Source organism: Nilaparvata lugens, chromosome 3 (genome assembly GCF_014356525.2).
Source record: "Nilaparvata lugens isolate BPH chromosome 3, ASM1435652v1, whole genome shotgun sequence".
In the NCBI taxonomy this organism is placed as follows: domain Eukaryota; kingdom Metazoa; phylum Arthropoda; class Insecta; order Hemiptera; family Delphacidae; genus Nilaparvata; species Nilaparvata lugens.
Window position 1 is genome coordinate 10,098,707 of NC_052506.1, and position 72,089 is coordinate 10,170,795.

Genomic DNA, 72,089 nt, shown 5'->3' on the forward strand with positions numbered 1-72,089 from the left:
TAATGAGCCATTGAATAATCATGAAATATAATTATGATTAATATTGAAACTATTAACATTATAGTTTTATTTGAAATGCATTATTTAGAGAGTTTAGTAGAATAGTTTTGAATGAATGAATTTCAAATAAATAGGTATTGAAATAATCAAAATACAGCACAATTTATTTATAATTATTTCTAATCAGTTTGATTCAATATATTACTCTTCAATATCTGTTTCCATTACGAACTGCTTGTTAATAATCACTTTTGAACAACTTAAAAGTGATCAATATATGACTATTATTTGCTATACTGTTTACTCTGACACCAGACCTGAGCCAGCCAGGTCACACGATATTATTATTATTATTATTTGCTATATGGTCTTGCAAATAAAGAGTTTATATAGACTATAGAGTATTACAAATTTCAGTTTGGCTCATGATATAATTTATGACAATTTGTTTACCAATTTCAGAAAAATCAAGTATTACTCTGAATTAAGTTTTTCATAAAAAATTTCACCAAATTCAAAAATATCAAGTATAGGCCTAATCCTGAAATTATTTTTTCCAGAATAAATTACACCAAACGTTTGTTTGGAACTAGCATTTCAGACTAAATGGATGGATACTTAGCATTTTCAGTTGTTTCTGAGAATAACAATTTTGTAGATTGAATCAATTTCATGGACTATAGGTGTCGCACAACGATATATGACCCTGGCTGCTATTTGAAAAAAAGTAAACCAGGGTAATATATATTATTGTAGAATTTCGACTATTCACTTTAGTAAATAAATAGTCTAAAATTCTAATCCGTACAAATAAGTTTCAATGATGAAGATCCAAGAAATCAGACTAAAATTCATTGGATTAGGTACCGTCGACCAGGTTACTTTGTCTACAACGGGGTGACTTTGTCCCACCTCGCGGAAAAATATACAAATCAGTTTATCTCCAAACTCTATTATCCGAAATCGATGCTTAAAATTGATACCCGTAGCCCTGATCATTATCGAGGTTCTACAATCGATATCTTGTCGAATCTTGATATATTAGTTGAATTATCGACATAAAACTAAACTTCAAATTCAAATGATCTTTATTCACAAAAAAAGTAATACAGCAGCAGAAACATTATGTAAATAGTGAATATTCCCCACAAAGACAACAAGTCTGGGTGTGGGGAATGAGCACCGTGAACTGCATTATAACAACCTGACAGTTGAAGATTTAAAATAAAAAAAAACAACAAAAACAATAGAATAAGTAAAGTAGAGTAAATAAAAAAGCATCTTTAGAGGATGTGGAGAGAACTTAATGTTGTTGAACCCAAATTTCTGTAGTTAAAAAAAATATATATATGGTACTGAAAAAAAGAAAAAAATGTAGTATGAACTGAATAATTTTAAGAGACATACAGGGTCCTGCATATCCAGACGAACATTCACAACCAGGGGTGATGTTCAATGGATATAGGCAGATTGGATGAGCCGCGATGCGGCGTCCCTACCAATTTCAAACAGCCACCTTTTAAGGTAGCATTTAAAGGTGCTAATGCTGACAACATTTTCCATTTGCTTCAGATGGTTTGGGATATTCCTGTACAGAATGTGACATAGATAGTGGCTGTTAGTCCTGGTACAATTATTTAGCAGGCGTGGCTGCACAATGCCAATGTTATTTTGGTGTCTAGTATTGTAAATGTGGTTTGATAAAATGAAAATTGTATTTTTATTATGCCAGATGAAAATTACTACAACTTTAATATAAATCTGTCTGATATCTAATACATGGAATTCCTGATAAACTAACTCCGTTGGGTAGCGACTATTCCTGTTCAGGCAGTTTTTAATAATTGCACGCTGTGCTACTGCTTCATCTTGTGATTTCGTTGTCGGAAAACTTCGTATTAGAAAACTTATTTCTAAAATACTTATGATATCGCTTAGTGCATATTATTTTAGCCTTTTTATCATCTTTCAATTGGTATATCTATAATATCCATAGTTCAAATGGTAAGGGTTCTGTTACTAGTTAAATACAACGAGGTCACTTTAAGGTTAAAATTGGGGTGCCTTTGTCACAGTATAAAAACTGTGATATTATGCAGGATATAAAGCAAATACAATTCAAAATATGATAAATATAATGTATTCTACCTAATAAAAAAATATTCACCTTCCTTGAGATTAATTTACGATCTTAATATTCATTTTTAGCTGATTCTGCAGCTGGAGCCAACATGCCTCGACGCTAAAAGAGATCTTTAGGCAGCAGAAACCAAACTACTTTTTTAAAGACAAATTTGTGATTTTTTTAAAGTGTATTTCATTTGATTTCAATGTAATTATTAATTTGAAAGGTTAACAGTTGGTTCCACTTTGTCTAACTCTTAAAAATTAACTTTTTGCAATTTATTTTTCAAAGTCACCCCAACCCCTGATGGTTGACATTGTCTCTTAATTTCAAAAAATATATCTTTGTTAGAGCGGAAATAAATACTAACCTTTTATAATGAAAAATACTCTACAAACATTGCAGAACACAATAAAAAATATTGCAAGAGATTTATGTTGCAACTTAAGTATTGATTGCAAGCGGTTTAAAATCTCAACTCCCCAACATTGGGACAGTCACCCCGGTTTACCGGTATATTAAATTCCAATATAATATTAGCTCAATAACGGAATATATTTGGGCGATATATAAAGATAATCTATGATGGAAGTTTCAACAAAACAAAGATAAACATTGTGCAGTTGATTGAATTGTTTCAAAATTTATACTTATTGCTTTGATTCGTATTTCAGCAATGTATTATTTTTCAAATATTTAAACATATAATTAACTCTATTAAATTCAAATTTGGAAGCGAAAATAATTATAATCTATAATCACTTATATATTATACAAAATACAAACACTCTGTAAGCCTATATCTTTGTGATAAAAATACATGTTATGTCAATTACAAAATCAGGTTTTGGTAAGAGCTTCCAAGTTTATGACACACAGAGTTCAAATTCAATATGATAAGTATCATAACACATTAAATTTAGATTTAAAACAGGAATTCATATTCAATAGGATAATAATTTATTGGTTTGAGTTTTTCAGACTACATTTTTTGATTTTTTGGCCAACATTAGATTCACTGTGTTGATCTAATAGTTATCCTATCTTATCTTATAATGAGATATAAAATACCTCCAATTAATGTAAACCTATGGCCAGCATTAGATTCACTGTCTTGATCTAATAGTTATCCTATCTTATTTTATAATGAGATATAAAATACCTCCAATTAATGTAAAGTTAACATTTCAAATGCTTGTAACATGTTTCTTTTTGAGAATAAAACTTTTTTACTCATTCTTTCATTCGTACATTCATAATGAGATATTATATAGCTTACACCGCAATAGACGTTTGCGAACGTAACATCTATGAATGAATGTAGGCCTACTGCGGCCACATGAATTAACAGACAGCGAATCAGTCAATTTGAAGTGTATCGCAATGACGTGTAGCTAAAGGTGTCATGAAATTAACCAACGGCTCTTATTATCGCTTAATATCTCCTCATTCCATTATACAATTACACGATATTGAATTTATATGACTTGAAATTGCTACACCATTATCAATATCTAGTAACTAACAATATCTAGTGGACTGATTTCTCAAAAATGTTTAAATAGATTTTAACAATATTTCAAGTCGTTTTATACACCACATCACCTTCACTACAATACAAAATATGACCAAATATTATAAATTGAAAATAATCATAATGAATATAAATGTTAGCCTACTAAAATTAAAAATTTGAGTCAACTGAATTCTATTCAGTTTATGGAGTCTTAAATTATACAGTATTAATAAATATACAGTATTTAATGGTGTTCGAACAATTTTTTTTATTTTTGGATCACATAGCTTCCTATAATGTCTATTCATACTAGAATATGATCTTATTTTTTAGAATTTATAAATTTGTCTAGGCCTATATTATTAGATATTTAATTATTAAAGAGATAACAAAATTAGGTAGACTTATCGCTTAATATCAATGATACTACAATTCATATTATCAGTTATAGAATTTCACTTGCAATGATAGACATTAACTAAATTCTAAACTTATATTCTAAAATTACAAACGAAAACACCAGTTTTTTTTCTTTCTCATTTAAAATGAAAACACCAGTGTTTAGCTTGGCGGATCCATAAGGAACAACTAAGAAACAAAAAATTACGAAATAGATTAGTCACTTAATAAGGAAACTCAAGCCTTAATAATAATGATTTCTACAAAATAAAAACTTCTACATTCGGTAAGAAAGTAGATCGTGGAAGATGCCAAGAAGAGCCTTCAATCGTCAGTTACCTGCGGAGGAATAATTCACATTCCTGAAATAAAAATCGATCTATTAGTTGAAATATTATTATTTATTTTTTTAATATATATAAATGATATTTAATAATTATTTATAATAATAATAAAAAAGTTGAAATAATTACAAATTGATATGATATCAACCTCTCTAAAGATTGAATATTGACAACAGGGAGACGAGTAAGAAGGCAATTGTAAGATATTGCTAAATACAAATTCTCATAGAACATGATCTTATGAACTTGTATCATTGTGCGAAATCTCAATGTGAGGACAATGAAGTTAGTGATGGTTGAGGCTAAAAATTAGGTGTTTCTCAAAATACATAGAGCATTGTTATCAGATGTACCTGGAATTCTATATGAGATAGAGCACTGTACCTGGTCTCAGGTTGTAGAGCACAAAATTACGCCCAGTGGGATTTTGAACTATGCATTTGAAGGGTCGCCGTCTAGGTGTCACCCCGACTACTTGACACCTGGTCATTTTGGCCATAGGCGACTACTTGTTCCCTCGTAAAAATATACCATTGCCGTCAAGTTGTTTCCCCGACTACTTGACACCTACTGGACCAAAAGTGCCAACCAGTCATGACCGTGAACGAACACTTGACACCTCGCACCCTCGCGACAAGGTTGTCACCTAGTTGTCACCTCCTTAGAAAGGAGACCAGTAGACGGGGATGGCTCACGTCAACTTGTTCCCTAAAAACCGGTTTTAAAAGGGGACAAGTAGTCGGGGTGACACCTAGTCGCGTTCCCCACTTGAATAATGACAATCGGAGGATATAGTTGATTAAAAACTGGCAATAGGTAATCTAAATTGATTTTTTCTTAAAATTTTACTCATTTTTGAAAGATTGAAACTCTGTTATTATTAAAGATAGTGAGTTCTGAATGATTTCATTTTATTCAGAATTTCATAATCTAGAAAAAAGGCGGAAGTGAAATTTTCTGCCTGATGACTGGATTTGGCAGAAATAGCTGAAAACTGGAAAATGAACCGAAAACAGAATTATAGTGATTTTTGTACACCATTCACTGGGAGTTTGTTATTCATTTTTCAAATTTTCCATTTTCATTTCGTTTTTGGGCCACTCTGGATCCAGCACAAGGAAATTTTGCTTGGAAAAATTGGTTATGGACTTTTCTTACGTATCCAAACAATATTAAAAAAATCAGAGCTAAGATTCAAATTGCAAACCCACTCCCTTTTCCATGTCTATACCAAGGATAGTATATAGTACCTACCCGTATCAAGTTCAATAGAGCAGTATCCTTCTCTCGACTGGCTTGCGACAGATGGGGCACTCGGACATGCGGTCGCCACACATCTGACACGTGCCATGGCCACACAGGAATATCATATTCTTCAGTCGATCAAGGCACACTGGACACATTGTCTGCAAATACAATTGGTTATTGATCACAATGTAGTTAGCATTAGAGAATAACACTCGTATTATGTAGTATAACACTAGTAGTCAACAAATAGGAAATATTCATATACAGAGTGTTTCCAAACACCCTACCAAAATTCTATAGTGAGGTCCACGTTATAATGGTAGTGTGTGATTTGCAATATTGCAATGGTGTTGCTATCCTTGTCTATCGTTCAACAAAGCAGATGGCGCTATCTCTTTCACGCATTGCGATGATGCCACGTCGTTTAACAGCATTGTAGAAATTCAACTAATTGACAAAATATTTAATCTCAATCATGAAAATTTATTATTACATCTTTGAAAATATATTTTCTTGACAAATAAAATATGATTAACTATTTTCAACAATAATGAACAGTAAAATTGATCAGATGTACCAGTATGAGCTGTTTGGGTGGCAAGGCTGGGATCTGGCAACCCTTTTCTCCTATCTTCCTACAATGCCATTATAACGTGGACCTCACTATAGGACATGAAAATTTGCACAATCATTCATGACAAGACAGAGCTGAAAAAAAATTATGACAATTTTTCAAATTCATAAAACAAAATGGCGGCCGTTTAAAATGTCATTTCTTGAATAACAAATATTGATTGAAATAGCTTGTTGTCATAAATGATTGTGCAAAGTTTCATTTCCATATGTTCATGTCCATAGTTAAGAAAAAAAATAGTGCAGATGGAAATTACTGAGATATTGCAATTATTCAAATGCTAATGAATTTATTATTATTATTAAACGAAACACCAAATTAAATGCTTAATTTACCCCGAAGACTTCTGATTTGTCAGCCCAGGCTAACAAATAATTTTTGAATAGTAACGCTCATCGAATTTCCATCCAGCTGTTTACCCTGTTGTCAATATTTGCAGTAGCAGAAGACTTCGGATGAATTACAGCATTTAATTTGGTTTTTCGTTTAATAATAATAAATAAAAAAATTTTATAAGAAATAAAATAATATTTTATATAATAAATAGAAATTTTAAAAGAATGTGCTGAACAAGTAGGCTTACAAATATCATTTGAAAAACTGTTTTCACAACATCCAATATAGAAGTTACTAATTACAAACAAAATATGGAACAATTAAGAAGGTACCATACTTTAAATATCTTGGGGAAATTATATCAGAAAACATGCACAAAATGAAAGGATACAGAAAGCTCGTAAAGGCCTAGGGCTAGTGCAATATATTTATAATAAGAGATGTATGTCTATCAATACCAAAATCAAACATTATAACGCAGTAATCAAGCCAACAATGTTGTATGCCAGCGAGACCCTAACACTTAGCAGAAAAACAGATACTGAAAATTTGAAAAAAGAAGAAAGGAAGATAATTAGAAAAATACTTGGACCAAGAAAGACCGAAGATGGTTATAGACTACAGAAAACAGCCAAAGTTGAAGAATACTCTAACATAGAAGCAGACATCAGGAAAAGGCGCCTTAAATTTTATGGTCACATAATGAGGCTTCCAGATCACAGACTTACAAAAAGAATAGTAACATATGTAGCAACCCTTAGTAATGGAGGTGCATGGATGAAAAACGTCAAGAAGGACTTAATACTTGCTAACATTAACAATGATGAAATATACAACAGGAACAGTTTCAGAGAAAAGGTTGAAAAATGGGAAGTTAAACCAGAGATGACTGTGCCAAGAGTGGGAACAAAATGGAGTGAAGCAAGGAAAGCGGAGTTCTCACTGAAAATGAAAACTGTGGATTGATAAAAAGAACAAGAAAAACAAAAAATGAACCAAATTTGCTCAGCGTCTTCCATCTGGGAGCTTGACGGCTAATAATAATAATAATAATAATAATAATAATAAATAAAAAAATAGTAAGTGAAAAAAAAACAAAATTGCGGTAGTGTGTATAACCATAGAGAAACAATAGCATAAGTAGATATCCCACGGTATAGGGAATTTATGTCGCAACTTTTACTGTTATCTCAAGCCTATTACTGTCGATTATTGTCAATTTTTACTGTTTTGTTGGGGTGAGAGTGTATAAACGGCACAATTTGAGAGACTATCAGCGTCACACAGCTGCATAGGAAAGAACTACGTGAACTATCGGCTTGGGATAACAGTAAAAGTTGCGACATAAACGCCATATACCATGGGATATCTACTTATGCTATCGTTTCTCTATGGTATAACTAAAGACTTTCGGATAGCTTGCAAATTATATTCGGATATGTTTCGTACCCAGGAACAATGCCCTAGAATATTGGTAGGGAGTTTGGAAACACTCTGTATAATAAGATATACAGTATGACACTAGTAGTAAAAGAAAGAAATACTCATAGTATGATTTACTATGAGTATTTCCTTCTAGTTAGCAAATTATAGTTAAATTATTATAGTAGGTATAACATTACTGTTATAATACTGATTAATGAGTGCTATGCTGTTACTGTAAAACAAAACATTTTGAATAATTTATGATAGAATAAAACCACAATACCATATTAATTTGTTCACAAGTAAAATTATAAGGAGACCCAGTATTATAGAATCAGTTAGATCATAAGGAGAATGATAGAGTCAGTTGATAACAGTTCATAGATAAAACTGAGGCTCCTAAGAAAATATGGCCCGAAAATGTACACATACTCTAATGTAGTACAATACTTTGATAAGGGGATGAACTCCATGGTTTAATATTGCTTCAATAATAGCAGTTGAAAATTTAACAGCACTCAATTTCTTAATGATTTGATCATTTTAATAAAAACAATATAACAACTTGTAGAACCATTTATTAAAAACTTTAAAATATTTTAACGACTAGTTTCGATTATTGGTCATTTTCAAGAACTTATGAAAATAACCTATTTCAAGTTTATCTCTTTTCAGTATAGGGCTACTTGTAATATAAATATAAAGAAAATAAAAATCTCAGTACCCTTTTTTTGAAATATTTTATCACAACATGTTTCGGACATTTATGCCATTTTCATGTTGTGATAAAATATTTCAAAAAAAGGGTACCTACTGATATTTTTATTTTCTTTATATCTATTTCAAGTTCTTTTCAAGAACTTGAAAATGACCTATGGTCAAACTAGTCATTAAAATATTATAAAGTTTTTAATGAAGGGTACTACAAGTTGTTATATTGCTTTTATTAATTTGAATAAAGTAGCTCATATAAAAGAAGTGATTTTTGATCATTTTGTATGTTTCTAATCTACGCCCCTATTGGGTTCAACTATTTTTTTTTTATTCATTCATACAATAAGTACATCATCAAAATGATAGGGAGAGAAAAAATAAGGTAGCCTTGTGCTATTCCTCTCCCAAATTTAGATAGGGTTACATTTTTAGTCCGTAGTCTTAGTCCGTAGGTTAAGTCTTGTAGTTTACTTTACAAAATTTTCAATCCTTATAAATATGTTCACAAAGTAAATTTTCAAATTCGGATGCTTCAAAACCAAAAATAGAACAGATATTTCACATTATTCATGATTCATGACTGAATTAGTGACTGAGTGGAATGCATGAAATAAAAGAAATATGAAAAAATACAATACATTGAATTATTAGAGAGACCTGAATCTACTGAACACTACAATCTTCTTCATAGCTCAGTTCCTTTAATGATACCGATTGAACACAGATATTGCAACACATAAAATGTTTTTGTTTGTTTGATTATACTTCTTCTTCTTCCATTTCTTCTTCTTCTCCTCATTCTTCTTCTTTTTTTCTTCTTCTCTTCTTCTTCTTCTCCTCATTCTTCTTCTTTTTTTTCTTTCTTCTTCTTCTTCTTCTTCTTCTTCTTTTCCATACCCTTTTGCCGTTAAGCGTCGGGTTCCTTCAACCATTCTCTAAACTTTATACGATCCTGTGCCATTCTCTTCATTTCATTCATTGTCTTTCCTCTTGCAGCAGCTATACTCTCTACATACTGATTGCATTGCAGTGGTGGTCGTCCCCTGCCTCGTTTTCCTTCCGGTCTTGCCTCCATAACCAGCCTTGCCTTTCGTTCATCACTCATCCGAGCTACATGGCCATACCATCCAAGGGTTTTTCGCTGAACAGTGGTAATCAGTTCCTCCTGTTCTAATGTTTCTCTGATCATATTATTTCTCACTCTGTCTCTTTTGGTTTTACCAACCACCCTCCTTAGGTATCTCATTTCTGAGGAGGTAATTCTACTCTTGTGCTTTACTATCATTGTAAGGCATTCTGTTCCCTAGAGTAGGACTGGCTTGAATATTGACTAATATATTTTTATTTTAGTTCCCTAGCTTATTTCTCGTTTACCCAGGATGGTTCTGCTAAGCTGTTTGGCTTTCCTTGCTCTATTGTTTATCTCAAATTTCCCATCTGCAGAAATTAATGTCCCAAAGATATTCATAGTTGTTCACCCTTTCCAATATTTTACCATCCCATGTTATATCCAACTCCATATTCTCCTGATTCTTTGATACTATCATCACTTTACACTCCTCAATGTTGACAACCATTCCCTTATCTCTTATCGCACTACACCATTCTGTAACAGCATTTTGTAGATCTCGTTGAGTGTTAGCTATTTAGCAAGATATCGTCTGCATAGATCAGTGCTTGAACGTATACTGGGCGGAGGTTACGATTTCCAATCTAGCTTCGTGTTGTTCTTCTCTTGCACATTTTTATTATTTGATCCATCAGTACTATGAATAGAAGTGGGCTTAGACTGTCTCCTTGTTTGACACCCTTATCTATTTTAATTACTCTAGATGCAGGATCTTCTTTTCTCACAACCCCTCTAACATTACTGTACAGGCTTTTAATTCTTTTGTTAAGTTAAGGTGACATACCTGCTTCACTGAGGGCATCCCAAAGGCACTGTCTAGATACATATACAAATTGATTACACATATGATCATTGATTATACATATCAAACATAATGTCGAAGGAGAAAATATGTAATAACTCATCCGAAATTTACCTGTTCCTTAATATCTTGAAGCTGTTGCTGCAGTTTCTGTATGTCAGAGCTGGATGTGCTATCTCGACTACCATTATTCATCAGCGGGCCCACCGGTTCTGCTGCAACTGAAAACATTCACAATTATTTATTTATTTATTCGTTGATATAATTACAAATCATATGAATATGATCGGGAAAGAACAACAGGCATAGCCCAAGACTATTCTGTTCCCAAATTTTGATAAATAATGAAATGTCCGAAAAAATAGGTTATGTTCTTACTGAGGAAATTAAAAGTTCAAAGTTCCGTCCAAGAATATATATTAGCTAGAAATTTTGAATTTAGATTAAAATACCAAATTATAATCAAATTTTACACTTAATATCACCGCACTTTGAATAAATTAAGTTATTTCAGAAAATTTTGATGCCAAAAATATACACACAGCTGTTACAAACCTAAATTTATTAAATTTATTGTCTCATAAATTCAAATTCTTTATTCAATGTATAAGCATACAGTCTAATATAAACGAATTATTATCATTTATTTATTATTTTTACAAGACAGGACTGACCGGGAGAGAAAAACTAAGGAAAGTACTATTTCTCTCCCAAATTTAGATTACATTTTGAAAGTTTGAAATAAGGTCATGATTTCACTCTTCTGAAATGGAAATGAATTAATAGCTTATATTAATATAAGTAAGATTCTTAATTGTAAAAATAAGAGTTGGTATGATATGTCAGATGCGAGGTGACAGAAACATGATACAGAACAGAAAGTTTTCAAAACTTCTTTATCCGTTATTGGTTATCCATATTGTTTTTACTAATATTATTACTATTGTATTTTCATATAACTTTTAAGTGAAAAAAAACTCTCACATTCTTTGGTGTGGCGACGACCGTTTCGAGCTGGTGTTGCACATTCTCAACCCAACAGAAACTCAGTTCCAATTCAGAGTTTCTGTTTGGCTTGAGAATGTGCAACACCAGCACGAAACGGTCGTCGCCACACCAAAGAATGTGAGTGTTTTTTCACTTATCTATTGCTGAGTCCATGAAAAATGTGACCATTCATGAGCGCTGTAAAGATTGAAGTTGAGACCAATAAGAGAACATAATGAAAATTTAACACAAATCATTAGTCGAAAGAAAAATAGCCGGAAACAAGAAAAATACCTCAACACTGTAAAATCAAATCTTACTTGTATATGTATAAAACAAATTATTTGAAAACTCTAGGTTGTTGTCAAAATATCACTTATTTATTAAAAAATAATCACAAACATGTTACATCACCAATGGTGTCATCTTCAGTATGAGAAATTGAAAACTTTCAATTTGTTGTTGAAAGCTTGGTGTTGAAATATGTTTGTGATTTTTTAAAATAAATAAGTGGTATTTTGACAACAACCTAGAGTTTTCATTATGGATAGGTATCACAAAGTATTTACACAAAATAGTCACACAGTTTATTATGAGTATGATAATAATAAGAGTGAAATCATAACCCTACTTCGAACTTTCAAAATGTAATCTATATTTGGGAGAGAAATAACACAAGGAGTATCCTGAGTTTTTCCTCTCCCGGTCAGTCATCTCTTGTGAAAATAATAATAATGAATAAATAAATAATAAATACATAATATAACAATATTTTTACCTAATATAGTATTCACACTCATATTATAACAAAGTATTTTCACAAATGACTGTAAAATCTGACAAATGGAATAGGTATTTCGAGAAATATTTTACAGTATCATAAATTCATCTAGGTATCATATAAAATTTTGGATAACGTTTATTAATTCAATGGCTCCCCGGAAAAACGTTACAAGCGCCAAAATTTGAGTACTCGATTTTTTTATCGAAAAAACGTTCCTTGTGTTCTTGCCCATCATGTAGTGACATCTATTGATCAATTTTATAATATTGAATAACAATACTAAGAAATTGTCAAAAACCACAGATTTATTGATACTTAGAAAGGACTGGTTTCGGTTGTTACACCATTGTCAATCTCTGATAAACTAAAACTAAATACAAGAACTAAATACTAAAACTAAAAAAACTAATAACTAATACTAAAACTAAATACAAGTAGTAATATTCATATTAAATAACAATACTAGAAATGTCAAAACCACAGATTTATTGATACTTAGAAAGGACCGGTTTTGGTTGTTACACCATTGCCAATCTCTGATAAACTAAATTAAATACAAGAGCAGTATGCTCTTGTATTTAGCTTTAGTTTAGTGTTATGCAGCTTCTCTTGTATTTAGTTTTAGTTTATCAGAGATTGACAATGGTTTTACAACCGAAACAGGTCTTTCTAAGTATCAATAAATCTGTGGTTTTTGACAATTTCTTAGTATTGTTATTTAATATGAATAATTACTACAACATAACTTCTCAACTACACAAAAAAATTATAATAGGTCACAGGACCTATAATATACATTCTGTGAAAAAATTAACTTTGTAACGTTTTTTTAGTTCTTTTAAAAATTGTGAAATGGCGCTTGTAACGTTTTTCCTGGGAGCCATTCATTATTTTATAAATGATCGTTTCATAATATTTAATTAGGTGAGAATACTTTTCTCTAGTTTTATGCATTATTTCCCAGTAGAGATGAAATTGTCAAAAATTGAATTTGAAATGAGCTTAGGAGATTTCGAAATAACGGTAGCTAATGTTTTATTGTTTATTATGTTCAATATTTAATTGAAGTTTTGATAACTATTTTTGCAACTGACCGATTTGAGCAGGCGCAGGCGCAGGCGCAGGGGGAGCTGGCACCTCTTCGACTACCTGCAGATTCACGTTATCATGCTGCACCTCAGAAATATTTCCTGCAATGATATGTCAAGTAAGAACGTTAATAATTGAATAAAATAAATGCAGAGTAGATAGAAATCACTACAGAAATGACAATGCAATACTTTTTATGAAATACTAGCTGGCCCGGCGAACTTCGTTCCGCCAAATAGTTAATGCATTTCATGACAAGCATTAGCTGGATGCACACCTGAGGAGGCGCGATGAGGCATTTTGCAACTTTCAAGAAGCACTGTCCAAGAATATTTTCCATACCAATATCTAGACCTACTAAACTTCAAACCTGCTATCAAAAAGAACCAAACGCTTTCATTTACTCTAATCAATTATTATTGAATTATTATGCATATGATGAAAACACCATTGTTTAGCTTAGTGAACAGCTGGTAACTTTAGATGCTATTATCAGGTCTTCCTAAATAGTATATAGGAGGTCCTGCTATTATTCATATTATTCTAATTATTAATTTTAATGGATTTTATTTATAAAGATAATTTTCCAACTGCAAAAAATGTACTAAAAATCAATTGATTCCAAACACCGAAGACAGCACTATTATTTGAAACAAAGCAATGTCTTTAACCTGAGGCCGCACTGCTGGATGGTTAGACATAGAACAGTAATTTTGTTTTTAGACGGGGCGTTTAGAATAAAATACCTGGGCGGCTAAGGAGCAGCACACACTCTTGTCTACTATCTACCGACGGCTTTTGCATGACGCAATGATTATAACAGCTAATTTTTATTTCTGTGTGGCCAGCTCTCAAATCTTCCCCAATAAGGATTACATGTAAACTTTAAAGGACCGTAGGAAAGTGTCCTGAAGTCGGATTATAAATTTGATAGGCCATAAACCTGGTCCTGAACATAACGAACACAACTAAGAAAAGATCATCAAATTCGGTGCACACATAAAACGATATTGAATGTCAAAAATTTGAGGCTCGATTTTTATTTATATAGATAGATTTGTCTCAAACTCAATTACATAAAGTATCAACAGTATAGAATATTGAAAGACTTGAAGCATTTATAGGCCTACACAAATAATGAATCAAACATTGCTGAAAGTACAAAATTATGAGGATGAGAATTAAAATGATAATATATTATATAATATATATACCAATGTATATTAGTTGATAAGTGTTATTTTGTAAATTCTAGTGAATGGTAAATAAATAAATAAGAAATAAGAAATATTATGTTATTTTAATAAAATATAACACATATTGCGTGAAGTATCTTGTAGGGCTACTCAATAACTTGTAAAATGGGACATTTAGTACCTTTTTCCCCCTATTGACACATGTTTCGACGTATAAAAGCCGGGACACATATAACCGCACCGAGCCCGTGCCGAGGTACGGCCGAGCTACGTCCGTGACACGGTGATGGTGGTAGGAGAACACACGTATCCGTGCGACAGCCGTGTCTCAGTTCTGTAGTGCTACTGTGATGATTTCTGAATGTGCTAAACTATTGTTAATAATATAACACTATCAGAATCTTCTTACATCCGATTTAAATTTATATTTTTCATTTTTAAACTGATTACCTGTAGACACAGAAGATGAGAATCATAGTTCTGGTATATATTTCGGTGCATAACAATACCACAATCAGTTATGTATCGGAAATATATATCAGTAATAAAATAGTTGTTATCTTCTGCCTTATGTATCTAACGTAATTAGTTTTAAATTTGAGACAATGACAGGTTCCTTTTTAACCTTTTGTCGTTTATTTTATTATTTATTATATGTCTATAATACCTTTGGCTTGACTTATTATTTGGTTATAATTTTACTTTTGGTTTAACTTATTTTTCCGTTCAACCATATTTCTCATCACTTTGATCATACTAAATCGGAAATTCCGTATCTCTTCAATAAGTTTTTCACTCTCTATGTTAAACGAGCCCGCACCGTCACCGTCAAAAAGTAAACTGAACTAGTCGGTGACGGCGCGGGCACGGCTCGGGCAACAAACACGGAGACGGTGCGGACACGGTGCGGTAGTATGTGTCCCTATACGTTTGAAAGCATTTGTTTTCTCACTCGCCGTAGTATGTCCGACACTCGGTCGTGCCGCGGCGCGGGCTCGATTCGGTTATGTATGTCCCGGCCATGTCATTCTTAAGTATCAAATCATCTTGTGTTTCAATTAGACTAAACTAGACTAATTGTGAAAATTGATTAAACTGGAGAAGAATAATCAATTTTCAGTATTAACTTTTTTTCAGATATTTGGGAAGTCACTTATGAAATTTTCATGTATTTCATTCATTTTAGTGTAGTGAGAGACAGGAGGAAAATTAAAACATATAAGACAACATAACTCATGTTATGATCTTAAGTCGCAACCCCGCCTAATAAAGAGAATTGTCATAATGTTCATGTCATTTACCGTCAGAAATTGAAGGAGGACATTGTTTGTCTTTCTTTCAATATTTTAATCATTATTTACTCTAATGGCTTTTATCGGCAGAGAGATCCTTTCGGATATTCTGCCTTGCCATATTACCGAATGTCATTTCCTATCAACACTCAAGTTTATAGGTTATGTCTTGGGTTCTTCATTTTTCTCTTTGTGTTTTTTTAACACAATATTTTAATCATAAAAACAGATTAACAAAAACCAGCTTACCTGGTCCACCACAACAGAAAGAGTATGGCACCATTTTGTCAATTTGAGCTCTACATTGAACACATTTCTTCATGAGAGGGGCACAACACTCGCAAGCTACCATATGGCCACATGGTTTGAACAGCACTCCAGCCTTGCTAAACGAGCACACCACACACTCTTCAATCTGGAAAAGTATGAACATGAATGAATCACAGAAACTCCCAGTGAATGTTGTACAAAAATCACTATAATACTAAAACTATAGAATATAATACTATATAAAACTATAATACTAAATACTTTCCTGAATGTTTGAAGTACTAATCATATATATACTGTATACAAGGAAGTCAACCTGAATAGTTGATAGATATATGAGATCACAACGTTTATTTTTTTCCTATTCATCTATTGGCCTCCCATTTGATGAAAGTTATACAACTCAAAATAAGAAGCATTCACTACTCATTTAACAAAATTCATATACAGCATAAAAACTATATTTATCATTTACAATCAACTTAAGGCTGTGCAAAGGCTAAAAATAAACTTTCTACTCGCGATATTTTTCAAAGTTTTTCGATTTGTATATCATCAAGCTATCAAAATGAAAAAAATTTCTCAGAAAAACATTTTTTTCCGATCATTACTTTTTGAGATATGAGCGCCTAAAGTTTAAATTTTTGGGACAGAACATTTCAAATTCAGTAAGAGATAAATCCATGAAATTCAGAGGATAGATTCTTCATGGTATTGTTGATATAGTAAAATAAAAATTTTCTGAAAATAACTATTTTTAAGATAGTTATTCAATTTACTAAAAATAACCAAAAATAACTTTTAGTTGAGTTATTTTTGGTGAATTGAATAACTTTTCCAAAAATTGATATTTTCAGAAAATTTTTGTTTTACTAGATCAACAATACCATGAGGAATTCATCCTCTAAATCTCATGGATTTATCTCTTACCGAATTTGAAATGTTCTGTCCCAAAAATTCAAACTTCAGGCGCTCATATCTCAAAAAGTAATGATCGGAAGAAAATGTTTTCCTGAGAAAACTTTTTCATTTTGATAGCTTGATGATATACAAATCGAAAAACTTTGAAAAATATCGCGAGTAGAAAGTTTATTTTTAGCCTTTGCACAGCCTTAAGGACAAAGAAACAGACTACAGTCCAAAACGTCTTTTCATCCCAATTTCATAAAATAAATTGAAGGTCTCGTCAACCTTTTTTTATAAATTAATATATATGAAGGTGAATGATCACTGAAATGGAATACGGTATACACACACATGAGAGATTGTTATAACTTGAAATAATTGCGGGACATTCAAATGATTACTGAAACATTTATTACTAAATCATCATCTTTATTCGTGTGCATTGCTATTATGCTGTGTTGCATTGCAAATACTGAATTATTTCAATAAACATAATCTAACAAGAAGATCGAACATCGTACTCAAGAATTTGTTGAAAACCAGAATACACACACAGTATCCCTGGTTGTCGTTGGAGGCGACTACAGATCGTCATCGGACGGACGGCACGCATCGGACGGATCGGACAATTAGATTTGATACATTGTTTTCAATTGGAGTGCGCATACCTATATGATGCGGATAGGTATGCGCACTCTAATTGAAAACAATGCATCGAATCTAATCGTCGATCCATCCGATGCGTGCCGTCCGTCCGATGACGATCTGTGTGCGCCTACCTTGAAAGGGTGCCCCTTTCCAAAACCCTTCTTCTCCTTCTTAAGGTAGGCGCACACAGATCGTCATCGGACGATTATATTTGATGCATTATTTTCAATTGAAGTGCGCACACCTATTCGCATCGTATAGGTATGCGCACTCCAATTGAAAACAATGCATCAAATCTAATCATCCGATCCGTCCGATGCGTGCCGTCCGTCCGATGACGATCTGTGTGCGTCTACCTTCAATATGCTTCGGAACTTTCATTTCTAGAATGGCACTTTTTCCATTAACTTAGCTTTGTGCTATTCTTCCTTTCTTTTTCTATCTGTCGGCCTTCCTTGGCCATATTCTTACTCCTTCTTAGGCCAACCCAAGGTGTGATGTGGACCGTGCTGATGTGTGGTGCTTTTATATGGTGTCTCTAATGGTGCTTGCAGGATACCAGGCGCCCTCCTGAAGTATTTAGCCTTGCCTGGACATGCGGGGCTCTGTCTGGGTTGACTCCACTTCCCCAGCTGTTCGTGGGAACCACATGAACAAACCAAACCCCAAGGCTACTCCAGAAGTTGCCTTGCCTTCAAACTCATCGGGCCTCATCAGGGCAGGCTCCTCAATCTGGAATGGGTGCTTGAGAAACACAGGAGGTTCAGGAACACAAAAAGAGAAACCCCAAGAGACCAGAGATTGGTGAAACTCCAAGTACAAATCTGGGTCAAGAGGCCGAGTCGAGGGTGACCAGGTACCCTAGAGGCAATTTGGCGACCCCTTCCTCAGCGAAAGGACCTTCAAAAAAGGCCAGGAGTGGAACTCCTCCGTAGGTCACCATGACCAATCTGAAGAGACTGCTAAGCATATTACACTGGATTGCGAGAGACCACGGGCAAGGAGAAGGGCTCTGTTTGTCTGCAAGCAGCCAGGTGATGAATGGGATGTTAGTATAGGAAAAAGCTCCTGGATCTTGTAAAGGACACAGGTTTTGGTTTGCCTGACTAGCATACTTGGGAACACAATAAGCTCCGGTTGACGTGTGGGGTTCTTTGAACCTTTGGATCCTTGAATCCGTCCCTTCAAAAATAACAATAACAACAAGAAGATATCTAAAATAACTTTCACTGTGATCCTGGAGACCTGTGAACCTGTGTTCAAAATCATATTTTTAATATGTGAATATTCCCTATTTTAGTTGTAATAATGTGAAATAATTCTTCTATGTTTAGTTTTGAAGCATCTAAATTTGAAAATACTTGAGGACAGAAAATTCTGTGAATTAAAGAACTACAAGACTAAAGCTGCGTTTACACCAAAGTTATTACCGAAATGTTAATAACTTACTCCTTATAGATTCTATGAGATTGAACGGAACTTGACAAACACATATGTTCATCATGTGTATGATAAGTTATGTTCAATCTGGTAGAATCTATAAGGATTAAGTTATTAACATTTTTTAAAAATAACTTTGGTGTAAACGCAGCTTCAACCTATTTCGGCCGTGTTATCTTAAATTTAGATTCTATGAGATTGAACGGAACTTGACAAACACATATGTTCATCATGTGTATGATAAGTTATGTTCAATCTGGTAGAATCTATAAGGATTAAGTTATTAACATTTTTTAAAAATAACTTTGGTGTAAACGCAGCTTCAACCTATTTCGGACTGTGTTATCTAAATTTAGGAGAGGAATAGCACAAGGTTGCCTTATTTTTCCTCTCCCTATCATTTTGATAATGTATACTTATTGTATAAATGAATGAATAAAGATTGCCGAAACATGTTGTTGTTACAATAGATTTCTATTTTATTTATATAAAATTAGTGTATGTTTGAACGTACCTTGACTCGGTTGGCGACCGGCTCGCGGCACACGAGACACTTTTTGACGCGAGGCGCACACACGGAGCAGCAGGCGACGTGACCGCACGGCTGGAACAGCGTGTCGCGCTTCAGGTCCGAGCACACCAGGCACTCGTCCAGTGCGGCCAAGTCGTACGTCTCCGGGTTGCGCGGCTCTATCTGGTCACTGCACAGCACACATCGCATCAAATCAATATTTCCAGTCAAATATTTTGGGCTTAAAGCCTGTAGTTCCTTTTCCAATCATTCATAATTAAAAATGATATTGTATGCATCAATGTAGTATAAATAAATGAATAAAAAACCTACAACATCTCTGAATTATCTGTGATTTTGTCTTGAGTATAGAAACATGTCAATCACTAGATTTGGTGGAATCAATTTGAATAGCTGCAGGATAATTTTAGATTTTATTTTGAGGTGCAGAAAAAAGGGGATGATTATACTAAAATGGGTAGCTTATTCGTTGATTGAGTTCAAAGATGCTCGAAAAATTCAGCGATTGGAAATTAATTTGCAAAAAAAAATGCAATAACCATATAATAGGTACCTACATAGAATAGGATAGAATAAAATGACGGCCTTTATTTCTGACTTAGGAGGGCGAAGTTAGGGCGCAGTCGGCCCTCTCTTACACTCAACTCTCATAGCTACATATTGGGTTTGTGGATTTTGAAATGATAAAAAATCCACTGTTTGACAAGGAATATGACTACTATGTAACAATACAAACTATATTTAGATATTTAATATTTCTATATTCAGTTTATAAATTATTAAAAGATAATAATGGATCAAATGAATGATAATGGATGAATAATAGATCAAGTGGAGTCCACTAGATTATTTTTAAAATGAATATTGAAGACGTTAATAGATAATATAAATGAATAATTATTAATATTTTTTTATTTATATATTTATTTTAAAATATACTGTCATCATAATAATATTATTATCAGGGAGAAAAAACTAGGCTCAGCCTGTACTATTTCTTTCCCAAATTTTGATCAAAAGTTCATATTCACCAAATAAGGTTATGAATCACATCACTGTTGAAACACATAATTTTCTATCCAATATGCTAATATTCTTTGTTTATACCATTTCATCCTACAACTATCTTGTGAAAAATTTCACTAAAGCTCATTTCACTAGAGAATACTTGAAGTTCAAATAGGGGTTTCTTTAATCGATTCATCGTTCACTCATGTCCTTTCATTTCATTTCATTCTTTCATATAAATAACAACACATAAAAATCAACAATATTTGAAATTATTTTCAAAATTTTATAAAATAACTCGATTAATGTGCAGTGATAAACTGATAATTAAGAGTAATATTTAACTATAGTTTGGTGTTTTAATTTTTCTAAATTCAAAATTTTCAACTTATATAATTATATTTTTGAACGAGAATAATAATTGAACTTGAACGTTTTAAAGTGGGAACATAACCTATTTTTTTAAACATGTTATTATTTATTTATTATCAAGATTTAGGAATGGAATAGTTTTGGGCCAACCCTGTTGTTCCTTCCTAATCATATTGTTTGGTTTATTCTAATTTATATTTTCAGATTGATGATTTGGTGTAGAAATTTAAATGGACATAACATACTAAAATTTGACTATAATTTGGTATTTTAATCATTCTAAATTCAAAATTTCTAGCTAATATATATTCTTGGACAATACTTTGAACTTTAAATTTCCTCTGTAAGAACATAAACTATTTTTTCGGACATTTTATTATTTATCAAAATTTGGGAAAAGAATATTTTGGGGCTATGCCTGTTGTTCTATCCCGATCATATTCATATGATTTGCAATTATATCAACGAATAAATAAATAAATAAATACCTATGTATAATATTTGGACAATTTAAAACTAAATTAGGAAATTGAAGAAGTTTTGGGCAATATCCTGTTTCTCCTTTTCCGATCATTGTATTGTTTGTGCTAACTTGATAGATAAATAAATATTTATATGATTTGTGATATGTATCTACGGATAAATGAATGAATAAATAAATAGATAAAACAACACTAGAACTGTCCATTATCAGCTAGACAGAATGTTTCATAACAGGAATCAAAGTGCTAATAACTTTGTTTGATTGAAATTGAAATGATTACAGTACCTCTCCTTGTCCTCATGGCACTTGGCAAGAGCTTTGCATAAGTTCGGATCAGGGCAGAGATCCAAAGGCGTTTGTCCTTTCTTGTTCTTGACAGTGAGATCGGCTCCGTTGCCGGCCAGAAAACAGGCAATCGAAGCCGATGACTTCTTGTCAGCTCCTTGGGTACCCAGGCCCATCAGCAACTGCAACAATTAATAAAATAATTGAATCATCAAACTTTCTACACCGTTGAACCTTATCGTATTTTATAAATAGTAATAGAAACTCCAAGATTTTTTTAGGAAGATGTTGATGAAGATAAATACCTAATGGGAAATACATTTGAGACAAAGTACCTGAAACAGTAATAGAACAAATTGTAAATAATTCTAAATTCCTGATAAAATAGTAGAGTTAATGATTTTTTCTGTTTTCATGTTCTTGAACTAGGCATTGTAATAGTTCCCACGTCATCTAAAAGGATTGAGTTATTAACATTTTTTTAATAAATTTGGTCTAATCGCAGCTTTAAGGTCTTTGGTTTCAATATTTTGTTTTGCAGTCATGGTATTATTATGCGTGCCCATCAGTATCAATATTCTCACATTTGAAAAAAACTAATTTAATAGGTGAATAAAAATAAACAAATGAACTAAATAATGCTGGAGAAATTATAATATTTTTGATACTAAAAAATTAATTTTCATCAGATAGAAAGATCATCACGGAACTGGATGAATTATATCATATGAAATACAAATTCAAACGTGAACTAAGTTTGTTAACATTTAAAACAGTTGACATCTGGTACTTGTGGATGAGAATACTGCGTGAGGTCTACTGTTCACAGAACTACTAGTTTATTACTATTGCATTCTTATAAAACTTTAAAGTTTGTGAGAATGTGAGTGTTTTTTCACTTTAAAATTTCATAAGAATACAATAGTAATAGTTCCAGTGAAAACAAGATGGATAACCAACAATGTATTGTTTGAAAGAAAAAGACTAAGAAATTGTCAAAAAAATGTATTGTTATACTTGTTCTTCCTTGTGAAAGATTTACTGTCATGATTGCCTCAAGACGTCACAGTAATTAATTGGATTAACACTTTATCATATAGTATGTACTATTCTCAAGTTTTTTTCTGAGCCTTTGAGATTTTTGAATATTAGGTGTAATACTTTTTTAGCTTTATTTAATTCGTATACCTCTTCTTACTTGATTAGCATTGGAGCAGAATAAGTTAACTGCACCTCACTGCCAACACACAAGGAATCTTATGTTGGCTGTGCCGAATATTACATTGATAATTATTGCTATGAAAGTTTAAATAAATGTCTATTTGTAGGTAATTGTATAATCTGGTAATTGTACTGTAAGCAGTGACAAATATTACATTGATAATATTATTGTTGTGCAAGTTACAATCAATGTCTATTTGTAGGTAATTGTATAATCTGGGAATTGTACTGTACAAATATGTATATTTGATTTTTGGCAATAAATTCAATTCAAGAAAGAATTATTGATTAGAGTCTTCTAGTTTGGAAGTGTTGTCTTGGCTGTCCTTATTGAAGAGACAGTAATTTAATTTCAACAAATATACCTGAGTAGCTTTCTAAAAAATGAATAATAACGTGAAGGAAATTACTAGCTCACTGTCTGCAGGATGAATTGATGAAATCCTAATCGTACCGTATTTTCTATTAGTTTAGTAAGGAATATGCAGTATAATATACTTTGTTTTTCACCAAATCAAGAAATAAGTTCAGCCTTTAATGGATTAAAATGCTGAAATTCAAATATTTTCTTCCTATTTCACTCTCAAGCTTTTTTTACTCTTTGATGAATATTTTCAAGAACATTTTCACAGAATATTAAGATTTTTAGTCCTAAACAAATTAAAAAACAGCGTGTAATAAAAATGGTTCAGTGCTTAGATTTAGCCGGATCATTTTCTAATGTGATATTCTTGAAATATTTGATTATTGATTGATTGAGATGTAAGTAATCATTGATTACAATTCATAGATCACTCATTGGATCAGACTTGACATTTTTAATGAATTCAGATTATGTGGCTGTGTGAATTTATGTATATTTTCTTTTGTGTATGTTCTATATGAATAATTATGTTCAGCAATTGACTTTTGTCCATGCAATCAATGTTTGTTTATGGATTTATAGAAATAATACATGAATTTTATAGAAATAATACATGATATGGTTATAAGTTATTAAGTTTTTATTGTGAATTTCTTCACCTTTCCTACATCCTGTACATCTTGCAACTGACGGAGCTGCGATAGCGTGTGATGTCTGAGTGCTTCATGCAGAGGAGTGTCACCATCTTTGTCTGGAATATTCAGATTAGCTCCTTCCTTAACCAAGAGCTGCAACAAAATGAGATTATCATCCAATAAATGATTAACAATATTATTCACTGCTTACACACATTACAAAAATGCAAACCAGTAGGTTTAATATTGTAAGGATAGGAGAAACTTGGAGAAAACTAATTATTATAATAATAATAATAATCTTTATTTCCGTATAAAAAAAAACAAAATAATTACAAAATTGCACTTGCAGAAATTTCACATAATATACAGAAATATTCTACCATGCAAGTGACTAAGTCACGTCCGCATGGAGGAGCATCAGAGAGACAGAAAAAACAATATTTATTGAAAACGAAAACGAAAGAGAGAAAAATATATAACTAAATAAAACTAAGAACTATCTAAAATAGTGTATACAATACCTATTTTCTTTAAATGAAAAAATACAATAAGAATAATAAATTAATTAATTTGAGATGAATTGATAAAGACAGAAATACATAAATCAGCAAGAGTGGAAAATTCTATGCATAAAATAAAATAACAACAAGCTCAAGATAAGACATGATACGCAAATCTCAGACAAAAGTCAAAATTAGCAAGCACAATAAGGTAAGGGTTTGAAAAATTTAGAATACCGAAACCACAACATACATAATACAACAACAACCATATATAAAATGGCTCGTGGAATAATAATAAATATATAATATATAATATACATATATATACATATATATATATATATATATATATATTTTTTTTTTTTTTTTTTAATTAAACAGTACTCAAATATCATTTAGAATAATCAATTCAATTACCATTGGATCCTTTGGGACTGTAATACGCAGTGTACAAGGAAATAAATGAACAGCCTTTGGAACTATATTACGGAGTTGTACATCATTTCCACCCCAACCCTATCGCAGTTTAGTAGCCATCTTTTTATGCTAGTTTTGATGTAATACTTATTATTTTGGGACCCAAATTAATCTTGATGTGTATAGGTAAAAGATTGAAAAATTTTGGGGTGAGAAACATAAAAGATTTTTTGAAAAGGGTACAGTTAGGTCTCAATCCTCGGAGATGGCGATTCAGTACTCCTCGCGTCAAATGAGAGCCCTCCACCACCTCACAATAGCTTACTATTACACCATCATTCCCACTCAGCAGGTAGAAAATATTAAGTACCTTGTGGATATACATGTGTCTCAGAGGGAGTATCTCGAATTCTTGAAATAGTGGTAAAGTGCTATCCCTGTATCCTACACCAGCAATTATTCGGATAAAAGACTTCTGTAGCTTTATAATGGGATCCAAAATGGAATAATATGTACTTCCCCAACAACTCAATCCATAACTTATTCTTGAATGGGCAAATGCGTAATAAATCTCTTTCAGGGTACTTTTATTGCACATCTGCTTTAATTTAAATATTGTTCTAAGGTAGAACTGAAGAGATTTCTTGAGGGACTTAATGTGGGACTTCCAATTCAAGTTATGATCTAGAAGCACCCCTAGATATTTTACATTGGATTCCATTTTCACAACAGGGCAACTGCAAGAGTCACGCCTACAGTGAAATCCGTGGAGGAAGATAGGCATAGGAAAACTTCTACTGCCACTTAGACTGAACAAGATGTAATTAGTTTTTTGAACATTCATTGCCAACTTATTACAAGTGAACCAAAATGACAGTTTATTCAAGTCCTGTTGCATGTCATAAGCAAGTTGGTCCTGTTGGTCCGGACTGTATGATAAGGCAGTGTCATCTGCAAAAGTTGTTAATTGTCCCTTAAAGTCACCATTGAATAAGTCATTAATGTAGATCAAGAATAATATAGGTCCCAGGACCGACCCTTGAGGGACCCCATGACAGATATCACGCAAGTCACTAATTTGATTATTAATTTTTACTGCCTGACTTCTTCCCTGTAGGAAAGTTCCAAGCAGTTCCAAGGGTGCACCTCTAATACCTGCTCGCCACAGTTTATGTAGCAGAAGATCATGATTTACAGTATCAAATGCTTTACTGATATCGATAAACAATCCAGCAGCACAATTACCTTGTTTTTATTTAATCCTAAGTATATATTTTGCAGGAAATGTTGAAGGGCAAGCTCGGTGTTGAGATTCTGCCTGAAACCAAACTGTTGATTGGAGAAGAAAAAGTTGTTATCTAAAAAGTTCATTAATCTTTTTTTAATAAGTTTCTCAAACACCTTTGATAGAGTAGGTAAGAGTGAGATGGGACGGTAGTTTGTTTTGGACATCCTATCCCCTTTTTTAAATATAGGGATTACGGTACCTGTTTTCAATATTTTTGGAAACTGCCCTTCAACTATCGCCAATTAAATAAGTATGCTATAACAGTGGACAAGTGAGTGATATTCTCCTTTAAGATTCTTGATGTTAATCCATCATTACCAGAGCTGACGTTTAATTTGAGTTTTTTAACGGTTTGAATTATTTCACATTCATCAATCGGGCTGAGAAAGATGGTCGTATGACTTTGCTCGCTTTGAAATTCGTAATTGTACTGCTGGACTATATCATCTGATACTTGTGGAAGAGATTGGGAGAGTTTTTCAGGTAGATCAATAAAATACTCGTTGAACAAATTTGCAACGCTTTTACTATCACTGATGATTGTTCCATCCTCATTTAACTGTATATTTTGAATACTATTGCTCTCACCAGGTAATAATGATTTCAGAATTTCCCATTTCTTTTTAGAGTTCTTGGAGTGTAAAAGCAGATTGTCAGAGTAATATTTACATTTTGCGTTTTTTACCCATTGCTTCACGTTATTTCTCATTGCTATGAATTTATTCTTTAAAGCGGTATTATTTGGCATTCGTTTATGTAACTTATATAATTTATCCTTTACAGCAATACTGTTTGACAATCCAGGTGTCATCCACGGTTTTATCATTTTGATTTTATTTTTTAGTTTACGTTTAATTGTGGATCTATTTAAAATACTATTGAAGGTTTCATAAAATTTGTTAAATGCAGTATTTGTGTCATCTATTTCTTTATTTATTTCTTTATTTCTTTATTCTTTTTACAATGGAGCACAGATCGGGAGAGAAAAACTAAGAATACCTTGTACTATTTCTCTCCCAAATTTAGGTAACATTAAAAGTCCAAAATGAGGTTATGTTTTCTAGATTTCCATAAAATTTTCAGTCCAAAAATATTCATATAACCATTCTTTTGAATTTAGATTTTCCAAATACCAAAATAATAATAATAAACACTCAGTTATTTTTAAAAAAGTTATTTCGAGTATATTGGTCCATGAATGGGATCTGATGTTATTAGAAAGTAGCTGATAATTATTTTTTTATATTAATTATTATTAATTATTTGAGATAACAGCGCTTATTTGAGAAACTGTACCAAGTCAGGTGAAATTTGAGCACCCTTGATTATGTTGAAGTAGAAATTGTATTGAATCTGTATTGGATCATTTTTATCCGACCTATAGATATTTTTTAATTAATTATTATGTTCATCAATGTCGAGACATTTTGAGCAGAAAACATGCAGCCGCTCTCCTAACTTTGAAATTCCTTGGAGACCAAAATACGTTTTTCCGAGTACGTTTGACAATTGGAAAAATAATTTCAATTAGTTCTGAGAAACTTTCTTGCTTCAAAAGCAAGAAAGTTTCTACCATGTCGGAAAATTTCATGTTTTCTGCTCGAAATGTCTCGACATTGATGAACGTAATAATTAATTGAAAAATAACTATAGGTCGGATAAAAATGATCTACACACCAAAGTAGACATTCTCCCCGTTAATTTGATAGAAAATTATTACGCATTACGACGCCCCATGATTCTGAGAGAAGTGATATTCAAAAGAAAAACAAATCTTCGCGATGTTTCCAATTTTATCATAGAAGTTAAATTTCCTTTTAATCCTTCGACCCTGAAACCTTTTTTAGCACTACTAGGATATCGGGGATGATATTCTACATCTAATTCTGACGTTGAATTGGAAATTTGAGAAAGCTGCAATTTTACACGATTTGGCAACCCTGTAATTTCTTCGGATGGAGGGCTCAACTTATAACTGTCAACTTATTTTACACAAACTATAAATCCCGAGTTCGGAAACCGGTCATAGATATAAATTCCATGTAACATTAATGGTGTCTTGCATTTTGCTAGCACTTTGAGTTGTCTTACGCCGCTCCAGGCCAAGCAGACGTAATATATTATATCTATCTCATTGTCACACATATTTATGTAAGTATTGAAAATAAAATTGGCAGAAATATAAAATTACAACATCTTAGAAATACATAATAAAAGCAATACAAATTTTACAACATGAGAAAATACTATTACAAAATAAAATGCCATGCCAATTGAGTATTTGCATCTCGAGGTACTAAATTTGTTTGAGATGGTGATATGAAATTGATTACAAAACTAGCGCTAAAATGTAGTTACTGAGGCCGACAGTCGCATATGAAGTGACACATATTACATAACAGTATCGATGATTTATCAATTTTAGCTTCGAAGTATATATATTGTACAATATTATGATATACAAGTCTACATGAGAATTCTAAAAAAGGTATCTATATTCTCACATTCCATTACAAATCTCTTGACATTTCTCAAAAACCTTGATCGTATCTTGCACTGCCTTATCTTATTAGATTCGATTTGAGTTAGTTTAGGAAGTGACATACGCGGACAATGTGCGTGTGCTGGCGCTCGACAGCCAGATGCAGCGCCGTCTGCAGGTTGACGTTCTGGAGGTCCATGTCCGCCTTGCCGTGATGCACGAGCAGCTCAGCCACCTCGACGTGGTTGTTGAGTGCGGCCAGGTGCAGCGCCGTGTAGCCGTCGTCCTTCTTCTCATCCACTATCCAGCCGCGCGGCAGCTTCAGCAGTAACACCCACATGGCACTAAAACAACAACACCACTATCAATTCAATTCAACACAAACACACAATACAAAACAAAAAATAACACAAGGATTATAAAACAGAAAACAAAAAATAACACAAGGATCGCCTTAGTATTCTATCTACCAATGTTTTCACATCAGTGTTAAATATGAAGGAAGAAATTATAATAATATGCATAGTTCATACAGAAATAGTCTATTCAATCACAGTGAATTGAGATTAATTCCCAGAGGAATGCAAAAATTACCCTCCCAAAGGCCCGGTTAGTCCAGGCAATGAATGCTCAAAAAAGGGTATAGAGGGAAAAGCTTGGAAGACAATTTTTGGGGTAATGAGGAGGTAAACATATCAAAAGTCCCCACCCCTACCCCCTGTGCTAAGGGAGTTGGGGTGGTTCAAAGGTACCATTTTTTGGTTTCTCGCATATAACTCAAAAATTAGGCATTTTACAGACATGACTATTCTATAAGATATTGAAGCTTACATAATTTCCTACAATATTGATCTAACAACTTTTTCTATATCTCTTTCCATTTTCGAGATATCCGCTCTAAAAGATGTGACATTTAAAAAAACACATTTTCCTTCGATTTTTTGCTATTATAACTTTTTTAATGTTTTCCTTATTATAAATATCGGGGACCGAGCTTCGCTCTGGAGTACAGAAGCATAAAAAGTTTATTACGAAAGAAGAAATTATAATGACATTCATAACATTCGTACAGAAATGTTCTATCTAATCACAGTAAATTGAGATTAATTCCCAGAGGAAAGCAAAAATTACTCTCACTAAGGCCCGGTTGCACAAAAGCCGGTTAAATTTTAATCCTGAATAATTTCACGTGAACCAAATCAGAGAAGACCATTTCGGAAAGATGGTTCTACAGAAATTAATCAGTATTAAAAAATAACCCGCCATTTTTGCAACAGGCACTAAGTACCTGATTGAATGATTACAAAAGTTCAACAGCTGAGTCATAATTTTGTCTCAGTTCCACACACATGCACTCGCTCACTCACTTCCATCATCAACAGACGACGAAATTATCAGCTGTTTTTCCAAGGATGAATAAATCCTTTCAATGTTCTTCTGCGAGTTTCCCCAGGGATGAGACCAAGTACAATCGAATTTTTATATTATAAACCTACTATGTTCTGAATTTCGTGAGAATCGTTGGAGCCGTTTTCGAGATCCGGTAAAATACAAACATCTAAACATATAAATAGAGTTTGAGAAAAAATTAATATTTTGAGATTGCTTTAGATTTTGAATATTCTACTTTCTGATTCGATTGGGAAAAATATTTCATGATTATTTGCTTTATTGATAGCTTACATTTGTGATTTTCTGACCATTAGGAATTGAAAATGTTAGTGATTTGATTCGATCAATACTCTGGTTTCAAAATGTATCAATTTATGCTGCTTGAAATTCATTAGAAATGGGAGTGATTATTATGACAAGAAATATTTGAAATTTTTCAATTCAGCTACATTTTTCATAATCAATTTCTTCGTTCAATCCGACTTATTATCCTTTCAATTCCTACTTATTCATTTATACATTGATGCATACAATATCATTCTCAACTATGAATGATTGGGGAAGGAACAACAGGCTTGAAGCCCAAAACTGTTCCTTTCCCAAATTTAGATAGAAATTGTTCAAAAATAGGTTATGTTTACACTTCATGATTTACACTTATGAGTGCATCGAAGGGTAGCTACTACATATTTTGTTTTGCAAAGCCATTTCATTTCCATATAATTTTTCATTAATATCAAATTGAAATTGGATGATGATGTGGAATCTGAAATGTGAAACGCCAGAATAACGGAAAATCTTTCATGATGAAGATATAATAATACATCTTCCAAGGCTATCAAGTTGAGCTCAACGTTTTCTGGTGTCAACTTTTAAAATTACTGTAACTTACTGCAGCTAATAATCTGTGGTAATCGATGTGCAATTTGCAATAAAAAATGACTACTGTATTTGGAGTAGCACCACTAGAAACTGCAGCTAAAATAATGAACTTCATCAGTCACTCCGACTAATTTGTTGATATGTCGTCATTAATGGGTGAATATTATCATAGAGAAACAATAGCGTAAGTAGATATCCCATGGTATAGGGCGTTTATGTCGCAACTTTTACTGTTATCCCAAGCCGATAGTTCACGTAGTTCTTTCCCTTGCAGCTGTGTGACACTGTTAGTCTCTCAAATTGTACCGTTCATACACTTTCATCCCAACAAAACAGTAAAAATTGACAATAATCGACAGTAATCGGCTTGAGATAACAGTAAAAGTTGCGACATAAATTCCCTATACCATGGGATATCTACTTACGCTATTGTTTCTCTATGATATTATTCACGTTGCCTATTGGCTGTAACATTAGCAATATGCGCTCCACGTCACAATCTCCTATTCTGAGATCAAACGAGATGGATGATTACTTGCAATGCTCAATATTGTATCTTGGCAAATGATGAGATGAGATACGGTGCGCCCAAAGTGCGCCACGCCCTGTATGATGTACATAAGTTCAACCAGCTCATAAAAGATACTCACGTGTAGGATAGAATGGGACAAAGTCATATGGAAGTTGATGAAACAAATTACACTTTGGGGACTGTGGAATGTTATGGGAGCGACTTGCACATTGTTCCCAGAATACCATATCTGCGCGCGAAATGTTGCTACAACTCTCTCAGGACCAACTTATCCTTTCAACTTGACTCTCACTCGCTCTCTGCTCTCTTTCTTCTTGCTGCAGTTCATCCTTCTATTCCAGAGATAAGTCCAACTTGGACAACTTTGCACCAAGTTATATTGGATGCTGTACACTCTTTTCAATAGTCTCGTAACAAGATGGCACTACTTGCTCTACATGCATTATTCAGGCAGCTATACAACACGCTACTCCACATGTATTATATCTTAACAGCTAAGTTTATATAAAGCGAAAAGCTTGATAAAGATCATTATTTCTGATTTCACGATATAATGATAACAATTAAACATCTTATAATTTATTTATCCATTTATTAGGTTAGCACAAACAATACAATGATCGGAAAAGAAAAAACAGTCTATTGCCCAAAACGTCTTCAATTTCCTAATTTAATTCCTTCTTCTTCTTTTTCATACACTTTTGCAATTAAGCGTCGGGTTCCTTCAACCATTCTCTAAACTTTATACGATCCGTGCCATTCTGTTTACTTCATTCATTGTCTTTCCTCTCCCAGCAGCTATACTCTCTACATACTGATTCCATTGCAGTGGTGGTCGTCCCCCCTGCCTCGTTTTCCTTCCGGTCTTGCCTCCATAACCAGCCTTGCCTTTCGTTCATCACTCATCCGAGCTACATGGCCATACCATCCTAGGGTTTTTCGTTGAACAGTGGTAATCAGTTCCTCCTGTTTTAATGTTTCTCTGTAATTTAATTTCAAATTGTTCAAATATTATATACATGTTCTTCATTTTATTCTACTTCCTAATTCTTTCAGATTCTCCAGTTTAAGATACAGAAAGTGACTGAGCACTTGAATTATTTATTTATTTATGTATTCATTTTTATTGATACCTTAGACCAGTTTTAGAATAGACACTCCCCATTGTATATTCATACAGAAAGTCGATGAAGCCAACATCTACTGCCATATCGCCCCATCGTGACGTCAGCATCGGATAGATAACTTTTCTGTAGAGTTTGTTTACATTGTTTTCCATAGCAGATTGTGTCTATTTCAGCGGGAGCGCAGCGGGAGTTTACCATTTTCATAAATAATTATTAACTTCCATCTGAAATAGACACAATCTAAAAGTTTTCTATCCGATGCTGACGTCACGATGGGGCGATATGGCAGTAGATGTTGGCTTCAGAGGCTAGACTTCCCAGCGTGTCTATTCTATAACTGGTCTAAGGTTGATATAATTGCAAATCATATGAATATGATCGGGTCAGAACAAAAGGCATGGCCCAAAACTATTCTGTTCCCAAATTTTGATATATAATAAGATGTCCATAAAAATAGGTTATGTTCTTACTGTGGAGAGTTATTAAAAGCTCAAGTTCTATTAAAAAAATATATGAGCTGACAATTTTGAATTTAGAATTATGGAAGTTAACTAAAATGAAATTATGAATTACTTGGTGTACAGAGATTTAGTTTCCGTATTTCAAATATGATTTAGTTTTTGTACCGAACACTCTATAGTTTCTTCAAGTAACGAGAGAGCGGTCATTCAATAATATATTTGCTTGTTCGATAATAATTCGAAAACAATCTCCCTTCTCTTGACAGAATTTCGTGCTCTACCAAAATTAATAACATTAGACAGCTTTTCAATCACCACCTGCAGTATTGGACGAGTTCTTGGAATGGAAAATCTATAGTGTAAGTGGCATTCTATGGTTTTGTTCCTTTTCCATATCTTTATTGAGATAATATTCCATCAAGTAATAGTAAAACAAAATAAACCCCCATGGAAACTTATAGATATGTCGATTACTCAATTCCTTTTTTATACTCTGTTCCTATTGATGGTGATTAACCATACAAACAAAGCACAATCCTCGACTTGGACAGTTGTTATCTCTCTTAGTAACAACGCTCAATTCATATCTTGTAAATATGCTATAATATTGATTGTTAATTTCACCTGCTCTAAAACATGGGTTTCCCATAATTGAGTAGGTTAATTTCCGAAAAATGCAATTTATTTATATTTGTAGTGAATTTTATATATAGTATTTTTGAATATAATGTACATTTTATTGATTGTTCATTTGTATATTAATGGAAATAAAGTTTATTTGTATTTGTAAATATTGTGAAACATCTATAGAACAAATCCAAGATTATCTCCTTGTATAGAAAAGATGAAATTGACGATTATCCATCATTGAGGCTACACAATAATAGGTGTAAATTATAAATTAGGTCATAAAAATTATATGATTATGTGGTAGAGTGTTAGGCATCGATTCAGAAAATATAAATTTCGACGTGTATTTGGATATGAAACATTTATTGATAATAGTTACTATTATGAGGGAGAACCTCTAGCATTCAATATTATATTTCTGGCTATAACATGACCACATGTCGCAAAATTCCAGAATAGAAAAACTTGTCAGTGGGAGGTGAGCGATGAAAGTGAGCAGTCAGCGGGAGAGATAGCTTCTAAATTAAAAATATTAATCAATTCCACGTGGAAGACATCTTTCTAGTCCGAAATTTTAACTGACTTCTAATAAAGTACACAGATTGTAAATTACATTGCATTTTTTTCAATGCGGGTTGTCAAGTAGAAGGAACTATGAAAAGGATTCAATGATGATTGAAACATAAAATACAAACAAGTTTTATCAAGATTTCTATGTATAATTCGATTACCCTACTGGGTATTAGATGGGATCCATGTTCATCATATTAGAAAATCAATATCCTGTGTCATTCCAGACTGGTACATAACATTGCATTCATAGATGAATACAGATAATAATTTAATAAGTTCTTTTACTCAACGGTTTACTGAAGAACTGTGAATAGAGTGGACGAATAAATCCCCCTTCCATAAAACACTCTGTAGAAGTGTTCTACACCAATCTATGCAACTGAGTGTCACAAACATAGATCTCTGGTCTACAAAAATTAACAAAAAATGTGTACCAAAGGAGATGTTTCACATCTTCTGATTCATTCCAATCCAATCAGACGTCATTGACTTTTACTGCATTATGCCTACATACATATGCTTTGTGAATTACCTACTTGATTCCCAATACATTCTAGGTACCTTGCTTGATTCCTATCTTATAGGTCCACTTTGTTCCTATTGGTGGTAATTGATCATACAAGCAAACCCCAATCCGAGTATTGACTCCTAGGCCCGGTTTCCTATCTCGGGATTTAGCTAAGTTCTAGACTTTAAACAGCTGGAGTCAGAAAATTGGCTTTTCGAAATGGGGCGTAGTCGCAGTTTTTATGATAATCTTTATTTTTCTTTTCTATAACTGAAAACGTTTTTCTTTGACAAAATGAAACATTCCTAAATAATTCAAAATAGCTAAAACTTTACACTATTTTCTCTCTACTTTACATTGTGTTCAATTTTCTAGTTTTTGGAAATTTAATTTAAACGTGGACTGTGACTACGCCCCGTTTCGATAAGCCAATTTTCTGACTCCAGCTGTTCAAAGTCTAGAACTTAGCGAAATCCCGAGCTGGAAACCGGCCCTAAGCTACAACTCTGAATACTTATTTTTCTATACTACATATGAATTGTGATTTGTGGAATGTATATAGTACATAAATGGATCTATAGTCTATAGAAGGCCTATAGTCAAGGGAAAGACATATATCTTGAATCAGGAATTGAGAGACAACAGTGCTTATTCACTCAAAGTTTTTACCATCGAATATTCATACTCAATACTGATTCAATCGATTCCTTTCATATTCGCAGTATGTTATCAAAGTTCATGAGGAGGCAATACATCTATCGACCTGCCGAGAGCAGATAAACCCAAATACGCAAGTTCACTATTATGGGAGCTGGAAAATCCTTATCTTGGTTTTACATGAAGAGCACAACTCACACACGCGTTGGCCAGCTTCAAAAATTACGTACTTCAAGTGTGACATATTGGAACAGCTGTACTAAATGTGATAGTGTAATGGATGTTCTGTTATTAGCGCTATGGTGGAGGCACGAGTGGAAAAAGAAGGCCCCTTGTTGAGTCAAGCCACCGCGACAGAGAGGCAACCGACAAAAACGACAGAGACGGAAATAATTTCGAAGAGTACGTGGGGGAAGCTATGCTAGGCTAGGAACCGAAATAGTGGCGGAAACCGAGACAGATTCAGGGAGGGAGACATGTCTCTCCACTCTCCAGTACTACAGAATTATTATAGCATACTACTAGAGTATGTGTACAGTTATACATGGTGGAGCACAGCTGGATGGAGCCGGGCCAAACTTCGGCTAAAAGTGTCGTCAACTTATTACCCACACCCACTGGTATTTATAGATATAAATTATTTTCTTCCTCTCCTACTCTATTCGTCATGCACACCACTCTCGGTTCCAAATAATTCATTTTATTTCACTTTCAATTGAAATACCACCTAGAGACAGGACAATGTACTGCCTCGAACATAACCTATATTTAGACTAGTAAAACTGTCGTTGAATTCAAATCCTAGATAAACTTGGTCCTGAATTTAAAAAAAAGATGTTTTAATCATTTCAATCTACTAATCGAACACTAGTGAGGTCCACGTTGGAGAAAGATAGGAGAAAAACGTTGCCGATCCTCTGTCCTGTCAATGCCTTCTATAGATGGTAGATGATACAGGTTTATATTTATTGATGTAATATTAAGGTTGTTCGTTACACCTTTTTATTTTTATTTAAATTGGATAATCTTTTTCAATATAATTGTCAAGATCATTATAAGAGAGAAAAAGTGGCAACTGAAATTTTCAAGTGGTCGTCTAATAAGCGACTTATGGGTTGTTGAAGTGCTAAACTCCGTTTTCTTTCAAGATCATAAACGGTTTCGAATTTTCCATTGGAGTTTTTTTTCAATACATTCAGTATATCATTGGCTTTGTTCTAATATGCGTTTTTTCGCGATGTATGCCAAAATGAACTAGTTATCGAATATACAAAAAATGTTACTTTTTTATCTATGAAGGATATGGGGAATAAAATGTTTTAGTTTGGAAAGGTACATTTTTTGAATTTTTAAAAAGAAGTTCTAATAATATAGTCGAAACCGTTCATGATCTGGAAAGAAAACGGAATCTGGAAAGTTAGCACTTTAACAACCCATAACTCGCTTATTAGACCACTTAAAAATTTCAGTTGCCACTTTTTCTCACTCTTATAAATGATTTTAACAATTATATTGAAAAAGATTATCCAATTTAAATAATAAAAAGTGTAAGGAACAGCCTTAACTGTTCATTCTCGTTTAAAATAATTAAGTATATTTTATTAAGCAAGAAATTGTATTTTTCAATAATTTCATAATAAATTTTCATAACTAAGATGAAATATTTTGCTGATAAATTATCAATTCTACATTGTTAAAAGACGATCTGGCAACAGAGCAAAGCGAGAAAGAGATAGCGCTATCCGCTTTGTTTATTTATTTATTTATCACATTGTGTACAAATACTTAACATGAGGAAAGGCACAACAGGCTCATGCCCAAAACTGCCCCATTTCCAATTTATACTATACTGTCCAAATCAAAATGTTGGTTATGCCACTTTCACTTTTCAAAATACAATATTTACGCTCTTCAATACTCAGATAAACGAGCAAATTTTGAATCAAATAGATACTATAAGAGTCTAGAATCAAAAAATCTAGAACAGTAACTTAATAATTATTCAAAAAGTCTAAATTTTGAATGAAACTACAAAATTTTGATCTAAAAACTTCACACTTTAGAGAAAACCACAGCGGTTTATGTTTTGTTGAATGATAGACAAGGATAGAAATACCAAATCAAACAATGCCATTATAACGTGGACCTCACCAAAGATATTGGACTATGAAATATTAAACGTAGTAAACTGTAATATACTGATTTACTCATCTGGGTGAATTCTAAACTTGGAGAAGTGTGACAAATTATAGGTATAATTGAATAAGTCAAATTAAATAAAATATTTGAGAGGATTATCTTTCATTCATGAACTGTAGAGCTGTGACAAGGCACTACATTTTCATGACACCTATCAGATTCTATCATTACTTTTGATGAGTGTGATTCAATTCAAAACAGTAGTAGCATAGAGAAGCAATAGCGTAAGTAGATATCCCATGGTATAGGGCGTTCATGTCGCAACTTTTACTGTTATCTCAAGCCGATTACTATTGATTATTGTCTATTTTTACTGTTTTGTTGGGGTGAGAGTGTATGAACGGCACAATATGAGAGACTACCAGTGTCACACAGCTTCACGAGAAAGAATTACAGGAACTATCGGCTTGAGATAACAGTAAAAGTTGCGACATAAACGCCCTATACCATGGGATATCTACTTACGCTATTGTTTCTCTATGGTAGTAGTCATTAGCAATTCGTTTCTCCCCTTCCAGTACCGTCTTCCAACTGCCCAAGTGAATTAAAACCTTTTCAGTTATGGATCAATAAAACATAGGTGTGCATAATTTTTAAAATAGCTTTTTTTTGTGTATGAAGATTACACAATGTCGAATTATGGATAATAATTGGATACATAATTATGGATACATAATTGTTGAATTATGGTGTAGTGTGTATGGGAAATCATTTCTGAACTCGTGGAATATTCATGTACAAGGTTTTCGAGAAGGTTTCGATAGCAATAAGATTTTCTACTAAATATTCATAAATATTCGTGTTATCATTCATGACACCCACCGATGAAGCTGATCAATATTATTTATTTATTTATTATTTCACGAAGGCGACTTTCTATATTGTTACTGTTGAAGAGTTATTTCCCCATATATTAGAATTAATGGAATAAAAACGTAATTTTATTCTTCAGTTTGAAAGTAGGCCTACAGACTAGTTCGAATCAATTATAATATTAAACTCAATATTCAATATTTAATTAGATTCACAATGCAGTGGAAACAGTTCAAGAATAATTATTTTTAACTGCTATTAGAATTAGGAAGGTGTAGGCTAAGATTCTTTATCATCTTGTATTACGCACTAACTGGATTCATTCTTGATTCTTTCTATTCCAATGTATGAATCGCAACTCTAGTAGAAACTAGAATAAAATATTTTTTATATTATGTGTTTCAGCAAGAAGTACAATAAAGTATATTAAAATTGGATAATCTTTTTCAATATAATTGTTAATCATTATAAGAGTGAGAATAGTGGCAACTGAAATTTTTAAGTGGTCTAATAAGCAAGTTATGGGTTGTTGAAAGTGCTCACTCCGTTTTCTTTCCAGATCATAAACGGTTTCGTATTTCCCATTGGAGTTTTTTTAATACATTCAGTAATCATTGGCTTTCTTCTAATATGCGTTTTTTCACGATTGATGCCAAAATGAACAAGTTATCAAATTTACAAAAAATGTTACTTTTTTATTTATGAACGATATGGGGAATAAAATGTTTTAGTTTGGGAAGGTACATTTTTCGAATTTTTTTCGAAGTTCTAATAATATAGTCGAAACCGTTTATGATCTGGAAAGAAAACGGAATCTGAAAAGTTAGCACTTCAACAACCCATAACTCGCTTATTAGATCACTTAAAAATTTCAGTTGCCACTTTTCTCACTCTTATAATGATATTAACAATTATATTGAAAAAGATTATCCAATTTAAATAATGAAAAAAAGGACCGAACAGCCATAAATAATAATTGAATGCTCTTGTAGAATTGCTGTCTATTGGGGTTTGGTGAGATAGATCCAGTTCGAAAACAAAACTGAACGATGACAATCGATTGTATAGCTGTGTACTCTTTGATAAAATATAGTATATATAATAAATATAATATATAAAATATATGACCGAGCGAAGTGAGGCCTAAGATTCAAGTCGACGGTTTGGCATTTCTCTTGATGTTTAAATGTTTTTATGTTGCGCATTTACGGCGAAACGCCGTAATAGATTTTCATGAAATTTGACAGGCATGTTCCTTTTTTAATTGCGCGTCGACGAATATACAATGTTTTTTGAAATTTTGCATTCCAAGGAAAATATAAAAGGAAAAAGGAGCCTCCTTCATACGCCAATATTAGAGTAAAAATCAGACTATAGAGTTATTCATCATAAATCAGCTGTTTAGTGGACTATAATACTACCTGTTCAAAAAAATCGAACATCTTGAAAACGTATCTTTCCATCAACGTTAGTTGTTGACAGTTGACTATAATACTACCCGTTCAAAAACATCGAGCATCTTGAAAATGTATCTTTCCATCAACATTGTAGACAGTTGCAGCCAGACCTGATAACAGCGCTCACACTCACATTCCTTGACGACACGTCACGGTACGATAGGACAGAGAGCTCTATGTTTATTTAGGATTTTTTCTAGACATTTTAAATTGATAAATTATTTATTAATTTTTGAATTTATTTATTAATTTTAACAGAAGAATGTAACTTACTGAGCGCGAGGCCTACTGTTCACAGAACTACTAGTCTTTGATAAGTGACAATGAGAAAGATTTTGTGATGATTGAGGTTAGGACGTTCAAGTCATTCAGAATATTTAGGAACAGTTTGGGATGTGCCTGTTGATCCTCCACCAAATCATAAAATAGAAAAAAGAATTTTGTATCATTGAATCAATAAATGATAGTGATGATAGTAATATTCTCAGATCGCTGCTTTCATCATGCATTGCTCCAAGTTATCACTAGAATCGTCAATATAGCGTTGATAATAACCACCTAGTGTTTCTTAAATAAGGGTCTACAGGACCCTTAGAAAGACCAAGGTTAGATAGATTAGAAAGACCAAAAACTCTTCTCAAAGCTTTCTTTTGAGATCTGAAATTAGATCTGAATTTAGTCTCATTCATCTTGGAAGGTTTTTGAATGTAATTCAACTCGAATATTTGGATAGCATGAAATAATTTTACCAAGAGTGACGCATTATTGCAATATATCTGTCAACATTATTCTTTATTTTTTATTGGTTCATACAAAAAGTACATCAACAAAATAATAGAGAGAAAACATGAGGTAACCTTGTGCTATTCCTCTCCAAGGTTAGATAGATTAGAAAGACCAAAAACTCTTCTCAAAGCTTTCTTTTGAGATCTGAAATTAGATCTGAATTTAGTCTCATTCATCTTGGAAGGTTTTCAAATGTAATTCACATTGAGTGAATTTAAAAACAAGAAACTTAAAATAAATTCAGTTCTGAACAGCTGTAAATAAGTAATAGTGAGTAGGTTTTTGATTTTGTATTCAAATTTTTCAAATAAGTGCAATATTTCTAAAGTTTTTCATCTATTATGATACATTCTGTGATTTATTTAGAGAATAACATCAACCTTCAAAATTCAAAATGTTCAAATAATTATTCCTGGACCGAAAATCAAGTGACGAAGCAGTGTGTGATTACATAACCTTAACTTTTGGACAACATTAACATTCTATCAAAATTTTTGGAGGGAAATAGAACAGGCTCAGCCTAGTTTTTCCTCTAATGTCATAATTGTATTATGATTATAGTGTTTTATACAATAAATGAATGAATAAATGAATTCAACTAGAATATTTGGATAGCATGAAATAATTTTACCAAGAGTGACACATCATTGTAATATATATCTGTAAATTTTATTCTTTATTGGTTCATACAATAAGTACATCAACAAAATGATAGAGAGAAAACATGAGGTAACCTTGTGCTATTCCTCTCCCAAATTTAGATAACGTTACACATAGTCCGAAATAGGTTGAGTCTTGTAGTTGTTCACTTTACAAAATTTTCAAAACTGCTTTTCTGCTCATCAATTTCACTATCCATGACGAACTGCTAGTTGATAACTCGATTTTGAACTATTTTTGACGACACTACAGTCTAATTAGGAGTGTTTTGATTCGATTAAACATGTCTAATTCGATATTCAATTCAATTCAGTTTATTAAAAACACACAAAACAAGACAAAACAAAATAACAAAGAATTACAAAACAAATAAAATACAATAAAATGTTACAAATATGAAAAACTATGGGCTTTGTGGTTGGGTGTGTTGGAGAAGAGAAAAAAAGAGAGGAAGATACCTTAGCCAACTATGGTTTCCCATGTATCTAAACATGTAATATTGAACTATTGTTTTTCCTCCATTTCGAACTATATTTCGAACTTGTTTTCCATTTTGAACTATGTAGACTGTAATGTCGTCAAATATTTCAAAATCAAATTACTTTTCTACCTTGATCTTTCACTACTAAACTAGTCATACAAGATTCAGTGGAATCTCGTAGAGGGAACCAAAGTGTCACAATGATAGGAGATGGATAGGCATCGTTAAAAAGCCCCAGACAAACCTCGTAAGCGCTAATAAAAATGATCACATCTCTCATTTAATGCAAACTTGTACGATTTACGATCTTGAAAGAGGCGCGACTACACACAGGAATAGGAGTCATAAAGGCGATAATAAAACTGAATAGTGAGTAGACCGATGAATAAACCCGGACAAGAGCGAGAAGGAGGGGGAAAGGAGTGAATAAAAATGAAGGCAAGAGGAGGAGGGTATGAGGAAGAGGATAGGAGATGGGAATAGGATGATAGGACTAGGTGGTGGTGGAGAGGGAGGAGTAGGAGGAGGAGGAGGAGGAGATGATGAAGAAGATATAAGAACGGGGAAGATAGGATAGATAGGGATAGTATGAAGAGGAATAGGATAGGAGGAGAAGGAGGAAAAAGAAGAGAGAAGAGTTGGTGGAGATTAGAAAAAGATGGAGGAATGATATATGGATTAGAAGGAAGAAGAAAAAATGTAACCATAAAGCAAGGAAAGAAGAGGATAAAGGAGAAGGAGGAGATAGAGAAGAAGATATAAGAACGGGGAAGATAGGATAGTTAGGGATAGGATAGGAGGGATATGAGGAAGATGTGTTTACTTTGTTGAATAGAATGAGGAAGTAAAAACAGAATGAGAGGTAGATGTAACAGCCAAAGGTATTAAGGAAATAAAGAATGAGGTAGAAAAAAGAGGTAGTAGATATTACAGCCAAAGATGTAGAAGAGATAGAGAATGAGGTAGAGGGTGAAAAAAGAGAGAGAAAAAAGGGAGAAACCAGCTAAAGATGTATGAAGATGTAGATATGTGAGGGGAAAGGAGATGTGCTTTATCTGATGAAGAGAATGAGGTATTGAAAACAGAAAGAGAGGTAGATGTAACAGCCAAAGGTGTGGAAGAAATAAAGAATGAGGTAGAAAAAAGAGGTAGTAGATATTACAGCCAAAGACGTAGAAGAAATGGAGAATGAGGTAGAGAGTGAAAAAAGAGAGAGAAAAGAGGGAGAAACCAGCTAAAGATGTAGAAGATATATTGAAAAATGAGGGTAAAATAGATGTGCTTTCTTTGATGAAGAGAATGAGGTAGTGAAAACAGAATGAGAGGTAGATATAACAGCCAAAGGTGTTGAAGAAATAAAGAATGAGTTAGAAAAAATAGGTAGTAGATATTACAGCCAAAGATGTAGAAGAGATAGAGAATGAGGTAGAGGGTGAAAAAAGAGAGAGAAAATAGGAAGAAACCAGCTAAAGATGTAGAAGAAATAATGAAGAATGAGGGGAAAGAAGATGTGTTTTCTTTGTTGAAGAGAATGAGGGAGTGAAAACAGAAAGAGAGGTAGATGTAACAGCCAAAGGTGTTGAGGAAATAAAGAATGAGGTAGAAAAAAGAGGTAGTAGATATTACAGCCAAAGATGAAGAAGAAATTGAGAATGAGGTAGGGATTGAAAAAAGAGAGAGAAAATAGGAAGAAAGTAGCTAAAGATGTAGAAGAAATAATGAAGAATGAGGGGAAAGAAGATGTGTTTTCTTTGTTGAATAGAATGAGGAGTTAAAAACAGAATGAGAGGTGGATGTAACAGCCAAATGTGTTGAGGAAATAAAGAATGAGGTAGAAAAAAGAGGTAGTAGATATTACAGCCAAAGATGTAGAAGAAATGGAGAATGAGGTAGAGATTGAAAAAAGAGAGAGAAAATAGGAAGAAAGTAGCTAAAGATGTAGAAGAAATAATGGAGAATGAGGGAAAAAAGATGTGCTTTCTTTGATGAGGAGAATGAGGTATTGAAAACAGAAAGAGAGGTAGATGTAACAGCCAAAGATGTAGAAGAAATAGAGAATGAGGTAGAGAGAAAGGTAGATATTACAGCCAAAGATTTAAAAGAAATAGAGAATGAGTTAGAGAGTAAAGAAAACAGAAGAAGACATAGAGAAAACAGCGAAAGATGTAGAAGAAATGGAGAATGAGGTAGGAAGTGGGGAAAACAGAAGAAGACATAGAGAAAACAGCGAAAGATGTCGAAGAAATTGAGAATGAGGTAGAGAGTGGAGAAAACAGAAAAATATTTAGAGAAAACAGCTAAAGATGTCGAAGAAATAGGGAATGAGAGGAAGAAGATGTTGTGCTTTCTTTATGGCTAAAGATGAATAGGGTCAGTAGGAAGTGACGTAAGAGCCCGGCAGGCGCCCTCCCCCCTCCCCAATGCCCAGGCCCCCTTTTCCATCGCAAATAGTAATAAAGGGGCCAAGTCTGAGAGAGCGATGAGCAGCTCCAGAAGAATAACTTGCATTTCTCCCATCCAGTCCGAGCCCCGGGTCGACGCCGCCACCGCCACTATGATTGCGATGACACTACCAGGATTCCCCCCCCCACCACCAACACCCACTAACAACCAAGAAACTACTACTAGTGGCATTGGCGTCCAAAGCGATCGACTTTCGATAGCCGTCCAACAAAAGAAACGTCTGGAACCTGTCTGTGTCTGCCAGAAAACTGCACTCCACCATCCTGCGTCTTCATGTACTTCATCTGTTTTCGATTTTGCCAGCAACCAGCAAACGGCACATGGCACGAGTGCCCCATCAATTCCCGTTCCGAATTTCGAATCGGAGAGCTTGTACTAAACTCCCAGCATCCATCTATGTGCGGTGGTCCATTTCCTATAAGTTGCTACTACGATCGAGACTGGATATCTGCCTTCTTTTTGTTCAAAAGAAAGTTTCACTAGTAGATTATCACCTGTTTCACAATAAATTTCATGAAAGCTGATTGAACTAACAATTATGTTTCTGAAAGTAATGTTTTTTTTTGTCATAGTCTGATAGTCATTCAATTTCAGCTTTTTTACATCCATGAAATCAAGCCGGTAAACAGCTGATTGTAGAACAAAAAAACATATGATTCTCATTACAGCTTACTCTACTGTAATGAAGCCATATGTTTCCTTTACAGTCGAGTATGTTTCCTAGTAGTCCAGTCAAGGAAAGGTTATAGAGGGAAAAGTTGAGAAGACAATTTTTGACCCCGCAGTTCTGTTTAGGGTAGTAAGGAGGTAGACATAAAAAAAAAGTATGAAGGAGATATAAAAAAGTTGTGAAATGAATATTGTAGAAAATTATGTAAGCTTCAATTTGTTATATGACAATCAAGTCCTTAGGATACATAGTTTTTGAGTTTCATGCGAGAAACCAAAAAATGGTACCTTTAAACCACCCCCACCCCCTTAGCACAGGGGGTAGGGGTGGGGACTTTTGATATGTTTACCTCCTAATCACCCCTGCGGTGTCAGGAATTGTCTTCCCAACTTTTCCCTCTATACCCTTTTTTGAGCATTCATTGCCTGGACTATAGTTCCAAAATAGAAACAGAAAAACTGCTACAAAAACCGCCTTTTAGCGCTCCAGGTGGAAGTTTTGTCAACTACAATCAAGAAATTCCTGATTCGAAACTTGTAAACTAGGTTATATGTTTATAGAATGCATAAGTGCCTTCACTTAGAAAGAAGACTTGTTAAAGTTCCGGTGTATTCTACCAGTACACACTTCAACCACTATAGTTGATGTTGCATGTCATTTAATTTAGAAGCAACTTTGTAAGCAGTGACTTAGCAATAGGCAGGACCGTGCCAATTTTCAATGACAATTTCCATGGTCATTTTTCTAAAAAGCAGTACTTATGAATTGAACTAGAAGCTGCAAGGTATAAACCCAGTAGAAAAACCCATAACTAAGGTTGAACTCGTACAGTAACTTGTTGAAAGAGATTGAGAGAAACTGAACGTTTTGACATTTATAATTTGAAGGGTTGAATGAATTGAAAAACAAATATTTCAATGAAATTGGATTTGAAATTTATTATTCAGACATCTATTCAGATTGAGCAGAATTGATTTCAGACATAAGAATGAGGCATCAGGTATATCAGGATTAACTATCCCGTGAATAGATGAGTAAATTAACTGTTAAGCCCTGCACATACACACATCGATTTTTGTTGGTACGATATTTTGCCGTCCTTATGAATTATATAAGATTAAACGGAACTTGACAAACATAATCTGTTTGAAATCCTCTGTTCAATCTAATAGAATTTATATGGACGGCAAAATATCGTACCAACAAAAATCGTTGTGACTGTAGCTAGCCTTACTAGCCTAAGATCCTAACAATATAATCATTTAACATTTTTCAGCCTGAGAATTTTTCAATAATGTCGGTTTGTAGATTAGAACTGAATTCAGGGATTTGAAGACGTTCATAATTAATGGAAAATCGTTCTTGATATTTAATGCTGAGAAAATTTTTCATTTTATAGATGATTCTTTTTTAATTGGAAAATCTATTCCCTTGTGAAAGTAATGGACAAGAAATATGTTCTACACTAATTGACGGTCAAAAGTTAGTTCCAATCTCAAAGTCATCGCCACATCTTGTAACTAAATTTTCAAGTTGAAGATTAGTTCGCCAGTAGGCTTATCTGTTTGACCCAGTTTCCTTGTTAGGCCTTGATCCAATAAACTTTCGATTTCCCTTCAGGCTCATTCTTCATGCAAAAGTAATGGATGCTGCATCCTGTACAACACAAAGTATTTTAATCAGTCCAAGTCGGCTTGAAACTATAGCACATAGAAACCTGGACATGTTAATTCTTAAACGCGAAGTTTGATAACTTTTTTGTAGGAATTTTATCGTAATAGAGTTGCCTCAATAGTTGATACTCGATTTGCCTCAATCGTTTCAATCAAAAACTAATGAATCTTTATCGAAACTAATAGGAATGAAACTAATGAAACTAATTTCATTGAAACTAATAGGAATCTTCATCGAGACTAATAGAAAGTTTGAAAACTTTCTGTAGGAATTTTATCGTAATAGAGTTGCCTCAATAGATCTAATCACATACTAATGAATCTTCATCGAAACTAATAGGAATGCACCACATTTCTTATACCTGTACGCGTATAATACAGAGTGTGTTACTGAAAATATATACTTCTTTGTCAACAGTCAACAAACATTTTTACTGAGATCCTAGCCTCCTGTATTCTTTTACCTATTGACGAGCATTGAACAAAAAGATAGAATTATCTCAATTCCTAATAAATTATCATAGTCTTAGCAAAATTCAAAACGAATCATCTAATTCTTTGACGTCAATTTGATTTCAAATAATTTGTCAACAGTCAACAAACAGTTTTATCGATTCATTTGCTATTTTCTCGTTTTCCTGAAAGTAATCCAACATTGCAAGAAGTGGTGTTGCCAAATCGGTTGACGTGCACGAATCTGTGTGCCAGCCAAAGTGGAGAACTATGAGTGAAGTGAAATCGAGTAGGAGCTGCCCGTCCATACGGTTCGTTTCAATTTAAAATTCCCAAGCGGGGTAGTTGGCATTGGCGTGCTCTGTGTCTGTGTGACGCGGTAAAATCTCGTTTTGTAGCGAGACTAAAAGCAGCCGACATCAAAGAGCAGCTTTGTCCCCAGAGTGATGAAGAGCAATGTAAACAGAGCTTCGGGATTATACAGCCTCTTCAGCTGTTCATTTCTCCATTCCACTTTCGGGCTCTAACATGTTTGCGCAACAGTTGAACTAGAAAGTCGAAACACATAGCCAACACTCACTAATTAATTGAATCATCGCGATAGGTGATGCGTTAAAGTAATCAAAAAAGGGTTTAATTTTGTCAATCTAGTTGATGTAATAAAGTTGGCACAAAGCTATGTACAAGAAAATTTCCTGGTAATTTATGGTTATTTTGGTTTTTAAGGGTAAAAATTTAATTGATTTAAATAATTTAAATTATTTAATTTAAATAGTCATTAATTTAAAATTTAATAAAATATAAAAAAATTAAGAAGGAAAGTATAATTTTTTTCTAATCAGAAAAGCTGAGGATATTCAAGGTAAATTGAAAATTGAAGAATATGCTAATTGATAGTGACTGAATATAAAATTTGTGATAGCTTAAATTTCAGTGAAAATTGATGATGAATCATAATTCAATGTATGATTCACTAATGTGTTCATGATGTATCCATGAATAAATAATAAATCACATTTATGTGAGCTGACTGTGATGAAATGAAACACACTTTTCACCATTTAATATTGTGACTTACTAGTTTTCAATGGATGTAGAACAATACAGTTTATTCTTTTTGACCGAGCGAAGTGAGGTCTAAGATTCAAGTCGACGGTTTTGAATTTCTCTTTATGTTTATATGTTTATATTTATGTTTACATGTTTCGCATTTACAGCGAAACGCAGCAATAGATTTTCATGAAATTTGACAGGTATGTTCATTTTTGAATTTCGCGTCGACGTATACATAAGTTTTTTTTTAATTTTGCATTTTAGGGATGATACAAAAGGAAAAGGAGTCTCCTTCGAACGCCAATATTACCGTAAAAATCAGACTTTAGAATTATTCATCATAAATCAGCTGTGGATTATTAATTGCATGCAATTAATATATCAATGTAACTTTGTAAAAAGACAGCTGTCGTGTGGACTATTAATTGCAAGCGATGAGGCATGCTACTCGAAGTAGCATATTATTTTCTCCCGACTTTTCTTTGCTTTCAACTCGGAAAGCTTTTGATGATAGTAGCATAGTTGTTTACAAGAAATTATTGTCAATATAACAACCCAAACAGCCATTGGTTGTTTACACACCGATATCTTGCCGACACGTCAGGACAGGACATAATTCACTCCGATGGACAGTATTAAAGGAGGCTGTGGTTTTTAACTGCGCGAGGTCTACTGTTCACAGAGCTACTAGTAGAATAATATTATTAATGTAGGAAATTCCAATCAGAAACTGGGAAGAAATTGAATAGGGTTGTTAAAACTGAACATGATATTGAGTAATTGGTAACTCCATAAACCTAGGCTACATAGATCGAGCCAGTAAATCATCATTATTTATTCTGTTGATGATCACGAGGTACATATTTTCATACGCCACGGTTCTAACTGTAGTGGACGAAAAAGTTTGACAAATATAAGAACAAAACTGGAAATTTGATGAATATTCCAATGACTGAGATTAAAAAAAACTCTTTGAATAATGTGATTTTCATGTGGGAATAGAACAAGAACGTCTGCAAATTCATGAACAGAATTAATTTGTCAAGTTTAATTTCTCTTATCTTGGGAGCTATCATCGATTGTCGAACATGTAAGACACGCTTTGAAATAGTGTGAATACGTGGCATAATGACGTCCTGAAGGAGGTCCATAAAAGCTGTCAGATTTCGCGATGTAAACTGAAAATACGCCGATAATCGTTTTCTTGCATGTCTCGCTGTGTCGCGGAACGAGTATTTTCGGGAGTCAACGACTGGCGTCGATGGGGGTTTGTCGAGTCCAGGAGGTCCCTGGAAAACAGGGTGGAACAACACTGAAAATACCCGACTTGATTGAAGAGTCGGTTGACTCAATTCGAACAAAGATTTGATTCATGTGGAGCAAACCAGTGGCGTGATCGTCACAGTAGAATCGTTCGTCGTGTGACGGGAGTCACGACGGTTGGAGTGACGGGGGGTGGCGTTGATCGTCATTCACCATTGATTGGCTTCACTAAGCGAGTTCTCCAATCCCCTTACCCCATCTCCCAACCCTCATCACTTCACAAAACTGCAAAACCCCGAGCGACTTCCCATGTTTATATCGATGCAGTTTTTCACAGATCTCAATAAGTCTGACTTGGTTTATGAGGGGGAATGAGTATGAGATCCGTGTGGACATACTGGACTACAGAGTATTTCACGCCGGAAAGAAGTATTAGATGTGATCAATATGAATTCAGCTTGAAATTATTGGTATCGAAAGTCTTGAAGCTGTTGAATGAAGTCTATATTAGCATTGTTACTGATAAAAGCAGCTTAGGTAAGGAGTGGATTCTTAAACTTATAGGTACGCGAGATTTGTATTTCCACAGGCCAGTGCTCAATTATTCAAGAAGTCTTATTTAAAAAAAATCTGGTGTGGCGCACACACACAACTTTCCTTGCCGTTATGAAAATTGATCACCTGACGCTAGTGTTCCCGCGCATCTCAAGTCTACTACTATTCAGAGATCTGAGCCAGGTGGTGACAGGACAATAACGCTGGAAACACACGAGGTCTGCTGTCTCTTCATAGTGAATGATTTAATAAAATCAACAGTTAGTTGTCAATAATTTGCAATTGAAATAATCATATTTTCTCGAATTTAGAGCTTATTTTCAATTTTAGGTGAAAATGTTACTGAACATTGATTGTAGAGATTTTCATGCTCAATCTTTTCCACTTTAAATTTGTTGTTCAAATTGTATCTGAAGCCTGATAATTGGGAATCTAAAATCAAACTTTGCATAGATGGGGCGGAGCTCCTGAAATTTTTACGGATATGGGACTTATGGCAGTTGATAGATCTTATCAATGACTAATTTAGGTATGAATTTGATAAAAATCGTTGGAGCCGTTTTCGAAAAAATCGCGAAAAACCCTGTTTTTGACAACATTTTCGCCATTTTAGCCGCCATCTTTAATTGAATTTGATCGAAATTGTTCGTGTCGGATCCTTATATTGTAAGGACCTTAAGTTCCAAATTTCAAGTCATTCCGTTGATTGGGAGATGAGATATTGTGTACACAGACGCACATACATTCATACACACACACATAAATACCAACACCCAAAAACCACTTTTTTGGACTCAGGGGAACTTGAAACGTATAGAAATTTACAAATTTGGGTACCTTAATTTTTTTCGGAAAGCAATACTTTCCTTACCTATGGTAATAGGGCAAGGAAAGTAAAAATTGAAAAAAATTCTCGATTTTCCCAGAAAACTCCTGGTTTATAAAAACCAATTCGGATTAAATTTAGTAGACAAACAGCCCACGGCAAATCAAATTCAGGTTTGAAGCATTATGTCCATTTGTCACAGTTGAACAATAACACGTCTATGGAGAGCTATTTCGAATTTTAAAAGTTTATTTGAGGGTTCCGAGAGATGGTACGTTACTCATGATTCAATGCTGAATTCAATATCAGCTGATAGTTGCAGTGATAGTAGTTTTAATTTTTCTGCTCAAAATTTTCAAGTTTATTTCAATATTATTGAAACTTTCGGATTGTTTAGTGTTATTTCCGGCTCTTATCAACCCTTCGAAATTCAAAATTCATCAGTCATATCTCGAATACGTATTCTCTGAGTGTTAATCTTTGGTGAAAACAGAAATTTTAAACTTAACTTCACTTTGGACTATTTATGTGCCAAAATCAAGGAATTGAAGAAGTTTTGGGCAATTGCCTGTTTCTCTTTCCAAATATCGTGTTTGTGACTGTTCTAATAAATAAATAAATGCTACATATGATGAAATTTAAAACCATTGATACAACATTTTCAACACGAACTGAACATTTTTAGCCTTGAAATAGTTTATCTATAACTCAAAATAAATATTTTGACAAGTTGAGTCTATTAGGAAAGTTAGGCAACAATGTACAAGAGGCTGCGCTGCTTGGGGCGACCATATTTTGAATAATTTTCCGTTTTGTCTGGTAACAAGTACTTTCAGTAAATTTGAATAATTCAAAGTTTTTGTGAGAAAACTAAATTATTTATAGGGCGAACGTATTAATCCCGAACGAGTGGTTCATAACACAGAGGAGACATTGAGAGGTATGCGCACGTAACAAAATAACATGTAATCAAATTCTGGAAATTGAATCCGTTAAAAAGTGACATGAGTGAGGAGGTTGAACGATTTCCGATCTGTAACCTCGAATACACACATCTCACTGCCTAGCTTATATCACCAAGAAATTTATTTTTGGAATTTGTAAGCAGACAATAAACTATTGTCTGACGTAACGGGGGGTTAAAATTAATTTGAATATCGTCACTGTTATGGCACAACAATGGAGAACGGAAATCATATAACATAATATTTAGATTAGGGCTGAATATACAAAGAAACTGGAGCAAATGCAAGAGAAATGGGAAAATGAATTTTTTGGACATTGAAAGCAATGATCATAATTCTAGAATAAAATCAATAGGTAAGGACTTGAACTTTCTATCTTTAGGGCCGTTTGCACAGTGATAGTTTAAACTAAATTTAATTTTAAACCGGATTAAATCCGTATCAAGTCTCGTTTGTTATAATGTGTTACATTTTGAGTTTAAGCCACCAGCTGATTGAATTCAGTTTAAGCTTTGACTGTGCAAACGGCCCTTAGAGTATGATTAATATAATATAATAATAGTTGTAGTAGATATAATATAGTAGTAATAAATAATAGTAGATATAATATAGTAGTAATAAAAATAGTATGATTAGTTATAATAATGTGAAATATTTCTTCTAAGTTTAGTTTTGAAGCATCTAAATTTGAAAATCTACTTTGTGAAAATACTTGAGGACTGAAAATTTAGTGAATTAAAGAACTACAAGACTTAACCTATTTCGGACTATGTGTTATCTAAATTTGGGAGAGGAATAGCACAAGGTTACCTTATTCTTCCTCTCCCTATCATTTTGATGATTTACTTATTGTATAAATGAATAAAGAATGAATAAATATTCCAATGTAATCAGATCTTGTAGAGATTATTTCGTTTCTCATCAATTTTCATGGAACAGAAAAATTCAAGTAATTAAGTGAAGTGAAGAATAAGTAATCTTAAGATACTTACAGACGTATGCGCTACACATTTCACTTATCATCAGCTGATGTTTATGCCATCTGTATATGTACAGAAACAGTAAGGTACATAATTATATAATAAGCATAGCATCAGCTGATAGAAAGTGGAAAGCGCGTATTTTGAAAAGTAGCGCTTAAGTCTGTACTCACCTACAGATTCCTTATCATAATACAAAATTAATAAGGATTAAATCTTCTTTTCTGAATGAAGTATCTATCATATTTTTCTATTACTTGCTCAATACATCGGACGCTTTGTAGAAATACTATTGTCATGATATAGGACTCTTGAATTTTGAAAGAGCTTCTTCAATCGGAATAGATCTTTTTCTTAAATGTTGTTTTCCATCGCGAACTGCTTATTATCAATCATACAGATTCCTTATCATAATACAAAATTAATAAGGATTAAATCTTCTTTTCTGCATGAAGTATCTATCACATTTTTCTATTACTTGCTCAATTACATCGGACGCTTTGTAGAAATACTATTGTCATGATATAGGACTCTTGAATTTTGAAAGAGCTTCTTCAATCGGAATAGATATTTTTCTTCAATGTTGTTTTCCATCACGAACTGCTTATTATCAATCATTTTTTGCGATTGAAAAGGATGACTAGCAGTCAGATTCCAATAAATGAATTAATCACTCAAGATTTTAAATCTTGTCTCCTTTGACAATTTTGTCTTCTGTGACAACAAGATCTTTCGGCAGGACCGCCATCTTCCTGGTTGTACTCATAGACAAATCTTTTTCAATTTATCGACTATTTGAGAATAGTTCAAGTCATAGATATGGTCGTCATAGATGTGATGAGCATTGTGAATTAAAGCCAACTTCCAAATGCAGAGATGGAATTCCGAGCACCTGGATTTCTCCAAGCTCCTATGTCGAAAGAAAACATGATTTGGCATGGAATCAGAGGTCGTCTCATTGGGCGTGTAGTGAAGTATCAAACGGTCGGATGAGAACCAGGAATGGCAATTTCCTGGACTCGAATAACAGTCGTTTGTGAAGCCGAAACGGCGAGATGAGCCTCGGGGGCGGAGCCGCCTTCAAGGGGTGAAGTGGGGTGGGGGCGGCACCTGATCGCAATTCATTCTCTCCTTGCCGAACGCTGCAAGACACCTCCAAGTGCAGCACTTACCTCCACCCTCCCACTTCACCCTTTCCCACTTCACACTGGCCTCAAATTCACGATATCGATTCCATTCAAGTCTCTTACACACGCAGCAACTATCACCATTCCCATTCACACTTCGAAATTGCTCTGCCGGTGTACACTCCCACTGTCCCATCCAGTTCAATATCACCCCCATTCCGGCCATTTTATGTTTACTTCGTTCAAGTACAGCAGTTTAATACGATCCTACAACTCAACTCCTTTTCCAGTTTCTGAGGTCTAATAGCGATATAATATCATATAGTGAGGTCCACGATATAATGGCAGTGTACGATTGACAATACTATTGCCTTTTCTATCATACAACAAAACAGATAGCGCTATCTCTCTCTAGCTTTGCAATGTTGTCAGTTTGCCAGAATATTTTATTTTTACTTTTGACAGTGACTGTACAAAAGTAACTCAGCCGCCATTTTTTTTCTTCATTCTATCAAAATACTTTGGTACACAAGTCGTATAATTGATTTAAAATGTATTTTTGAAACAATGAAATAATTTTTAGACATTACCGTATGAGAAACACAAATTAAAATACCTGAAATGACATTTTAAAAGTTGATAACTAACCATCCTAGACTTCATCCATGCTTCAGTTAGCATACACGTTTAGGTTAGATCTACTCGTACCGGTATAAATAATATTGAAAGGTTATTTCAGAATTATTTCCATTGAAATTACTAATTTTGAATAGGATTTATATTTTTCCATCATTTTTAAAAGAAATTCGAATAGAATACCTACCAAATAACTTAATTTCTGTTGTTTTGAAATTCAGATTGGTGTATCACAGCTTTTTAAATTAGTCGCCATTTCAGGTTTGTATAAAAATAAAAATCTAATCTTAGTTATGGAAGCAAATTTTTGAATCAAATTATGAAAAAATATATTTTCTTGATTAAATTGATTATTTTATCAAGGAAATGATAATTATTATTAGAATTGAGTAACAGCTGTGTACAATCAGTGGCAAAATGGAGAGACTTGGCAACGTTTTTCTACTTTCTTTCTCCACTGCCATTATAACGTGGACCTCACTATAGATGTGATTTAGTGAGGAAATTTTCTAGAGAACTATATTTTTCAAATTCAAAAACAGTTATGCTGCAATAAATATGAAAAGACTTACAGAAAATTGGATGGGAGGAATCTCTAGGATTGATTATTATTTTGCACGATTTATAAAGTTAGATAGGAGGTTGAATTTAGTACCTTTTTGTGGTATGAATATAATGTTTTTGAAGGGACGGATTCAAAGGTTCAAAGAGCCTCACACGTCAACCGAAGCTTATTGAGTGTCGAATGAATATAAGCTTTTGCACTGGAAATTTATTTATTTATTTACAATATCTCTTTGGAGATTTACATGATTTACTGAAGAAATTTTCTAGGGAACTATATTTTTTCGAATTCAAAAACAGTTCTGCTGCAGAACTAAATATGAAAAGAGTTACAGAAAATTGGATGGGAGATATCTCTGAATTTTTCTAGGATTGATTATTACTTTGCACGATTTATAAAGGTAGATAGTTAGATAGGTAGATAGCACAATATCTCTTTGGAGATATTGGATGAGAGAAATCCAAGTCGAATTGGACAAGTGAAAGAAGGGTAAAGTAGAAAGAAAAGGTAAAAAGGTGGAAAGATAGATAGCGGAACTTGATATATTTTTATGGAATGAATATACGTGTTTGCACTGAGAAATGGAAAAGTGAAGGAAAAATAGCCTAAACTACTTATTGGACTGAGTTATCATCTAAATTTGGAAGAAAGAATTTTCGGAACACAAGGATTGCCTTAGTATTTAATATACTAAGTTATTACATCAATGTCGCTTGTAACATAAATAAATAAGATATCACCTGAATTTGGAAGAAAGAATTTTTGAAAAACAAGGATGACCTTAGTACTTTATCTACCATCATTTTTAAAAGAAATTCGAATAGAATACCTACCAAATGACTTAATTTCTGTTGTTTTGAAATTCAGATTGGTGTATCACAGCTTTTTAAATTAGTCGCCATTTCAGGTTTGTATAAAAATAAAAATCTAATCTTAGTTATGGAAGCAAATTTTTGAATCAAATTATGAAAAAATATATTTTCTTGATTAAATTGATTATTTTATCAAGGAAATAATCATTATTATTAGAATTGAGTAACAGCTGTGTACAATCAGTGGCAAAATGGAGAGACTTGGCAACGTTTTTCTAGTATCTTTCTGCACTGCCATTATAACGTGGACCTCACTATAGATGTAATTTAGTGAGGAGATTTTCTAGGGAACTATATTTCTCGAATTCAAAAACAGTTCTGCTGCAATAAATATGAAAAGAGTTACAGAAAATTGGATGGGAGATATCTCTGAATTTTTCTAGGATTGATTATTACTTTGCACGATTTATAAAGGTAGATAGTTAGATAGTTGAATTTAGTACCTTTTTATGGAATGAATATAATGATTTTGAAGGGACGGATTCAAAGATCCAATGGTTCAAAGAATCTCACACGTCAACCGAAGCTTATTGTGTGTCGAATCTATTTATTTATTTACAATATCTCTTTGGAGATTTACATGATTTACTGAAGAAATTTTCTAGGGAACTATATTTTTTCGAATTCAAAAACAGTTCTGCTGCAATAAATATGAAAAGAGTTACAGAAAATTGGATGGGAGATATCTCTGAATTTTTCTAGGATTGATTATTACTTTGCACGATTTATAAAGGTGGATAGTTAGATAGGTAGATAGTACAATATCTCTTTGGAGATATTGGATGAGAGAAATCCAAGTCGAATTGGACAAGTAAGAGAAGGGTAAAGTAGAAAGAAAAGGTAAAAAGGTAAAAGATAGATAGCTGAACTTCATATATTTTTATGGAATGAATATAAGTGTTTGCACTGAAAATTGGACAAGTGAAGGAAAAATAGCCTAAACAACTTATTGGACTGAGTTATCACCTAAATTTGGAAGAAAGAATTTTTGAAACACAAGGATTGCCTTAGTATTTTATCTACCAAAATTATTAGATCAATATCATTTGTAACATAAATAAATAAGATATTACCTGAATTTGGAAGAAAGAATTTTTGAAACACAAGGATGGCCTTACCGAGGTTATTACATCAATGTCATTTGTAACATAAATAAAATTATATTGCTGGATTGATTGATTGAGTACTTTATTTATGTAGATTACAGTATATACTGGCTTATACACTTATATACAATAGCTTACAATACAGCAAAGTTATAGATGAATTTACATAATATAGACTAAGAAAATAATTATTGAACTGTATATGATATGAAAAAGCAGTTTGTAATATAATAACTATAGATAATAATCATACTGTTATGCATCTACATAAATTGGCGGAGCTTTGGACATATCAATGTCCATTCTTCGGAAAGAATATTAAAAATATCCTCCCAACTAACTCTCTACTAATGGATTAGGGAGAACATTATGATATTTTCATTATTTCCTGGGAGAAGCTACATCGGCGTACATTGGAAGTTTGGAATGAAACCAGAAGAAAAAAATTAAATGGATTGAACATCCGAAACTAGTTGTTTTTGTATTTTATATAAAAAAATTCAAAAAGAGGATAGGCTACTATGGGATTATTTTTGAACTGAAACTGAAAGAAATTTGTAGGAATAAAAACTCAGGATGATACTAAGGTATCCAGCTCCATAAGTGTGAAATAGTATGGGATCAAACGATTTTGATTAGCTGGTGAGTGGTGACACCCACAACAAAACTAGGCATGTTGAGCTTATCTAAGAGATTCACTCTTAACTGTCAGTAATCCTCATGAAAAACATCAATGCTCCCCATTCAATCAATGCTGACAGATTGAAGTGAATCTCACCCAGGAGAGTTTGAACTCGTTAACGTCGTCAAAACAAGATTAAAAGGAGTGGCTGTCTCACTTTAATTAAACGTCGATGAATGCTGAATGCTGTTGGGTTGTTTAGTCATCATCATCATCATCATCATCATCATCTACTGACGCCTACTATTGTCTTTGCTCTTCAGCGTGCGACGTTTCTTCAATTAGAAACATTCATTTCAACAAAATGATGAATGATGATTTCGATTCCTGAACTTAACCGGGATCATTGATCGATCTAGGCAGTTCAGCGGAATGGATCATCTATGGTGAGATTCATTTTGAACTGTCAGCATACATTTTAATATGACATCAATATTTCCCAATCAACTAATCTTGACAGTTTAAAGTAAATCCTAGCTTATGGATGAATCTCTTACTGTTTTCATTTTCAATCAGCACATTTGAAAATAGATGAATATTTTTACTTTAAGTATTGCTTTCCGAAAAAAAATTAAGGTACCGCAATTTCTAAATTTCTATACGTTTCAAGGTCCCCTGAGTCCAAAAAAGTGGGTATTGGGTGTGTGTGTGTGTGTGTGTGTATGTGTGTGTGTACACGATATCTCATCTCTCAATTAACGGAAAGACTTGGAATTTGGAACTTAAGGTCCCTACACTATAAGGATCCGACACGTACAATTTCGATCAAATGCGATTCAAGATGGCGGCTAAAATGGCGAAAATGTTGTCAAAAACAAGGGGTTTCGCGATTTTATCGAAAACGGCTCCAACGATTCTGATCAAATTCATACCTAAAATAGTCATTGATAAGCTCTATCAACTGCCACGAGTCCCATACCTGTAAAATTTTCAGGAGCCCCTCCCCATCTATGCAAAGTATGATTTTATATTCCCAATTATCAGGCATGAGATACAATTTAAACGTAAAATATCAAGTGGAAAAGATTGAGCATGAAAATCTCTACAATTAGTTTTCAGTAACATTTTCACGTTAAATTTGAAAATAAGCTCGAAATTCGAGAAAATGTGATTATTCAATTGCAAACTGTTGGCAACTGTTGATTCTGTTACTTTACATACGCGTTTGTGGAAGAAGACTACTAAACCCTTCTATGTTTCATCCATCAACATTTTCACCGCCACTGTTTAAAAACTCGTACATCATACATCACAGCATCAGATACAACTTTGAAGAGCATCTCTTGGGTTAACTGAGTATTATCCAAGTATCCAAGTATTTCCATGGGGAATCGGATTTCCTTCAATCCTGAATCCTAATCAGGAGTTTACATGAATAGCCTCAAGAGAATAATAAAAAAAATGAATAGGCTCATGAATAGTAATAATAAAAATAATTGTTCTAATTAAAATCCAAGAGATCGGAATACTGTGATATAGAAATGCTCAGTCAAGGTAATTGAAAAAAATATATAAGAGCTAATTCAAACCCAAAGCCAGTTAAGGTGCATACAAATATACGCGCCGCGAACATGAGCAATTCACTTTTAATGTGCTGATGCCAAGCTTTTTATATCTGTATCTTACCGTTTCTGTAAAAAATACAGATATAGGCCTAGTCAGCTGATTAAAAGTGAATTGCTCATGTTCGCGGCGCGTATATCTGTACGCACCTTCACACACACATCGATTTTTGGACGTACAATATTCTGCCGTCCTTATAGATTCTATTGGATTAAACAGATAATGTTTGTCAAGTTCCGTTTAATCTGATAGAATTCATAAGGACGGCAAATTATCGTACGAACAAAAATCGATGTGTGTGTAACTGGCTTTAGATTATGATAGCATTGGATGCACGTATGTGCAATGTGCAAGAGCACGCCTGACCATACATGACCACGCTGCAGATGAGCAATTAAATGTGGGAAGAACCATAGAAGAACGCACACTGGGAAGAACGCACATTGAACGCATGCACTTGCTGGTGGCGTTCAGTGTGAGCATCAACAAACACGTCACAACGTATTTCTATGGCTATTTCCAGATTTTGTTCCTCATTTGTTCTCGTGGTAATGCATATTCTGGCGTGCACTTGCTCATACGTGCATCCAGTGTGATCATACCCCAATGAATTCCTGAACTACCTTATTAAAAATAATAGATTCTCATATAATTTGAACATTATCAAATGCTATACTATTAAACGAGCAACTTCTGTTTATATGTTTAGATGTTTGGATGTTTATATGTTTGTATTTCACCGAATTTCGAAAACGGCTCAAACGATTCTCACGAAATTCAGAACATAGTAGGTTTATAATATAAAGATTCGATTGCACTAGGTCTCATCCCTGGGAAAACTCGGTGAAGGACATTAAAAGGATAATTATTATTCATCCTTGGAAAAACAGCTGATAATAATTATTTCGTCATCTGTTAGTGATGGAAGTGACTGATCGCGAGTTCATGTGTGTGGGCCTGTGTCAAAATTATGACTCAGCTGTTGAACTTTTGTAATCATTCAATCAGGTACTTAGTGCCGGTTGCAAAAAAGCCGGGTTATTTTCAATCCTGATTAATTCCAGTAGATTCATCTTCTTGAAATGGTCCTCTCTGATTTGGTTCACGTGAAGTTAATCAGGATTAAAATTTAACCGGCTTTTGTGCAACTGGGCCTTTGTGAGGGAAATTTTTGCATTCCTCTGGGAACTAATCTCAATTTACTGTTATTAGATAGAACATTTCTGTATGAATGTTATTATAATTTCTTCTTTCGTAATAAATTTTTTATGTTTTTGTACTCCAGAACGTAGCTCGGTCCCCAATATTAATAGTAATGGTATTATGGAATGTACATAGTAGTGGTTTGTAATTATTATACACTAATACATACCTAAACTACCTGATTAAAAATAAGGGATTCACATACAATCTATCAAATTGTAGTGGTAAATTCTAGAATGTACACAGTAGTGGTGTGTAATGAACACACAAGTCCATGAGCTCTCTATTGATTTGAGCATTTAGGGGTTGTGAGATGAGATGTAATCTAGCCTGCATGGAGCACTCTTGTACAGTTGTAGTAGTGGTAGTTGAGCTGTTGCTGCTTCTGTGTGTCGTCGTAAATTCAAGTAGTTAATTAGTGCGAGTGATGTGGGCCGACCGAGCTCAGGCCAGCAGGGCTCATGGCTAATGCTAAATTACTTGATTGTTTTTATTTAAAACAACGCTCACTAAATGACTGCATTGTCATCGAATGGAAGGACGGACGGAGTAGGGCCTACTGATAGTGCTTCCTTATGACTCATATCAATAATTCAGAGCAAGATGTGAGTCAATTGGTTTCTCACTTCTTGTATGAATGTATAAGATTTGACTTTTTACCGATTTCCTGTAGGCCTGGTTTCTAGGTCACTTATTAAATATATAGATTTAATGATCCATTCGATTCGATAATTTGTTTTGTGAAATTACAAGAATTGGTACCATAACCTCATTCAGGCTGGCTCATCAACTATCTGAAATCGGGAGAGAAATGTCCTATACTATTAAATGAGCAATTTCTGTTTGGATGTTTTTATGTTTATTATATCTGTATGTGACCGTATCTCGAAAACGGCTTTTACGATTCTCACAAAATTTGGAACAAAGTAGGTTTATGATATGAAAATTCGATTGCACTAGGTCTCAACCCTGGGATAACTCGCTGAGGAAAAATAAGATAAAGGATAAATACGTCCTTGGAAAAACAGCTGGAAATTTTGTCGTCTGTCAATAACGTAATGGAAGAGAGTAAACGACTGCATGTGTGGGATCATCCAACTGATCTCACGAGAAGAAAAATTCAACAAGAAAAGCTTATTTTTGTTTATTTCTCGTTTTTTAGAAAACATGTTTACTTCAGAAGTCCAAAATAGTAACTAGATGCTGTTAGTGTAGAATAGTACATAGTATATTAACAAATATTGTAGCATAGTATATCATTCTAAATCGAATTCATAGTATATCTATTTGCAATAATTGATGATGTGTTTGCTTTTTTAAGTGTGGATAAATTCTTATTTTGATGAGTGATAGTAGCTTAACCTAGATTTTGATTTGGTCTGTAGTATAAATTTGGAAAGGGACAGTTTTGGGCATAAGCCTGTTGTGCCTCCTCATATAACTGTAAAAATAATTGTACGACTGATAAGATGAAAAAATAAAATAAACTATAAATTCAATCTTTCGTTACAAGTTTTCTATGCTTTAACACTCAAGAGCGAAGCTCGGTCCCCCGATATTTTATTATTATTTATTGAAGTTTTTCAGTTTATCGGATTTATAGTTTGAAACCTTGTGGGACCGGACACCCCGGTTATAGTTTTGTTTGTTTAGTTTAAGTTTAGTTTTGGTTTAGTTTAGTTACTAGTTTAGTTACTACTTTTGATTTAGTTTAAACTAAACCCCGGTTTTAGTTTAGTTTTGTTTAGTTTAGTTTTGGATTAATTCTGTTGTTTCTCTCCCAAGCATTGTTTTGATTTTGCTGATGTGCAAATGAAATAAATAAAGCTAAGTGTCCTAGAAATCGAGCCTTAGTATCTAAACCTCTCATGTTTAAAAATAGTATTGCATTTGCAAATTAGGTGTAGTATTAATGATTAATGATTAATTTCAAAAGAATTATACAATACTGGTGGGTAAATTTACTCAAAGGGAATGATTGATAAATACATACCGAAATTGATTTAGAGCTCTCGGAAGTGTGTAGTTTATAGAAGTACCACTTGAATTTGATATAAAAATGAAAAACTGAAGAAGTAAATCAATTGTCTTATTAAAATAATTATTCAAAACTCAACGGGTCAATAATGAATTACATGAAAAATTACTCTTCAGCAAGAGAAAATTGTCCTCATATTATCTAGAATTTATTACTTTATTCAATCATTCAGAATTACACAACTTACAGAAAGTATCATAGACTTATAAGCCCAAAACGGTTCCAATTCTAGTTTATACAACAGTCCAAATGTAGCTAGGATCATATAATCATTGATAATCTATTATCAATAGATTAGCAGAGTAGAAGTTGTGGTAAATTGATAAATTATTGGAGAGAAGTGTCATCACCAATGAAATATCTTTGGCCGAAGGAAGCGTCACATGTTGACCTAAAACTCGTGTAACTTTCCAAACTTGTCACCATTGTCTTCAGAAATTTCATTTTCTATAATGTGACTGACTAGAAATGAAACTACTTTTCCGAAACTGTTTTTGCGAAAATTAGTTTTGCTTGCAGCATGCCTCTCAGCTGGATTCAAAGAGCGCTGCTCAAACAGGGCCAGGGTCGGGGAAGGGCAGGGCAGGGCTTGTTTGTAGCACTCCCTGCAAATGACAAAAGTTTTTTCTTATCGGCCATGGGACCGCAGTAACGGTATGAAAGTTTGACAATAAATGAAAGTTGCAAAAAGGAAATGGCAACGATATTCGGGTATTCAACGGAAACGGCAATCAGCCCATCGAAGCCGGAAGCAATAGATTTGCAAATTAGCTGTGAGTTATTGAGCATCTCCTTCGACAAAACCACGTTGACGATGATTAATCCTGGATTACATATTTGAGATGATAGTTGATGAATCAATATATAATTATTACAACCAGAATATTCACAACCATTCACTAGACATTCACTACAGTCAACATACATTACACGTAAATTTGTTCATGAATCATTCATTATAAAGTTGTAATTTTAATTATTGTAAATGTTCTCATCATTTAAAATACAGCTGCTCACAGACACAAGTAGAAAAATTACAAAGTAATCTTTCAAATTTCTGTATTATTGTGAAAGTATGTCAGTACTAGTAGTTCTATGGATAGTAGTCCTCACGCAGTATTCTCATCCACAAGTACCTGATTGAAACTATAGACCTTATGGAAATACAGCAATAGACTGGCTTCTCCACACATCTGTGTAATCACTTGTAAGCTGATTTATGATGAATAATTCTATAGTCTGATTTTCACTCTAATATTGGCGTATGAAGGAGGAGGCTCCTTTTTCCTTTTATATTATCCTTGAAATGCAAAATTTCCAAAAACTTTGTATATACGTCGACGCGCAATTAAAAAAGGAACATACCTTGTTCTTAACATACCTATGTTAAATTTCATGAAAATCTATTACCGCGTTTCGCCGTAAATGCGCAGCATATAAACATTTAAACATTAAGAGAAATGCCAAACTGTCGACTTGAATCTTAGCCCTCACTTCGCTCGGTCAATTATTGTAAATGTTCTCATCATTATAATACAGCTGCTCACAGACACATGTAAAAAAATTACAAAGTAATCTTTCAAATTTCTGTATTATTGTGAAAGTATATCAGTATTATTGGTTGATATCCATATTGAATGAAAACGACATGAGGTTCAACTCCATAGTGAATAGTGATGTCCACGTTATAATGGCAGTGTTTGATTAGCAATGGTATTGCTATTCTTGTCTATCATTCAACAAAACGGATAGCACTATCTTTTTCTCGCTTTGCTCTGTTGCCAGATCGTTTTTTAACAAGGTAGAATTGATAATTGATTAATAAAATATTCCATCTTAATTATGAAAATTCACTATGAAATTAAGTTTTTCGATTTTTATATCATCAAGCTATCGAAATGGAAAAGTTTCCTCTGAAAAAATGTTTTTTTAATCATTACTTTTTGGGATATGAGCGCAAAAAGTTCAAATTTTTGGGACAGAACATTTCAAATTCGGTAAGAGATGAATCCATGAGATTCAAGAGATAGATTCTTCATTGCATTGTTAATCTAGTAAAATAAAAATTTTCTAAAAAAGTTTATTTTTAAGAAAGTTATTCAATTTACCAAAAACTACCAATAGTTGAGTTATTTTCGGAAATTTTTGGTAAATTAAATAACTTTTTCAAAAATCGGTATTTTCAGAAAATTTTTGGGTTACTAGATCAACAAAACCAAGAAGAATCTCTCCTATAAATCTCATAGATTTATCTCTTACCGAATTTGAAATGTTCTGTCCCAAAAATTTAAACTTCAAGCGCTCATATCTTAAAAAGTAATGATTGGAAAAAAAATGTTTTCATGAGAAAACTGTTTCATTTTGATAGCTTGATAGTACAAAAATCTAAAAACTTTGAAAAATATCACCAGTAGAACGTTTTTTTTAGCCTTTGCACAACCTTAAATGATATATTCAGGTGAGGTGGAACTGCCGTCAGGGACTCCCCACCAATAAAAGGCATATACGAATATTATTATTGTTGAGTACGATTTTTGGACCATGAGAAGGGTAGGCGAACTTGTACTCAAATCTGAACCTGACTGCTTTCAAGTAATTGACTGGATTGAGTGGTTAGTAGTTGAGTTGAATGGATTATTGACTTGATATCAATTGAATTATTGAACTGGATTGAGTAGACTAGTAATTGAGTGGATTGTTGACTTGAATTACATTTTTTCTACAGTAACCTGCAGTTCAAATACAGCCCAAAATTTTCAACTTAAAACAATGCAGGAATAACCATTTCAAGTGGTGTACTGAAAAACGGCGGTTGGAGTTGAACTGGTGTTAGCAGAGAGCGCGCACCGTTCCCAATATAGACGCAGAACTCAGAACGGCGGTAAGACGCTTGTTTCTAATGAGATGTTTGTATTTTGGTCGAGCATGCGGACGCAGCTCTTTTCTCTTCTTTTTTCCATTTTCCATCTCTTTCGTTTCGTTCGCATCAAGAATAAACGTCAGCCAATCGCGTCGCGTCTCAAGACCCTTGAACTTTAAATAGAAGGAAAAAACTTTCCTACATCAGCACGTAGCGCGATAGATTCGTCTAGACGCGTGTGCCAACAAATACGTCAAAAAGAATTCGAGCGAAGTCGGATCACTTTCTTCTGTCTGAAATTTCAGTATCCTGCCAGTTCAATAATAGGCCTACGCTTCTCACTCCATCACCGTATAGCATTTCACAAGTAGTGTTGGCCATCAAAGATAATTCAATCACAGGCGTTCATTGCGTCTAGCGTCTGATTTGGATGAAAAATCAATCTCCTTAAAGATTGAAAAATCAATTGGAGATTGAGAAATTGAGATTGGAGATTGAGATTGGAGATTGAGATTGGCGATTGAGATTGGAGATTGAGATTGGAGATTGAGATTGGAGATTGAGATTGGAGATTGAGATTGGAGATTGAGATTGGAGATTGAGATTGGAGATTGAGATTGGAGATTGAGATTGGAGATTGAGATTGGAGATTGAGATTGGAGATTGAGATTGAGATTGGAGATTGGAGATTGGAGATTGGAGATTGAAAAATCAATCTCCTTAAAGTAATCAAGACCACAGGTCCCATCCATGTATAATATGTATTTACAACTTGAAAATGACCTCAGTTAGGGTCGAAACTAGTCTTGAATGAAAAAGACTAAGAAATTGCCAATATGAATAGTCTTGAATGAAAAAGACTAAGAAATTGCCAATATGAATAGTCTTGAATGAAAAAGACTAAGAAATTGTCAATATGAATAGTCTTGAATGAAAAAGACTAAGAATTTCTTTCAATATGAATAATTACTACAATATCAACTTCTCAACTACACAAAAAATCGAAACTTTTTAATAATAAAGGGTACTACAAGGATTTTATATTGTTTTTATCTAGATGTATTTAGTAACTAGAATATTTATTTGAAGATGGCGATTTCTATCATGAACAAAATTCTGTATTACTCTTATTCACTTCTGAATTACTTCCGTGCGCAATTATTTTGATGAATCTTTAGTAAATATGCAATAGAACGTTACTATTTTTTGATAGTAACATTTTGATAGTACATTTTGCAAGTTTTATGAGCACAATAAACCTCTGATACCCATGAAGTTAGAAGTTAGTATCTGGAAGGAAGAAACTTACAAAAAAATATTGGATGGAATGGGATAACTGAGTTATATCATAGAGGGAAATTATTCATTGTGCTTGATTATTATCAGTGTCACTGTTGCATCCGACACACATTGGACTGGCAGGTACTGGCAGAGATGTCTTAAGGTGCGTACAGATATACGCACCGCGAACATGAGCAATTCACTTTTAATCAGCTGATGTCAAGCTTTTTATAAATGTATCTTACCGTTTCTGTAAAAATACAGATATACTCAGCTGATTAAAAGTGAATTGCTCATGTTCGCGGCGCGTATATCTGTACGCACCTTTATTTATATTGCAGTATTATAAGACTAGTATTTCTTTTGTAAGAAATTGCATTCGAATTTAAACAGAGTGGATTGGGATTCTCATAATTACTACATCAATATGAATGCTTGACAATATTGTAAATACGAAAGTCCACGGCCCTAGCTCCTTACATAAAATTTTTATTTTAACAACAATTAATTTGTTGTAATGAAATAAAAACACGCATTTATCGTCAAATTCTACAATTTTATTTGGTACAGGACCATGGTTTCGTGACCACACAGATCACATTTTCAAGCTGACAGTGACTCAGTCGAATTTTTATTAATTTGTTGATTTATTATTGTAACACAACTTTCTATTCATGTAGTAATATATTTGCTTATAGCAAATATTGCTAATATTTGTAGTAATATATTTGCTAATAATAGATTTCCTATTCATTTGATTATATATTTGCTTGATAAATCAACACAACTTGTGAAAAATTCACTTTTTGTGTAGTTGAGAAGTTGATATTGTGGTAATTATTCATATTAAATAAAAAAGACTAAGAAATTGTCAAAAACCACAGATTTATTGATACTTGGAAAGATTTCTCGCTTATCTTCTAAGTATCAATAAGTCTGTGGTTTTCGACAATTTCTTAGTCTTTTTTATTTAATATGAATAATTACCACAATATCAACTTCTCAACTACACAAAAAGTGAATTTTTCACAAGTTGTGTTGATTTATCTAGCAAATATATAACCAAATGAATAGGAAATCTATTACAATAATGAATCAACAAATGAGTTTTTTGACAATTTCGCAGTCTTTTTCATTTAAAATTGTGAAAAATGCATATAACTACAAGCTTCATTGAACGAAATGGAAAAGAATGAGCCCATTTTAAATTCAAAAATGTTTGGAATTGACCTAACAATGAAGTCGACTCAATTAAATATGATTGTATCATGATGATTTTTTTGGTCGTGTATGTATGTGTATGAGTAAATTATTGTTTGTTTTCTTTTTGGCAATAAATGAATTTGATTTAAAAAAAAAACATTACCAGATAGCATCGATTTTCGCAAGTGGAACGGGTTGAATAGACTCGATACAGAACTACAGTGATTTGCATAATATGATTGCGCACTCAGCTAGTTGTGTGCGAATTGCACAGCACTGAGACAAGAAAATTGGAGAAGAGATCCTAGGGCTAAAAAATGACGGAAGTCTAAGCCTCGCTCTGAGCCCTTGCGACTTAGTTGCGACTGTGTGGGACAGAGTAGTGGAGGGGGTTGAAGTCTTGAAGAAATATGTTGGCAAAGCCAGTGGAGGTGTCGCGTAAATGTAATGAACTGGGGTTCAGCACCCCCAGCCAAATGAAAAATACCACTCCTAATAAGAGATTGATATATCGACGCAGGCAGCAGGCAACCCTTGTCGCAGTACGCCATTTTCCAGGCCTGTTGTTTCTCATCCACTTTGATTAAGCCGTTATTCTGCTCCTTGAATGACGACGTTCTGCATAAAATTCACTTGCCATAAACCCCAAAAGGATTTTACGCGCCCTGGCACACAGCGACGGCAAATATCGAGCTCACATTTCTAAAGGCTGCTCAAAAACTCAATCAAGATCTATATAAAATATGCATTTTAATGGAAATAGAATCTCTATCATAATAACCAAGATTGCCAATACTATATTTTTTAAAACCAGTTTCCTCCAGCCAATTCCAATTTTTCTCCACGTGCCTTTGTTCGCCTCCTCCTTATGATCGCTATTATTTGATACAGAGCTACTTTTTGGGATCGAGGGATGTTCAAGATGACAGAGTTTTTATGAGGATGAATAAATAAAGGAGCTTCTCTCCTCGGTCGAATCATAAAATACGGATTCAAATTGCTTTCATAAACACGACACCGCCTGTAGTATCATCCTCAAAATACAATAACAATGTGAAGAATTACTACCAAATTAAATCTATATCAATAGAATTAGATAACGGAAAATCAGGCTTGGAAGCAGATAATGACGACCAAGACGTGAGTATATTCTCAAATTTATGAAAATCGTCATCAACCTTTTCATTCAAGCACTCAGGTCCAAAGAAGCATGTGGATTTTTGCATACTATCATAGAGAAACAATAGCATAAGTGAATAACCCATGGTATAGGGTGTTTAGGATGGTATAGGGTGGTACAGATGTCGCACTTTTACTGTTATCTGAAGCTGATAGTCCACGGAGTTCTTTTCTGTGAAGCTTTATTTCTGTGAAGCTGGTAGTCTCTCATATTGTGCCGTTCATACACTCTTACCCGGTCAAAACAGTAAATATCGACAGTAATCGGCTTGAGATAACAGTAAAAGTTGCGACATCCTATACCACCCTATACCATGGGATTCTACTTACGCTATTGTTTCTCTATGATACTATCTTTCACGATGAAGCTCATTATTTTGAATCAAGTTCGGGTAGGTTGCTGGAGCAAATGAAAAGTGAAACCACGTTCAATTGTGGGATGGATCAGATTCAATTACTAACTATAATAGTATATTATAGTCGTGGTTGAAAATTTAAAAAATATACTAAAACAGATTGCCGAAATTCCATACTGTACCAGACTTTATTGCAGTAATAATATTCTACTCCTATCTACAAGATATCTCTGTTAGCAACAGTTTTCAAGCAGCAAATGCTCCCATCCAACAAACGGTTATCAAAAAATAAAGCAGCTTCGCATACATAATGGATTCCTGGATTCATAGTCTGAAAAATATTTTCAAGATTTACTGAGAGCAGTATCCCAGTATAGAGATTTAGCTTAGGGCCGTTTGCATTCTCAACACAATAGATAAATAAATATTATGTAACCGCCGCTCTACGGGTTACGAGTTTAACGCTGGTTTAACGGCGCAGATAAAAGGCGGGAAGAACGACTTTTGCTGGGGGTCAACCTATAAAACGGGCGCGTATGCCATTCTCCAAATTTTCATGTCGAGTAGTTTCAATATTTTCGCGTATTAGGCGCTCGAAAATGGCTGTTCGCTTGTCTTGGCGGAGCGCATAAAGGGGTGGAGAGCGTGACAAAACATGGAAACGGCCAGAGCACGCCACGTCCAAATATATGATGTTTCCACTGAGAAATTTAGCAGCAGGGTTCTGGTGTTGCTGCTTATACCGATTCAGATTGCGTTGCGTGACGCCCCCCCTCTCCGGTCCCCAAGGCACTTCGAGAAGAGGACGATTTTGTAATGCGAGCCACGCCACGACGCGTTCCGTCTCCTACGCAGCTTGCCACGCCGAAGGAAGAGTGATCACAAACACACACACTCACATTGCCAAAGAAACGCAACGCTGCTGGAGTCGACCCCAGGACAGAGTCACTTTTTCTTCCAATACGGCTAAATTAAATTCTAATATTACTCCAGTCCTCCCCCACAACAAAAACCAGAGATAATTCTGTTTCTTTTTCGTACGAATTCCCTATTCCCTTCAGCATCGTGACACATACTACAACAAACAAATGAACTTTACTTCCCAACTTCATGTGACAATATTTGTCAAAGTTATACTATTATATCCCATAAGAGCTTTAAACTCCGATATTTCCACTTCACTCACTTGGGCTACGTTTTAACAAATTAATGAAAGCAATATGAAAATCTTGTAGTACCCTTTATTTGAAAAAAACTTTAAAATAGTTCAACAACTAGATTCGACCCTAACTTGAGTCATTTTCAAGTTGAAATGACATTTCAACCCTAACTTAGGTCATTTTCAGGGTTGAACTATTTTAAAGTTTTCAAAATATAAAGGGTACTACAAGATTTTTATATTGTTTTTATTATTTCCACATAGTAAGTAATCTCTACCCTCAGAAAATCAGCCTCATATATTCAACATCAGGAGGAAACGATTCAGCATTCAGACAGAACCTTGATCAACATTAGTTATCAGGATGCAAAATCTTTTCAGATAGAACCATAATCATTATTAAAAACATGAAGTACCATTTAATTAAAAACATTTCAAACAACTGATTTTCAACCATAATCATGTTTACAGGCTGGTTAAACCGTTAAGTTGACGACGAGGTGGTTTGGTCATGTGCTGAGACGTGATGAAGGAGAATATGAGGGGAGGGGAGAGAAGGATTTGATTATGAATGATGTGAGAGGACGAGGAAGACCAAGGTTGTCATGTAAGGACAGAATTAAGGATAATCTACAGACGTGAGGGTGAAAGAGGGAGGCTATTGATATATTGCTGTTGAGGAGGAGTCTGAGGGAAGGGAATGCCAAGATCATTTGAAATAAGAAATTATTTTTGAAAAAGTAGGATAGATAAACCGTCGATTCTAACTAGAACTACCAGATAAAATAGGTAAATCCTACTATTTATCTTAAATCTAGATGAATCCTATTTTATTTTAGTTCCTACCAGAACTAATAGATAATTCAGGTGTAGCTGAATCAATATAACCACTTCAAATATATATATTAGGTTAATCTAATTTAATTTTTAATTGAATGAGCGAAGCGAATTCTATGTTTCAAGTCAATCGGCGTTTGTCTGTTTGTTTGTTTGTACCGCAGTTACAATCGCAGTTATGGACCGATTTGAATTAAAATTGGTATACAAGTACTTTGAAACAAGGCGCAGGGACGTATATATTTAAAAATTGTTAATTCATCCCCGTTTCAAGATGGCGGCCCTTCATTTGAAAATTTTACACTAAAAATCAACCTAACTTTTTAATACTTTATCGGATCAGGTTCAAATTGGGCTCATTCTTCTCAGCGCTTCAAAGCACAAGTTCAAGTTTTTTCAATTTTTGGAATTCGAAGTCCCAATCCAAGTTTCAGATTTTTTATCTTTTCAAAACCGTGCTTTCGAGCTCTTCTTCAGCGGTCCGA

General features: G+C 33.6%; 1 protein-coding gene across 1 annotated transcript; it reads right to left on the minus strand.

Moving 5' to 3' along the window:
- Positions 1–1,067: 1,067 nt before the first annotated feature.
- On the minus strand, positions 1,068–29,222 carry LOC111048198 (E3 ubiquitin-protein ligase MIB1). The gene is made up of 9 exons (XM_039425348.1): positions 29,003–29,222; positions 24,210–24,338; positions 21,966–22,147; positions 19,799–19,985; positions 16,270–16,435; positions 13,538–13,633; positions 10,787–10,893; positions 5,639–5,790; positions 1,068–4,402 (listed from the first exon to the last, which is right to left on the minus strand). Exons 1-8 carry the CDS (start codon positions 29,216–29,218, stop codon positions 5,650–5,652), a joined length of 1,224 nt encoding a protein of 407 aa, XP_039281282.1. The 5' UTR covers positions 29,219–29,222; the 3' UTR covers positions 1,068–4,402; positions 5,639–5,649.
- Positions 29,223–72,089: the final 42,867 nt, after the last annotated feature.

What these genes read in the sequence shown, in the direction of transcription:
- LOC111048198 (XM_039425348.1), bottom strand. Translation starts at nt 29,218, where the DNA reads ATGTGGGTGTTACTGCTGAAGCTGCCGCGCGGCTGGATAGTGGATGAG. An exon ending in GCCTGCGCCTGCTCAAATCG is followed by an intron (nt 10,894 to 13,537) that starts GTCAGTTGCAAA and finishes GAATGTTTTCAG; the next exon opens with TTGCAGCAGAACCGGTGGGC. An exon ending in TTCAAGATATTAAGGAACAG is followed by an intron (nt 5,791 to 10,786) that starts GTAAATTTCGGA and finishes TTGTATTTGCAG; the next exon opens with ACAATGTGTCCAGTGTGCCT.